Source organism: Salmo salar, chromosome ssa10 (assembly GCF_905237065.1).
Source record: "Salmo salar chromosome ssa10, Ssal_v3.1, whole genome shotgun sequence".
Lineage (NCBI taxonomy): Eukaryota > Metazoa > Chordata > Actinopteri > Salmoniformes > Salmonidae > Salmo > Salmo salar.
Window position 1 is genome coordinate 54,080,710 of NC_059451.1, and position 72,089 is coordinate 54,152,798.

The 72,089-nt window shown below is 44.1% G+C and overlaps 2 protein-coding genes across 5 annotated transcripts; one reads left to right on the forward strand and one right to left on the reverse strand.

Moving 5' to 3' along the window:
* The first annotated feature begins 9,751 nt into the window (after positions 1–9,751).
* On the forward strand, positions 9,752–40,822 carry dzip1l (DAZ interacting zinc finger protein 1-like). Of its 4 annotated transcripts, none has more exons than XM_045687949.1 (18): positions 9,752–9,980; positions 11,639–11,922; positions 12,113–12,405; positions 14,340–14,424; positions 15,248–15,372; positions 20,072–20,233; positions 20,844–20,972; positions 21,446–21,508; positions 21,622–21,762; positions 21,893–21,923; positions 22,262–22,348; positions 22,426–22,559; positions 27,366–27,588; positions 27,815–27,944; positions 37,169–37,419; positions 37,666–37,802; positions 39,371–39,430; positions 40,371–40,815. In XM_045687949.1, exons 2-18 carry the CDS (start codon positions 11,697–11,699, stop codon positions 40,653–40,655), a joined length of 2,562 nt encoding a protein of 853 aa, XP_045543905.1. In that variant the 5' UTR covers positions 9,752–9,980; positions 11,639–11,696; the 3' UTR covers positions 40,656–40,815. The 4 variants fall into 4 exon arrangements, with proteins under 4 accessions (XP_045543905.1, XP_045543907.1, XP_045543906.1 ...); XM_045687951.1 differs by having other exon boundaries at positions 39,371–39,719; positions 40,371–40,410; XM_045687950.1 differs by lacking the exon at positions 20,072–20,233 and having other exon boundaries at positions 40,371–40,816.
* A 1,060-nt stretch (positions 40,823–41,882) lies between these two features.
* Positions 41,883–47,903, reverse strand: LOC106560615 (claudin-18). The gene is made up of 5 exons (XM_014123663.2): positions 47,440–47,903; positions 43,756–43,920; positions 43,459–43,603; positions 42,582–42,701; positions 41,883–42,336 (listed from the first exon to the last, which is right to left on the reverse strand). The coding sequence occupies exons 1-5, from the start codon at positions 47,657–47,659 to the stop codon at positions 42,201–42,203; spliced, it is 786 nt and encodes a 261-aa protein (XP_013979138.1). The 5' UTR covers positions 47,660–47,903; the 3' UTR covers positions 41,883–42,200.
* Positions 47,904–72,089: the final 24,186 nt, after the last annotated feature.

Consider the following 72,089-nt stretch of genomic DNA (forward strand, 5'->3'; position numbering starts at 1 on the left):
GAGTGGCCTAGCCAGTCTCCAGACCTTAATCCCATAGAAAATCTGTGGAGGGAGCTGAAGGTTCGAGTCGCCAAACGTCAGCCTCGAAACCTTAATGACTTGGAGAAGATCTGCAAAGAGGAGTGGGACAAAATCCCTCCTGAGATGTGTGCAAACCTGGTGGCCAACTACAAGAAACGTCTGACCTCTGTGATTGCCAACAAGGGTTTTGCCACCAAGTACTAAATCATGTTTTGCAGAGGGGTCAAATACTTATTTCCCTCATTAAAATGGAAATAATTTTATAACATTTTTGACATGCGTTTTTCTGGATTTTTTTGTTGTTATTCTGTCTCTCACTGTTCATATAAACCTACCATTAAACTTATAGACTGATCATTTCTTTGTAAGTGGGCAAACGTACAAAATCTGCAGGGGATCAAATACTTTTCCCCCCCACTGTAGATGTAGAAATTACCTCTAACCTGTACCCCCACACACTGACTCAGTACCCCCTGTATATAGCCTTGTTATTGTTATGTTATTGTGTTCTTTTTTAACTTTTGGTTATTTGGTAAATATTTTCTTAACACTTCTTGAACTGCACTGTTGGTTAAGGGCTTGTAAGTGAGCATTTCACGGTAAGGTCTACACTTGTTGTATTCGGCGCATGTGACAAATAATGTTTGATTTGATTTGAAAATAGCTGTGCAGCAATGCTCCCCATCCAACCTGACAGTGCTTTAGAGGATCTGCAGAGAAGAATGGGAGAAACTCCCCAAAGACAGGCTTGCCAAGCTTGTAGCGTCATATCCAAGAAGACTCAAAGCTGTACTCACTTATCATTCGCGCTAGCTAGGGGCTCCTTTGAATGATAAATGATAAGATTGTGTGAATCCAAGCAAAGTGGTGGCAACCGTTGTTGTATACATCAATGGTGGCATCAGTGAGAAGTAGGGTCTATCTGTTGACCGCAGACTGGGGGGCGCAGTGTGAAGATCATGCCCACATTGCACCCACCAACTAGTGCCGTGCGCGAGTTGGGTTCAATAGGGTCTGGCTCCAGCAGATATCATGCGTACTAGCTAGCTAGATAGTGTGTGTTCTAACTAGTGTGGACTAACTAGCTCTGTCGATGTGATCTTGAGCAAGATACTTAACCCTAATTTACACCAGGGGTGCTGTATTACCACGGCTGACCCTATAAAACAACACATTTCACTACGACTATCTCGTGTATGTGACGATAAAACTTTTTTTTTGCTAGCTAGTGTGTACTAGATGGTGTGTACTAGCTAGATAATGTACTAGCCAGTGTGTACTAACTAGTGATGGGGGGAGGGACATACTGTATGCATTGACTGCAAGTCGGACAACTTCTGCTGTTTCTAGGAAACGCAACAACGGCATATTCGCCTTTTGTTATTGCTGATGAAGTGGATACTTTCGAAATGTCCCTTCTCCTACACGAAGCTGAACATGATCAACATGGTCCAAGAAATACATATCCTGATGATGAGGACATTACATACCAGCCCAAGCTCTGTCTAATGATTAGCTAGTGAGTGCATAGGCTACTCGAATGAGAACATATACTGTAAGTGTTTTTTTTTGCAGCATATAGGATATGCTCTGTTGTGTGTCATTACTTCATGCCCTTGTACCTTACTCATTATTATTTGTGATTGTGTAACATAGAATTGTATCAGATGTGATTAAAATGGAGTCCACAAAGATTCTTACTGTGTGGTCATTGATCGCATGTCAACATCACTAGAGTCTGCAGTGTTATTTTATTACATTCTCAACCTTTTTATGTTGCTTTTTGGTCAGTAAGCATGTAAAGAAACAGAATATGAATTAATCACATGAAGGACAAAACACTCACTGTACAGAAAATTATTAGATTAGATGTACATCAGTTCACGTACTGGGTAAACAATATGAACAGGATTAGACTACACCAGTTCACGTACATTACTGGGTAAACAATATGAACAGGATTACACTACATCAGTTCACGTACTGGGTAAACAATATGAACAGGATTACACTACATCAGTTCAAATAAATGACTGGGTAAACAATATGAACAGGATTACACTACATAAATTCTAATAAATTACTGGGTAAACAATATGAACAGGATTAGACTACATGTACAATCGCCATCGCACTGCGCACTGCCCTATCCCATCTGGACAAGAGGAATACCTATGTAAGAATGCTGTTCATTGACTATAGCTCAGCCTTCAACACCATAGTACCCTCCAAGCTCATCATTATACTCGGGGCCCTGGGTCTGAACCCCGCCATGTACAATTGGGTCCTGGACTTCCTGACGGGCCGCCCCCAGGTGGTGAAGGTAGGAAACAACACCTTCACTACGCTGATGCTCAACACAGGGGCCCCACAAGGGTGCATGCTCAGCCCCCTCCAGTACTCTCTGTTCACCCATGACTGCGTGGCCATGCATGCCTCCAACTCAATCATCAAGTTTGCAGACAACACAACAGTAGTAGGCCTGATTACCTACAAAGGCGAGACTGCCTACAGGCAGGAGGTGAGTGCCCTGGTGGAGAGGTACCAGGAAAATAACCTCTCCCTCAATGTCAACAAAACAAAGGAGCTGATCATGGACTTTTGGAGACAGCAGAGGGAGCACAGCCCTATCCATATCGACAGGACCGCAGTGGAGAAGGTGAAAAGCTTCAAGTTCCTCTGTGTACACATCCCTGACAATCTGAAATTGTCCACCCACACAGACAGTGTGGTGAAGAAGGCGCAACAGCGGCTGAAGAAATTAGGCTTGGCCCCTAAGACCCTCACAAACTTTTACAAATGCACAATTGAGAGTATCCTGTCGGGCTGTATCACCACCTGGTACGGCAACTGCACCGTCCACAACCGCAGGGCTCTCCAGAGGGTTGTGCGGTTTTCCCAATAGATCACCGGGGGCACACTGCCTTCCCTCCAGGACACCTACAGCACCCAATGTCACAGGAAGGCCAAAAAGATAATCAAGGATATCAACTAACCAAGCCACAGCCTGTTCACCCCGCTATCATCCAGAAGGCGAGGTCAGCACAGGTGCATCAAAGCTGGGACCGAGAGACTGAAAAACAGCTTCTATCCATCAGACTGCTAAATAGCCATCACTAGCCGGCTACCAACCAGTTAGTTACTCAACCCTGCACCTTAGAGGCTGCTGCCCTATATACATAGACATGGAATCACCGGCCACTTTAATAATGGAACACTAGTCACTTTAATAATGGAACACTAGTCACTTTAATAATGGAACACCGGTCACTTTAATAATGGAACACCGGTCACTTTAATAATGGAACACCGGTCACTTTAATAATGGAACACCAGTCACTTTAATAATGGAACACTAGTCACTTTAATAATGGAACACTAGTCACTTTAATAATGGAACACTAGTCACTTTAATAATGGAACACTGGTCACTTTAATAATGGAACACTAGTCACTTTAATGATGGAACACTAGTCACTCTTATAATGGAACACTAGTCACTTTAATCACTTTAATAATGGAACACTGGTCACTTTAATAATGGAACACCGGTCACTTTAATAATGGAACACAGGTCACTTTAATAATGGAACACTAGTCACTTTAATAATGGAACACTAGTCACTTTAATAATGGAACACTAGTCACTTTAATAATGGAACACTGGCCACTTTAATAATGGAACACTAGTCACTTTAACAATGGAACACTAATCACTTTAATAATTGAACACTAGTCACTTTAATAATGGAACACTAGTCACTTTAATAATGGAACACTAATCACTTTAATAATGGAACACTGGTCACTTTAATAATGGAACACTAGTCACTTTAATAATGGAACACTAGTCACTTTAATAATGGAACACTAGTCACTTTAATAATGGAACACTAGTCACTTTAATAATGGAACACTGGTCACTTTAATAATGGAACACTAGTCACTTTAATAATGGAACACTAGTCACTCTTATAATGGAACACTAGTCACTTTAATCACTTTAATAATGGAACACTGGTCACTTTAATAATGGAACACCGGTCACTTTAATAATGGAACACAGGTCACTTTAATAATGGAACACTAGTCACTTTAATAATGGAACACTAGTCACTTTAATAATGGAACACTAGTCACTTTAATAATGGAACACTGGCCACTTTAATAATGGAACACTAGTCACTTTAACAATGGAACACTAATCACTTTAATAATTGAACACTAGTCACTTTAATAATGGAACACTAGTCACTTTAATAATGGAACACTAATCACTTTAATAATGGAACACTGGTCACTTTAATAATGGAACACTAGTCACTTTAATAATGTTACAAACTGCTTTACTCATCTCATATGTATATACTGTATTCTATTCTACTGTATTTTACTCAATGCCACTACGACATTATATCATTATATATATATTATATCATACTTGTCGCCAAACCTATTGGCTACAGGTCATCTACAAGTCTCTGCTAGGTAAAGCCCCGCCTTATCTCAGCTCACTGGTCACCATAGCAGCACCCACCTGTAGCACGCGCTCCAGTAGGTATATCTCACTAGTAAACCCCAAAGCCAATTCCTCCTTTGGTCGTCTTTCCTTCCAGTTCTCTGCTGTCAATGACTGGAACGAACTACAAACATCTCTGAAGCTGGAGACTCATATCTCCCTCACTAGCTTTAAGCACCAGCTGTCAGAGCAGTTCACAGATCACTGCACCTGTACATAGCCCATCTGTAAACAGCCCATCTATCTACCTACCTCATCCCCATACTGTATTTATTTATTTTGCTCCTTTGCACCCCAGTATCTCTACTTGCACATTCATCTTCTGCACGTCTACCATTCCAGTGTTTAATTGCTATATTGTAATTACTTCGCCACCATGGCCTATTTATTGCCTTAACTTACCTCATTTGCACTCACTGTATATAGACTTTTTGTTTTCTTTTGTTCTACTGTATTACTGACTGTATGTTTTGTTTATTCCATGTGTAACTCTGTTGTATGTGTTGAATTGCTTTGCTTTATCTTGGTCAGGTGGCAGTTGTAAATGAGAACTTGTTCTCAACTAGCCTACCTGGTTAAATAAAGGGGAAATATTATTTTTTTTTAAAGCAACTACGACATTACTTGTCCTAATATTTATATATTTCTTAACTCCATTCTTTTACTTTTAGATTTGTGTATATTAATTTGTAAATTCTTAGATACTTCTGCACTGTTGTAGCTAGGAACACACGCATTTCGTTACACCTGCAATAACATCTGCTAAATATGTGTATGTGACCAATACAATTTGATTTGAAACCGCATCGATTCCTTCTGGCCAACCTCACTGGGCACCGGTTTCCAAAAAGCATCTTGTGACTAAATTCATCAATAGAACCTTCTTAGAAGCATCTTCAATCTTTCCCAAAAGCCCAAAGACAGTACAGTATGAACATAGGTTAAAACTGCTTCTCCAATAGAAATCCCCGGTCATGCTTGTAGGTAACGTCATGGCGACGTCGGCTTGCGAAGCCAAAGATTAATAACTAAACCAAGATAGACCACCGCCTGTCGTTTCCAATGGGGATAAATGAGTCATTGTGGGGAGAATCATGAACGCGATAGAGAGATCCTATTGGCGCGTTCTAGCGTCATCTGCATATTTCCGTTAGAGAACGCCTACTCTGGGAAGTGCGCATGTGCAATTACTCAATTCACCTTTGCAGTCCTACACAACGTGATTCTTAATTTTTATTTTTTTGCAAAGGGTAAAGTCTACACAACTTAGTTCACTCTGTTCATAGCAGATGGTAGATTTGGGAACAGAAAACTGTATTGAGAGCAAATGTTTAATCGATGACAAAATGTGTAACAATATCGACCAAAATCCATCTCGCTCCATCTTTTCCCACTGCCCGCCAGTGCGCTTCCTCTCACTACCATATATTTGGTAGTGAGTGGAAAAAGCCAAGCGGATGCTTCACATTTATACGTCCAGTGAAATATCTGTCTCATTGTTGTATATGTTGGTAAACTCATGCATAGAATCACGTCGTTGCGTCTTGCGCCGATCTGCGCATGAGCATGACATCAAATCAAAGGCACTCCTTCGATATGAGAGTTATATTTGACGAAAATTAAAACATGTCAGTTTGTCACTTTTACGAGGTTGGGGTAATAATATGTTTACCTACTTTAAGACATCGGATCGAATCTAGGTTGTGCCTTTAGATTTCGAAAAAAAACAAAACAACTAAAGAATCATTTTTAATTCCTCTCATTGACTTCTCAAACCCCGGCCTTGTCTGTTTGGTCTGCATTACAAGCTTCCCCGACAGTTTCGCGATGTTGTGCCTCTGGGTTTTAAAAACTGGGTCAAAACTAACGTTGCGCTTGAAAACACTCGTAATTGCAGACCGCTCGTAAAAACGAGCGTGTGTCGTTAGATGCTTATTTTCCCTTCCGCATAACTTTATACACAGAAACACATGGTTTATCCGCCTCTCCGTGACCGCAGATAACTTCACAACAAAGTGGACTACAAATACAAAGTTGCCAGTGTCTTTGCAATTGATAAAAACAAGAAAGATATATTTTTAAATGCTTCAAATTAAAACCCGAGATGAATGCATTACATTTAAACAGTATACAGCAGGCTATAGACCTATAATAATATTGAAATACATTTCATGGTTAATCAATTGAGTTCTATTTTGCTACTTGTATGCTACTGTCTGTAATTTGTCTCAATATATTTCATGGAGTAGCCTAATGTGATCAATGATGTGCTAAATCTGTGAGTTTGTGCATTATTAAAGGGTGAACATTATAATAAACTGACTCAGTATTTTCAGCCATATGTGATAATATCATTCTAGGAGCTGATCCGTTGTCAGTATTGTGGAATAATTAACATTTTAAGTAAAGATTTGAATGGGCCTGTGTTGCCGTTCTTTTGACCCTACTCTGTGAAGTGGGCTCCCAAGTGGCACAGCGGTCTAAGGCACTGCATCTCAGTGCAAGATGCGTCACTACAGTATCTGGTTTGCATCCTGGCTGTATCACATCCGGCTGTGATTGGGAGTCCCATAGGGCGGCACACAATTGGCCCAGCGTCGTCCAGGTAGGCCGTCATTGTAAATAAGAATATGTTCTTAACTGACTTGCCTAGGTAGATAAAGCTCAATATAAGGTTCATGGCCGGGTACTGGGCGGAGGCCTGGCTAGTGGTGACTGTTCAACAGCCTGGAGATGTTTCTGTCTCTCGATCCTGGATTTGATGCACCGGTACTGTCTCCACCTTCTAGATGGTAGCGGGGTGAACAGGCCGTGGCTCGGGTGGCTGAGGTCCTTGATGATCTTCTAGATGGTAGGGGGGTGAACAGGCCGTGGCTCGGGTGGCTGAGGTCCTTGATGATCTAGATGGTAGGGGGGTGAACAGGCCATGGCTCGGGTGGCTGAGGTCCTTGATGATCTAGATGGTAGGGGGGTGAACAGGCCGTGGCTCGGGTGGCTGAGGTCCTTGATGATCTAGATGGTAGCGGGGTGAACAGGCCGTGGCTCGGGGTGGCTGAGGTCCTTGATGATCTTCTTGGCCTTCCTATGACGCTGGCTGCTTTAGATGTCCTGGGGGGCAGGCATTGTGCCCCCGATGATGAGCCTGGCTGAACCGCACCACCCTCTGGCGAGCCCTGCGGTTTCAGGTGGTGCAATTGTCGTACCATGCGTTAATACAGCCCGACAGGATGCTCTCAACGGTGCATCTGTGTAAGTTTGTGAGGGTATTAGGGGGCTAAGACTAATTTCTTCAACAAGGCTCTGTTGCGCATTCATCACCACGCTGTCGGTGTGAAGGGGACCATTACAGGTCCTCAGTGATGTCCACCCTTTTGACCCTGTCGATGTGGAGATTGGCGTGTTCTCTCTGCTGTCTGGATGCAGCAGTATCATACCCAGGTGAAACGATAACCTGACATTCTATTTGTTGGAAGGGGGAAACCTTTTGGATCAAATTAAATAAAAAAATAAAAAATCTTATCAGTATTGACACATGTTCTCTCTGCATGTTGTTTTGGGAAACGTACACTATATATACAAAAGTATGTGGACACCCCTTCAAATTAGTGGATTCGGCTACTTCAGCCACACCCGTTGCTGACAGGTGTATAAAATCGAGCACACAGACATGCAATCTCCAATCTCTACTGTTATTGTGAAGAGGAAACATCTAGGAGCCGAGTGCTGAAGCGCATTCCGCCTAAACGTCGTATGTCCTCGGTTGCAACACTCACTACTGCCTCTTGAAGCAACTTCAGCACAATAACTGTTCGTCAGGAGCTTCATGAAATGGGTTTCCATGGCTGAGCAGCCGCACACAAGCCTAAGATCACCATGGGCAATGCCAAGTGTCGGCTAGAGTAGTGTAAAGCTCGCGCCAGTGGAAACGCTACTCTGGAGTGATGAATTATGCTTCACCCTCTGGCAGACCAACGGATTAATCTGTGGTTGGCGGATGCCAGGAGAACTCTAACTGCCCGAATGTATAGTGTCAACTGTAAAGTTCGGTGGAGGGGAATAATGGGCTGGGGCTGTTTTCATGGTTTGGGCCAGGCCCCTTAGTTCCAGTGAAGGGAAATCTTAATGTGACAGCATATAATGACATTCTAGATGATTCTGTGATTCCAACTTTGTGGCAACAGTTCAGGGAAGGCTCTTTCCTGTTTCAGCATGACAATGCCCCCGTGCACAAAGCGAGGTCCATACAGAAATGGTTTGTTGAGATCGGTGTGGAAGAACTTGACTGGCCTGCACAGAGCCCTGACCTCAACCCCATCGAAGACCTTTGGGATGAATTAGAACGCCGACTGTGAGCCAGGCCGAATCACCCACCATCAGTGCCCAACCTCACTAATTCTCTTGTGGCTGAATGGAAGCAAGTCCCCGCAGCAATGATCCAACATCTATATATTTTTAATTGTATTTATTTAACCTCTATTTAACTAGGCAAGTCAGTTAATAACAAAATCGTATTTACAATAACGGCCTGCCAAAAGGCCTTCTGCGAGGTTGGGGGCTGGGATTAAAAATCAAATAAATAAAATATAAATATAGGACAAAACACACATCATGACAAGTGGTGGAAAGCCTTCCCAGTAGAGTGGAGGCTGTTATAGCAGCAAAGGGACCAACTCCATATTAATGCTGCCCATGACTTTGGAGTGAGATGTTTGACGAGCAGGTATCCACATACTTTTGGTCATGTAGTATGTATATTACATCTTCGGCCGTTGTCAGAAAGAGATGTGTGTTAAAAAGCCTAATGCCACATTCATATGCTATTCGGGAACTAGCAAACTCGGAAATGTCAGACTTGCTAAAAGGTTGTAGTTGTACACGTACTGCGTTCAATCAGTTAGCAAGTCAAACATTTCTGAGTTTCAGAGTTCCGACTAGTACTTGAACGCGGCACAATGGTGGTTTTCAAGACAACTGGGAACTCAGAAGGGTCGGAAAATCGGAGCTCTAGTTCCCGAGTTGGAATTCCGTGCTGGATGACTGTTGTAAATATTTTTTCCCAGTTGGAGCTCGTTTAATCCCGAGTTCCCCAGTTGTCATAAACGCACTGAAATTAGACCCATTAGGGACGAGCGTCACGTAGGAGTGACGTCATTTGACGCAAGACAATGGCCCAAAGGGGCGTTTCGTTTCCTAGGTAACAGTCGAAGCGTGCCTTGTTGCTGCACCTTACCCCTTGTAGAAGGCAGCCCTCCACCCATCACAGTTTTTCTGTGCAAACTAGCGAACACCGCATGCATTATTCGTGCAAATTACTTTTTTTTGTTGTAAAGTTGTACCTCTAGAAACCTTTCACTGAAATATTGCAAATTTGAGAAAAGTGCCAATAAATTCACTTCGCAGGAGCAAGCAAGAACACAAAACAGGGCAACGCCAAGGACAGGTAAGCAAGCTAGCTACGTAACTTGGAAACTTTCGATATGCTATGATGCATTTTCCGGTAACTCTTTGCTGTCAGATCCAGGTAGCTAGTTACGTCTCGTTCCATTTAGTACCGTGAGTTTAGCTAGCCACAATCCTAGTTGTGTGTACGTGATCCATGCGGGAAATTGAACTCACGACCCCTAATCTAATCTTGATTATTGTCCAGTCGTGTTGTCCAGTGCTGCAAGGATAGACCTATTGAAGCTGCAACTGGCCCAGAACAGAGTGGGACGTCTTGCTCTTCATTGTAATCAGAGGGCTGATATAAATACTATGAATGCCAGTCTCTCTTGGCTAAGAGTCGAGGAGAGGCTGACAGCATAACTACTTCTTTTTATAAGAAACATTATTGTGTTGAAAATCCCGAATTGTTTGCATAGTCAATTTACACAACACACACTTATCCCACCAGACATGCCACCAGGGTCTTTTCACAGTCCCCAAAACCAGAACAAATTCAAGAAAGCGTACATTATTACATAGAGCCCTTATTGCTTGGAACTTCCATCTCATATTGCTCAAATGAACAGCAAACCTGGTTTCAAAAACCAGATAAAACACCTCACACCTCTCCCCTATTTGACCTAGACAGTTTGTGTATATGCATTGATATGTAGGCTACTTGTGCCTTTTTTTTATGTATGTAGTTCTGTCCTTGAGCTGTTATTGTCTATTGATGTTCTGTATTATGTCTCATGTTTTGGAAGAGTAGCTGCTAATTTTGCAACAGCTAATGGGGATCCTAATAAAATACATCCCCAAAAAATACCCTTGGCGTTGCTAGCTAGCGCCTCCCTCATATCAACTGCCACACACGACCAGTGAAATCCCTCATGAAAGGAAGGCGGTGAGCTGTTGTTCTCTCTCCTGTTGAAAGGATAGCAACAAGGATGCAGCAACGATCCTGTTTGTTTGTGTTTTGTAAGGCCAGGCTACATTGGAACAATGGATTCTTATGAGCTGATCTGTTTACTTCATTAACTCCAAGGAGACAAGTCTATTAAGCTGCACTTAACACCAGTGCTGTGCCACGTGCAGTCATTCTTCTCCAGGTGTTTATTGAAACAAGATGAGTTATTACCACCAGTTAATGTTCGAGTTCAAGGGGAAGAAGCCCGGATGTGGAGGTCCTGGGCTGGTGCGGTTACACATGGTCTGTGTTGGACATAGTGCCAAATTTTCGAAAATGACCTTGGAGGCGGCTTATGGTAGACAAATGAACATTAAATTCTCTGGCAACAGCTCTGGTGGATATTCCTGCAGTCAGCATTCCAATTGCACACTCCCTCAAAACTTGAGACATCTGTGGCATTGTGTTGTGTGACAAAACTGCACATTTTAGAGTGACGACTATTTTCCCCAGCACAAGGTGCACTTGTGTAATGATCATGCTGTTTAATCAGCTTCTTGATATGTAACACCTGTCAGATGGATGGATTATCTTGGCAAATGGGAAATGCTCACTAACAGGGGATGCAAATAAATTTGTGCACAAAATTTGAGAAATCTGCTTTTTATGCGTATGGGAAATTTCTGGGATCTTTTTATTTCAGCTCATGAAACATGGGACCGACACTTTACATGTTCAGTGTAAATAGGGTTATCTTTCTTTCACAGCAACATCTCCTCCAAGGCCCACTACCCCACCTCCTTCCCTGCCACAGCCTACACCACCATGCCTGGCCAGTTCAGAACCTCCAGTGACCCTCCTGTGTCCAGCCTCCTCTCTTTCCCCTCCTCCTGGAGCCCTGGCCACCTGCACCCCCTACGTTTCCGAGTCCGAACTGAATCCATGGACTGGCGGCGCCTCTCTGCCCTGGATGTGGATCACGTGGCCAGGGAGATGGATGTGGTCGTATTGCAGGAGTACATATCTGCTGTCACCTTCTGTGATGTCACAGGTAACAGAGCAGGGTTGGTCCTGGGGTCAATTCCATTTCACTTCAGTCAATTGAAAAGCAATGACTTCAATTGGAACTGACCTGACCTTTGTCCATTTTTGTGTGTAAACCTCCCATTTTTTATTTGCTTATTGGTTTAATGCACCAAACTGTTTTAGATTTAAAATTGACACCAACTCCATCCCTGAAGGTGAGAGGTGTCCCCACTGCCGTAGTCCTGCTGACCCGGCCCTTGTCAAACTCCTACGTATGTCCCAGCTCAGCACAGAGTACCTGCTGCACTGTCAGGACTACCTGAGCTCCCAGGTGTCTGGGCTGGAGGACCGTCTACAGGGGGCCCTCTCTAAGGCAGACAGAGAGGGAGAGGAGAGGGCCAGGCTGGACTCTGAGCTACAGGCCACTAAACAAGAGAGCAAACTCAGGAAGAAAATGCTAGCCACACAGCAGCTTCTACTACAGGCTAGCTTCAACAACTACCACAAGGTAAACGTTATCTTTGGGCCGTTCCTCCTTTTACCATCCGGATGGACCATCAAATGATATTTTTTTTATTTCTACCCATCCCCAGAAGTGTCAACTCACTTCTGCGCTTTAATGCTGTCTTGAATTTATTCTTTCAAATTGGCTTGTGATACTTGGGTTTAGAATCAAGTGAGCATATTTGTAAATGTCAGTTTGATGAGCTCACAATGTCATTAAACCCATTTGTCCTCCTGGCCAAATAATTTAATTACTGTTACAGTTGAAGTCGGAAGTTTACATACACTTAGGTTGGAGTCATTAAAACTCATTTTTCAACCACTCCCCAAATTTCCTGTTAACAAACTATAGTTTTGGCAAGTCGGTTAGGACATCTACTTTGTGGATGACACAAGTCATTTTTCCAACAATTGTTTACAGACGGATTATTTCACTTATAATTCACTGTATCATAATTCCAGTGGGTCAGAAGTTTACATACACTAAGTTGACTGTGCCTTTAAACAGCTTGGAAAATTCCAGAAAATTATGTCATGGCTTTAGAAGCTTCTGATCGGCTAATTGACATCATTTCAGTCAATTGTAGGTGTACATGTGGATGTATTTCAAGGCCCACCTTCAAACTCAGTGCCTCTTTGCTTGACATCATGGGAAAATCAAAAGAAATCAGCCAAGACCTCAGAAAAATAATGGTAGACTTCCACAAGTCTGGTTCATCCTTGGGAGCAATTTCCAAAAGCCTGAAGGTACCACGTTCATCTGTACAAACAATAGTACGCAAGTATAAACACCATGGGACCACGCAGCCGTCATACCGCTCAGGAAGGAGACACGTTCTATCTCCTAGAGATGAACGTACTTTGGTGCGAAAAGTGCAAATCAATCCCAGAACAACAGCAAAGGACCTTGTGAAGATGATGGAGGAAACAGGTACAAAAGCATCTATATCCACAGTAAAATAAGTCCTATATCGACATAACCTGAAAGGCCGCTCAGCAAGGAAGAAGCCACTGCTCCAAAACCGCCATAAAAAAGCCATACTACGCTTTGCAACTGCACATGAGGACAAAGATCTTACTTTTTGGAGAAATGTCCTCTGGTCTGATGAAACAAAAATAGAAATGTTTGGCCATAATGACCATTATGTTGGAGGAAAAAGGTGGAGGCTTGCAAGCTGAAGAACACCATCCCAACCGTGAAGCACAGGGGTGGCAGCATCATGTTGTGGGGGTGCTTTGCTGCAGGAGGGACTGGTGCACTTCACAAAGTAGATGGCATCATGAGGGAGGAAAATTATGTGGATATATTGAAGCAACATCTCAAGACATCAGTCAGGAAGTTAAAGCTTGGTCGCAAATGGATCTTCCAAATGGACAATGACCCCAAGCACACTTCCAAAGTTGTGTCAAAATGGCTTAAGGACAACAAAGTCATGGTATTGGAGTGGCCATCACAAAGCCCTGACCTCAATCCTATAGAAAATTTGTGGGCAGAACTGAAAAAGCATGTGCGAGCAAGGAGGTCTACAAACCTGACTCAGTTACACCAGCTCTGTCAAGAGGAATGGGCCAAAATGTACCCAACTTATTGTGGGAAGCTTGTGGAAGGCTACCCGAAACATTTGACCCAAGATAAACAATTTAAAGGCAGTGCTACCAAATACTAATTGAGTGTATGTAAACTTCTGACCCACTGGGAATGTGATGAAAGTAATAGAAGCTGAAATAAATCATTCTCACTACTATTATTCTGACATTTCACATTCTTAAAATAATGTGGTGATCCTAACTGACCTAAGACAGCGGAATATTTACTAGGATTAAATGTCAGGAATTGTGAAAAACTGAGTTTAAATGTATTTGGCTAAGGTGTATGTAAACGCCCTGACTATCTCTGTACTGTACCCTCCACCCTGACCAAACTATGCTATTTTTCAGTGCCAATGCTGTGAGAAGTCCTTCATCAACTATTCCTACTTACAAGCCCACCTACAGCGCAGGCATCCAGAGCTGACAGACACAGGTTGGTTTTATAACTACACTCCTCAGACTTCTTTAGTACCTGATTTACTCTTTATTGTAAGTAGTCAGTCAACACAATGGCTATCATTAAACACACAATGCATTATAAAACACGATTATCTGGTTAGGTTTGAACAGTACTATGTTATGTGATTTAGAGTACATTTTTCAATAATGATATGTTCATTTAGTAGCCACTTAATAACTCTTTTATCAAAGTTACTTACAGAACTGTGACCATTGAAAGTGGCGCATATGCCCCATGCAGGAATTTAACCTTCGACCTCATGTTGCCTACCTACATCGTGCTCTAATAGTCACTGAGTGGTTGCACTGTCTGTTGTCCTCTCAGAGTGGCAGATCACTACTGTCTGTTGTCCTCTCAGAGAGGCAGATCACTACTGTCTGTTGTCCTCTCAGAGTGGCAGATCACTACTGTCTGTTGTCCTCTCCTCAGAGTGGCAGATCACTACTGTCTGTTGTCCTCTCCTCAGAGAGGCAGATCACTACTGTCTGTTGTCCTCTCCTCAGAGTGGCAGATCACTACTGTCTGTTGTCCTCTCCTCAGAGTGGCAGATCACTACTGTCTGTTGTCCTCTCCTCAGAGTGGCAGATCACTACTGTCTGTTGTCCTCTCAGAGTGGCAGATCACTACTGTCTGTTGTCCTCTCCTCAGAGTGGCAGATCACTGCTGTCTGTTGTCCTCTCCTCAGAGTGGCAGATCACTGCTGTCTGTTGTCCTCTCCTCAGAGAGGCAGATCACTGCTGTCTGTTGTCCTCTCCTCAGAGCGGCAGATCACTACTGTCTGTTGTCCTCTCCTCAGAGCGACAGAAGAAGAGGCAGGTGGAACAGATGGAGGATGGGATAGAGGAGCTGAGAGAGAGGCTGAAACTGGCCCAGACTAGACTGGACATCGAGAGGGAAGCAGAGGCCCTTAGAAAACAGCAGGTAACACCATACACAAGCGTATTGCCTACCTTGTGAGTGGGAGGGGAAAGGGTGAAGTCAAGGAGGGGATTAATGGAAGGCAGATGGAAGGCAGATGTCGGGAGGTTGAAGCCACTCAGTACGATGAGCCATCGTCAGGAAATGAGCTTATCGAGGTGTCAAGCTCATTGAGGAACTCTCCAAGGGCACCTGGTGGAAGATAGATTACAACAATGTTAAGCTTGAATGGACAAGTGATAGTGACAGCATGGAATTGAAATGAGATGGACAGGTGAGAGAGGGAGAAAAGAAAATCTCCACATAGGATACATTAGTAGTCCTGTTCCACCACCGCGACGACCAGATGCTCTCGGACTATGAGAGGAAACGTAGTCAGATGAAGAGAGAGCAGCTGGAGTAGCAGTGTTCTCTGAGGTTGATCCATGTCTCCGTCAGGGACAAAAGATATAGGGACTGAGATGAACTTGGCATTCTTGACCGCAGACAGGTATTTCCAAAATACTGCCGGAGACCAGGAATTCCTCATGGGTTGTGCACATGGGGTGCACTAAAAGGGTTGCAGCTAAGGGGTAGGGAGCGTCTGTAAAGCCTACAGGGAGAGGTGCGAACAGGTATAGAAAACACACACATAGTTGACAAAGCTTCAAAATGAGAATCTGAAAATAACCACGTTAGATACTCAAGTGAGATCGTGGGTTGGCGCCTTCCTCGAACAACTCTGTAGAACCGTCTTAGTTTTGGCGACAAGATTGCTGCTTACAGCTGCCTCTGAGAAAACAGGGGAGACTGAAGTACTAACACTAATTGCTAATTGCCTAGCAGAAGACAAACCACTTCCCCTCTAATGCAGGCACCGATTACCAAAACGACAATTGTCCCAAATTGTCCTGTCCCTTGATCCTGGTTGATGTGTCAACAATCATCTGCAAGTTATGAGCAGTCAGCACTTCCCACACCAAGTAGGCTGCTGGGAAGACAGGAAGCAGTTCACACACCAAGTAGACTATAGGGAAGACAGGAAGCAGTTCACACACCAAGTAGGCTGCTGGGAAGACAGGAAGCAGTTTAGTTCACACACCAAGTAGACTACTGGGAAGACAGGAAGCACTTCACACACCAAGTAGACTACAGGGAAGACAGGAAGCACTTCACACACCAAGTAGGCTACTGGGAAGACAGGAAGCAGTTCACATACCAAGTAGACTGCAGGGAAGACAGGAAGCAGTTCAGTTCACACACCAAGTAGACTACTGGGAAGACAGGAAGCACTTCACACACCAAGTAGGCTACAGGGAAGACAGGAAGCAGTTCAGTTCACACACCAAGTAGACTACTGGGAAGACAGGAAGCACTTCACACACCAAGTAGGCTACTGGGAAGACAGGAAGCACTCCACACACCAAGTAGACTGCTGGGAAGACAGGAAGCACTTCACACACCAAGTAGACTACAGGGAAGACAGGAAGCAGTTCACACACCAAGTAGGCTACTGGGAAGACAGGAGGCACTTAATATAGATGGCCCTAGCTAGCAAAAAGACAGTAGTAGACAGCAGATAAAGACAACAATTATACTTAGCACTCCTGGAGATATCAGGAATCCTCTAACTATAGGATGAAGCACACTGAGATGGAGCCTGAGAAGCTGGTTATATTCTCAGAAAAGAGGTGAAAACCACTCCCCCTCCAATACAGGCAGATTCAGGACAGTACTCCCCCTCCAATACAGGCAGATTTAGGACAGTACTCCCCCTCCAATACAGGCAGATTCAGGACAGTACTCTCCCTCCAATAAAGGCAGATTCAGGACAGTACTCTCTTTAGTACAGGTAGATTCAGGACAGTACTCCCCCTCCAATACAGGCAGATTCAGGACAGTACTCCCCCTCCAATACAGGCAGATTCAGGACAGTACTCTCCCTCCAATACAGGCAGATTCAGGACAGTACTCTCCCTCCAATACAGGCAGATTCAAGACAGTACTCTCTTTAGTACAGGTAGATTCAGGACAGTACTCCCCCTCCAATACAGGTAGATTCAGGACAGTACTCCTGCTCCAGTACAGGAAGATTCAGGACCGTACTCCCCCTCCAATACAGGCAGATTCAGGACAGTACTCCCCCTCCAATACAGGCAGATTCAGGACAGTACTCCTGCTCCAGTACAGGCAGATTCAGGACAGTACTCCCCCTCCAATACAGGTAGATTCAGGACAGTACTCCTGCTCCAGTACAGGAAGGTTCAAGACAGTACTCCCCCTCCAATACAGGCAGATTCAGGACAGTACTCTCTCCAATACAGGCAGATTCAGGACAGTACTCCCCCTCCAATACAGGCAGATTCAGGACAGTACTCTCCCTCCAATACAGGCAGATTCAGGACAGTACTCTCCCTCCAATACAGGCAGATTCAAGACAGTACTCCCCCTCCAATACAGGTAGATTCAGGACAGTACTCCCCCTCCAATACAGGCAGATTCAGGACAGTACTCTCTTTAGTACAGGTAGATTCAGGACAGTACTCCCCCTCCAATACAGGTAGATTCAGGACAGTACTCCTGCTCCAGTACAGGAAGATTCAGGACAGTACTCCCCCTCCAATACAGGCAGATTCAGGACAGTACTCCCCCTCCAATACAGGCAGATTCAGGACCGTACTCTCTCCAATACAGGCATATTCAGGACAGTACTCCCTTTAGTACAGGTAGATTCAGGACAGTACTCTCTTTAGTACAGGCAGGTTCAGGACAGTACTCCCGCGCCAATACAGGCAGATTCAGGACAGTACTCCCCCTCCAATACAGGCAGATTCAGGACAGTACTCTCGCTTCAAAACAGTTAGATTCAGGACAGTACTCTCTCCAATACAGGTAGATTCAGGACAGTACTCCCCCTCCAATACAGGTCGATTCAGGACAGTACTCCCCCTCCAATACAGGTAGATTCAGGACAGTACTCCCCCTCCAATACAGGCTGATTAAAGGACAGTACTCCCCCTCCAATACAGGCAGATTCAGGACAGTACTCCCCCTCCAATACAGGCAGATTCAGGACAATACTCCCCCTCCAATACAGGAAGATCCAGGACAGTACTCCCCCTACAATACAGGAAGATTCAGGACAGTACTCCCCCTCCAATACAGGCAGATTCAGGACAGTACTCCCCCTCCAATGCAGGCAGATTCAGGACAGTACTCCCCCTCCAATACAGGAAGATTCAGGACAGTACTCTCTCCAATACAGGTAGATTCAGGACAGTACTCCCCCTCCAATACAGGCAGATTCAGGACAGTACTCCCCCTCCAATACAGGCAGATTCAGGACAGTACTCCCCCTCCAATACAGGCAGATTCAGGACAGTACTCTCCCTCCAATACAGGCAGATTCAGGACATTACTCTCCCTCTAATACAGGCAGATTCAAGACAGTACTCTCTTTAGTACAGGTAGATTCAGGACAGTACTCCCCCTCCAATACAGGTAGATTCAGGACAGTACTCCTGCTCCAGTACAGGCAGATTCAGGACAGTTCTCCCCCTCCAATACAGGCAGATTCAGGACAGTACGCCTGCTCCAGTACAGGCAGGTTCAGGACAGTACTCCCCCTCCAATACAGGTAGAATCAGGACAGTACTCCCGCTCCAGTACAGGAAGATTCAGGACAGTACTCTCTCCAATACAGGTAGATTCAGGACAGTACTCTCTCCAATACAGGCAGATTCAGGACAGTACTCTCTTTAGTACAGGTAGAATCAGGACAGTACTCTCTTTAGTACAGGCAGGTTCAGGACAGTACTCCCGCGCCAATACAGGCAGATTCAGGACAGTACTCCCCCTCCAATACAGGCAGATTCAGAACAGTACTCCCCCTCCAATACAGGCAGATTCAGGACAGTACTCCCCCTCCAATACAGGCAGATTCAGGACAGTACTCCCCCTCTAATACAGGCAGATTCAGGACAGTACTCTCTCCAATACAGGCAGATTCAGGACAGTGCTCTCTCCAATACAGGCAGATTCAGGACAGTACTCCCCCTCCAATACAGGCGGATTCAGGACAGTGCTCCCCCTCCAATACAGGCAGATTCAGGACAGTACTCCCCCTCCAATACAGGCAGATTCAGGACAGTGCTCCCCCTCCAATACAGGCAGATTCAGGACAGTGCTCCCCCTCCAATACAGCCACTGATTACCATTGACAGTCACTCAATTAGTCCATGTCAGCTAAAATGTTTTAGACTAGACTAACTTACCTATCTAAACTTGTAGTAATCATGGTTGAATTATCGACCGGTTGCCCCTATTTGATTTTGTTAGTCACTCTCACATAGACATCATTTTAAAAACTGTGAACATGTCTCTCTGCTCCATAGCAAAATGTGTAGAATGGCAGGAAATTAACTGTAAAACATTTTTCCCCCTCTGCTGTCAAGAGGGGGGCCAGCTAAAATATTTTTCTCATGAGGTGGGGGGGTTCCTCAAATAAATGTAAGTTAAGACACCCAAAAGGCTAGGGCCGGCACTGACTGCATATGTGGGTATAGATGTGGGTACGTGCAGACCCACGAGCCATTGTGGCCACTCATGATGAGTTCAGATGTGTTGTTGTCGTGTTCCCCCACCCCCATCAAAGTTGCCCATCCCAGATCTATATCTGTACTGCTGTGTCTCTCATGAGTGCTTCAATGGGTTTAACCACCAGGAGCTGGAAGATCAGCGAAGGAAAGACACCTCGGAGCGAGAGAAGGTGGAGAGCTGGAAGGAGGAGGAGAGGAAGAAGTTTAAAGAGGAAATGAGGGACCTGAAGCAGCTGTTTCTGCAGGAGTTCAGAGATATGGCCAGCAGGAGCTCCTCCATCGAGGCTGTGAGTCCTATTCCCATTTTAAAGGACATGCATGAACCAGGGGCTTAGTGGCGATGGTGGTAAAAGTGATGTTGAGCCAGTAGATAGTGTAGTGTTTTGCAGCCACTAGATGGCGCCAAAGTGTAAAGAACGAACAGGTTACAAAAGCTCAAGCACACCCTGCTGCTAGCCTACAACACAATCCAGTATCAGTCATTTTCTGAGGCCTTTTGAAGCTATAATCCTTAATGGTGAAACAGTCACATCCGTTTGGGATATTACAACAACAAGTGAGTTACTGCACACAACCAACGTTGTTTATTTCCGCTCTGACATCATCGCACGCACAGTAGAACATCACAATGAGTACTGCTATTTAATACAGGGTTTTTTTTCACAACGCTGCTGGACGCTCCTCTCATCCGTTTCATCATCAAAACAATAACAGAGCTGCTGAAGCGAACGGTGCCGCTGTTTCCCCCAAATGCAGATGCCATTTTTTGTTTGTTTTTAATACCTTGATGTATTTTTCTAAAACAAATACTTAATGCCAACATGAAAATAAATTCAGTTTTTCTTTACTTACTGTGTTGTCTCATGACTTAACAAGATGGGAAACTTGACTTGACAGAAACTGCAGGAGCTCCAGACCAGAGAAGAAGTGACTGTTTCTAACCTGGGCTCCTATCAAGAGGAGGATGAGCTGCAACAGAGAGAGGAGGCAGAGAAGAGGATGATGAAGAAGAAGATGTCTGAGCAGGTAAGACAGAAGAACACACTATGGGCTGGGCTGGGCTATGTTTTTCCCGGTACTCTTCTGGCCAGTATCTAATCTAATCTAATCTAATCTAATCTAATCTAATCTATCTATCTATCTATCTATCTATCTATCTATCTATCTATCTATCTATCTATCTATCTATCTATCTATCTATCTATCTATCTATCTATCTATCTATCTATCTATCTATCTATCTATCTATCTATCTATCTATCTATCTATCTATCTATCTATCTATCTATCTATCTATCTATCTATCTATCTATCTATCTATCTATCTATCTATCTATCTATCTATCTATCTATCTATCTATCATCACCAGCTGAGATGTCAGTATGTGGTCTATTAAGACATGTTGCTATGAAATCAGGAGAATCAACACAAAGCTTAAACTAAAATCCATGTTGGTGTTAGCACTGGCCTTTTTTCAATCTCTGTCCGTCTCCTTCAGAAGCGTGAGTGGAACAGACGGTTTAAGGAGGTCCAGAACAGGCACATGTTGGAAAGAGATGAGGTAAGATCCACGTCTGTGCTTTGGTGCCCCCTTCTTTAGATTTGTGTGTGTCGGGGGTTGGGTTGAATAGCAGACACTAAAGTATTCTCCTCCTAACGTGTTGTCCTCCTCAGCTGCAGAGTGAGAATGATAGGCTGCAGCTGGCCCTGTCTGTAGAACACAGGTCAGACCGACAAAGACTAGAACAACAGGTCACCTCCCTGTCTGCCAGGGTTCAACAGAAAGACCGGCTCATCAGGTCTCAGGAGGATAAGGTATGATCATCAGCTACTAACGCTATGCTGCTGTTGTTGATGCTGTCCGTCTATAATTACAGCAGTATGTTAAGTTGTTGTTTTGTTCGAGAGCGTTTTTATCAGGGTTGTATTACCATCTGTATTACAGATCAACAAGATGTCTAGAAGACCAGTGGCAGGTAATACAAAACACAGGCCTATTTATTCTAGACTTTTATTGTATTCAAGATACTATGTTCTAGAGAGGCAACTCTTGGGGAACTGGGGGGGGGGGGTCTTGGAGGGTTCGGGTCCCCGTTTTTTGGCCTTGTTGGAAATCTGTCGACGTGCCCTTGAGCAGGGCATTGACCCTGGATGCTTCTGTGTGTCGCTCTGAATGGGAGTCTGTTGGATGACTGGTGTGGTGTAGTTGTTGAGCGGCTTCACTGCAAGTATATTGTATGTTTTGGATATTCAATAAAATAAAATAAAAGATATATATACTATGTTCTATGTTAATGTGATGGTTTTCTGTCAGATACTCCCATCAAACAAGCAGTCCAACACTCCACGGAGGAGGAAGAAGAGGAGGAGGAGGAGGAAGAAGAGGAAGAAGAGGAAGAAAGTATGTATGAATCATGTATCTTTTGTTAGTATTCTTTTTATAGAACAATACAGTCAACATCCTTCGATATCTCCTAGATCTGGAGGACTCTGGTGAGACCAGGAGGAGACTGTTGGAGTCCCTCCGGGGGAACCCCGCCTTGGTGAAGGAGTTCAGACCCATACTAGAAGAAACCCTGGAGGAGAGGCTAGAGAAGATGGGCCTCAGAAAGGTACATGTATTGAATCCATCACTCAGTCAATTAAATCAGCATTTGTCACAAAGTTAAAGTAAATACAGCGCATTGGGAAATTATTCAGACCCTTTGACTTTTTCCACATTTTGTTACCTTACAGCCTTATTCTAAAATTGATTAAATATTTTTTCCCCCCCCTCATCAATCTACAGTCGTGGCCAAAAGTTTTGAGAATGACACAAATATTAATTTTTAAAGTCTGCTGCATCAGTTTGTATGATGGCAATTTGCATATACTCCAGAATGTTATGAAGAGTGATCAGATGAATTGCAATTAATTGCAAAGTCTCTCTTTGCCGTGCAAATGAACTGAATCCCCCCAAAAACATTTCCACTGCATTTCAGCCCTGCCACAAAAGGACCAGCTGACATCATGTCAGTGATTCTCTCGTTAACACAGGTGTGAGTGTTTTCGAGGACAAGGCTGGAGTTCACTCTGTCATGCTGATTGAGTTCGAATAACAGACTGGAAGCTTCAAAAGGAGGGTGGTGGTGCTTGGAATCATTGTTCTTCCTCTGTCAATCATGGTTACCTGCAAGGAAACACGTGCCGTCATCATTGCTTTGCACAAAAAGGGCTTCGCAGGCAAGGATATTGCTGCCAGTAAGATTGCACCTAAATCAACCATTTATCGGATCATCAAGAACTTCAAGGAGAGCGGTTCAGTTGTTGTGAAGAAGGCTTCAGGGCGCCCAAGAAAGTCCAGCAAGCGCCAGGACCGTCTCCTAAAGTTGATTCAGCTGTGGGATCGGGGCACCACCAGTACAGAGCTTGCTCAGGAATGGCAGCAAGCAGGTATGAGTGCATCTGCACGCACAGTGAGGTGAAGACTTTTGGAGGATGGCCTGGTGTCAAGAAGGGCAGCAAAGAAGCCACTTCTCTCCAGGAAAAACATCAGGAACAGACTGATATTCTGCAAAAGGTACAGGGATTGGACTGCTGAGGACTGGGGTAAAGTCATTTTCTCTGATGAATCCCCTTTCCGATTGTTTGGGGCATCCGGAAAAGAGCTTGTCCGGAGAAGACAAGGTGAGCGCTACCATCAGTCCTGTGTCATGCCAACAGTAAAGCATCCTGAGACCATTCATGTGTGGGGTTGCTTCTCAGCCAAGGGAGTGGGCTCACTCACAGTTTTTGCCTAAGAACACAGCCATGAATAAAGAATGGTACCAACACATCCTCCGAGAGCAACTTCTCCCAACCATCCAGGAACAGTTTGGTGACGAACAATGCCTTTTCCAGCATGATGGAGTATCTTGCCATAAGGCAAAAGTGATAACTAAGTGGCTCGGGGAACAAAACATTGATATTTTGGGTCCATGGCCAGGAAACTCCTCAGACCTTAATCCCATTGAGAACTTGTGGTCAATCCAGAGATGTTCGATTGGGTTCAAGTCCAGGTTTTGTCTGGGCCACTCAAGGACATTCAGGGACTTGTCCCGAAGCCACTCCTGAGTTTATCTTGGCTGTGTGCTTAGGGTTGTTGTCCTGTTGGAAGGTGAACCTTCACCCCAGTCTGAGGTCTTGAGCTTTCTGGAGCAGATTTTCATCAAGGATCTCTCTGTACTTTACTCTGTTCATCTTTCCCTCGATCCTGACTAGTCTCCCAGTCCCTGCCGTTGAAAAACATCCCCACAGCATGATGCTGCCACCACCATGCTTCACCATAAATTGTGCCAGGTTTCCTCCAGACGTGATGCTTGGCATTCAGGCCAAAGAGTTAAATATTGGTTTCATCAGACCAGAGAATATTGTTTCTCATGGTCTGAGTCCTTTGGGTGCCTTTTGACAAACTCCAAGCGGGCTGTCATGTGCCTTTTACTGAGGAGTGGCTTCCATCTGGCCACTCTACCATAAAGGCCTGATTGGAGTGCTGCAGAGATGGTTGTCGTTCTGGAAGGTTCTCCCATCTCCACAGAGGAACTTTGGAGCTCTGTCAGAGTGACCATCAGGTTCTTGGTCACCTCCCTGACCAAGGCCCTTCTCCCCAGATTGCTCAGTTTGGCCTGGCGGCCAGCTCTAGGAAGAGTGTTGGTGGTTCCAAACTTCTTCCATTTAAGAATGATGGAGGCCACTGTGTTCTTGGGGACCTTCAATGCTGCAGATATTTTTTGGTACCCTTCCCCAGATCTGTGCCTCGACACAATCCTGTCTCGGAGCTCTACGGACAATTCCTTCGACCTCATGGTTTGGTTTTTGCTCTGACATGCACTGTCAACTGTGGGACCTTATATTGACAGGTGTGTGCCTTTCCAAATCATGTCCAATCAATTGAATTTACCACAGGTGGACTCCAAGTAGAAACATCTCAAGGATGATCAATGTAAACAGGATGCACCTGAGATCAATTTCGAGTTTCATCACAAAGGGTCTGAATACTTATGTAAATAAGGTATTTCTGTTTTTTATTTTGACAAAAAAAAAATATCTAAAAACCTGTTTTCACTTCGTCATTATGGGATATTGTGTGTAGATTGTTGATTTTCGTATTGTAAACAAAATGTGGAATAAAGTCAAGGGGTCTGAATACTTTCAGAATGCTCTGTATATAGGGTGTTCTCTCAGTGCTCTAGAATGTAGTGAAATATAAATGTCTAAATGGCATTTTATTTAGCCGATTGTCATCATGAATTACATACACTGCTCCAAAAAATAAAGGGAACACTTAAACAACACAATGTAACTCCAAGTCAATCACACTTCTGTGAAATCAAACTGTCCACTTAGGAAGCAACACTGATTGACAATAAATTTCACATGCTGTTGTGCAAATGGAATAGACAACAGGTGGAAATTATAGGCAATTAGCAAGACACCCCCAATAAAGGAGTGGTTCTGCAGGTGGGGACCACAGACCACTTCTCAGTTCCTATGCTTACTGGCTGATGTTTTGGTCACTTTTGAATGCTGGCGGTGCTTTCACTCTAGTGGTAGCATGAGACGAAGTCTACAACCCACACAAGTGGCTCAGGTAGTGCAGCTCATCCAGGATGACACATCAATGCGAGCTGTGGCAAGAAGGTTTGCTGTGTCTGTCAGCGTAGTGTCCAGAGCATGGAGGCGCTACCAGGAGACAGGCCAGTACATCAGGAGACGTGGAGGAGGCCGTAGGAGGGCAACAACCCAGCAGCAGGACCGCTACTTCTGCCTTTGTGCAAGGAGGAGCAGGAGGAGCACTGCCAGAGCCCTGCAAAATGACCTCCAGCAGGCCACAAATGTGCATGTGTCTGCTCAAACGGTCAGAAACAGACTCCATGAGGGTGGTATGAGGGCCCGACGTCCACAGGTGGGGGTTGTGCTTACAGCCCAACACCGTGCAGGACGTTTGGCATTTGCCAGAGAACACCAAGATTGGCAAATTCGCCACTGGCGCCCTGTGCTCTTCACAGATGAAAGCAGGTTCACACTGAGCACATGTGACAGACGTGACAGAGTCTGGAGAAGCCGTGGAGAACGTTCTGCTGCCTGCAACATCCTCCAGCATGACCGGTTTGGCGGTGGGTCAGTCATGGTGTGGGGTGGCATTTCTTTGTGGGGCCGCACAGCCCTCCATGTGCTCGCCAGAGGTAGCCTGACTGCCATTAGGTACCGAGATGAGATCCTCAGACCCCTTGTGAGACCATATGCTGGTGCAGTTGGCCCTGGGTTCATCCTAATGCAAGACAATGCTAGACCTCATGTGGCTGGAGTGTGTCAGCAGTTCCTGCAAGAAGAAGGCATTGATGCTATGGACTGGCCCGCCCGTTCCCCAGACCTGAATCCAATTGAGCACATCTGGGACATCATGTCTCACTCCATCCACCAACGCCACATTGCACCACAAACTGTCCAGGAGTTGGCGGATGCTTTAGTCCAGGTCTGGGAGGAGATCCCTCTGGAGACCATCCGCCACCTCATCAGGAGCATGCCCAGGCGTTGTAGGGAGGTCATACAGGCACGTGGAGGCCACACACACTACTGAGCCTCATTTTGACTTGTTTTAAGGACATTACATCAAAGTTGGATCATCCTGTACTGTGGTTTTCCACTTTAATTTTGAGTGTGACTCCAAATCCTGACCTCCATGGGTTGATAAATTGGATTTCCATTGATTATTTTTGTGTGATTTTGTTGTCAGCACATTCAACTATGTAAAGAAAAAACTATTTAATAAGATTATTTCTTTCATTCAGATCTAGGATGTGTTGTTTAAGTGTTCCCTTTATTTTTTTGAGCAGTATATATATATATATATATATATTATGTTATATTATATTTTTTATATATATATATATATATATATATATATATATATATATATATATATATTATATAGGCTCAATTTTGTTTTGTGTTCCGCCGATTTGGTTTAGTAAAAAGCCCATGTTATCACACACCAACCTGCAGCTACTAGCTAGCTTGTGAGTTGACGTTTAAAGTTAACGCCATTCTGCCCACAGAGCAGTGACAGCGTTCTGTTGAGCAGCGACCACTGTTGACCGTGGCCCATCAGGACGTTTTATTCGCTCTAATCATGCTAAATTCTCAAGAGGTAGATTGTCTAACATTTTGAACCATATATGGAAGAGACATACGGGTTGAACTAATGTTTTTCTGATTTAATTCTCTCATTAACATTAAATGAAATAATCATTTTATGGGTGAACACCCTACATGCAAGGAGATCCATATATTCAAGACAGTACAGTACTCTCTCACTGAAGTCCAAATCTGTCATTTTATAATAACAAATACCTAATGGGAGAAGTGAAGTATCTAAAATACCTTATGTTACATTCCAGGGAACCAAGGGTATATCCAAAAAGTCCTTTAAGAGCCTGAGAGCGTTGTTATCTGGTCAGCGACATCAGATGTCCAGACAGAAAGCAGACCTTCTGGAGCTCAGAGAGAGCCTGGCCAGAGAGCTGACGCGCAGGGTGCACGCCCTGCAGAGGAGCCAGGGGACCACCGTACCTACTTTACCCAGACAGGTTACCATACCCAGTACCACCCCTCAGTCCCACAGTAAGGACCAACACCCACCTCCGTATTGTACCTAACCCTCAGGTCCAAGAGCCATGTAACACAGCCTCATCTCCACGGAGATGTGCTTCTCAGTACCTACGTTTTCACACACACTCTCCTGCTCTTAGTACAAGCGTTGGGCTCAATTATATTTCAATTTACTCAATTCAGGAAGTAAACTGAAATCCCCCAGATCTGCTTAGCACACTAACATGTTTGTCTTTAGAGAAGAGGAGTCCTAGCCGGGAGAAGAGTCCAGAAAGCAGACAGACACCAGTGAAGGTGAAGGCCTCTCAGAGGAGAGAGAAGGCGCCACAATCTCAACAGACACCAAGCACTCGTAGAAAAAAGAACAGGTATGCCCACAGTATATACTGAACGTACCCCACTGCCATGCCCACAGTATATACTGAACGTACCCCACTGCCATGCCCACAGTATATACTGAACGTACCCCACTGCCATGCCCACAGTATCTACTGAACGTACCCCACTGCCATGCCCACAGTATATACTGAACGTACCCCACTGCCATGCCCACAGTATATACTGAACGTACCCCACTGCCATGCCCACAGTATATACTGAACGTACCCCACTGCCATGCCCACAGTATATACTGAACGTACCCCACTGCCATGCCCACAGTATATACTGAACGTACCCCACTGCCATGCCCACAGTATATACTGAACGTACCCCACTGCCATGCCCACAGTATATACTGAACGTACCCCACTGCCATGCCCACAGTATATACTGAACGTACCCCACTGCCATGCCCACAGTATCTACTGAACGCATCCCCACTGCCATGCCCACAGTATATACTGAACGTACCCCACTGCCATGCCCACAGTATATACTGAACGTACCCCACTGCCATGCCCACAGTATATACTGAACGTACCCCACTGCCATGCCCACAGTATATACTGAACGTACCCCACTGCCATGCCCACAGTATATACTGAACGTACCCCACTGCCATGCCCACAGTATATACTGAACGTACCCCACTGCCATGCCCACAGTATATACTGAACGTACCCCACTGCCATGCCCACAGTATATACTGAACGTACCCCACTGCCATGCCCACAGTATATACTGAACGCATCCCACTGCCATGCCCACAGTATCTACTGAACGTACCCCACTGCCATGCCCACAGTATATACTGAACGTACCCCACTGCCATGCCCACAGTATATACTGAACGTACCCCACTGCCATGCCCACAGTATATACTGAACGTACCCCACTGCCATGCCCACAGTATATACTGAACGTACCCCACTGCCATGCCCACAGTATATACTGAACGTACCCCACTGCCATGCCCACAGTATATACTGAACGTACCCCACTGCCATGCCCACAGTATATACTGAACGTACCCCACTGCCATGCCCACAGTATATACTGAACGCATCCCACTGCCATGCCCACAGTATATACTGAACGTACCCCACTGCCATGCCCACAGTATATACTGAACGTACCCCACTGCCATGCCCACAGTATATACTGAACGCATCCCACTGCCATGCCCACAGTATATACTGAACGTACCCCACTGCCATGCCCACAGTATATACTGAACGTACCCCACTGCCATGCCCACAGTATATACTGAACGCATGCCCCACTGCCATGCCCACAGTATATACTGAACGCACCCCACTGCCATGCCCACAGTATATACTGAACGTACCCCACTGCCATGCCCACAGTATATACTGAACGCATGCCCCACTGCCATGCCCACAGTATATACTGAACGCATTCCCACTGCCATGCCCACAGTATATACTGAACGTACCCCACTGCCATGCCCACAGTATATACTGAACGTACCCCACTGCCATGCCCACAGTATATACTGAACGTACCCCACTGCCATGCCCACAGTATATACTGAACGTACCCCACTGCCATGCCCACAGTATATACTGAACGTACCCCACTGCCATGCCCACAGTATATACTGAACGTACCCCACTGCCATGCCCACAGTATATACTGAACGTACCCCACTGCCATGCCCACAGTATATACTGAACGTACCCCACTGCCATGCCCACAGTATATACTGAACGTACCCCACTGCCATGCCCACAGTATATACTGAACGCATTCCCACTGCCATGCCCACAGTATATACTGAACGTACCCCACTGCCATGCCCACAGTATATACTGAACGTACCCCACTGCCATGCCCACAGTATATACTGAACGTACCCCACTGCCATGCCCACAGTATATACTGAACGTACCCCACTGCCATGCCCACAGTATATACTGAACGTACCCCACTGCCATGCCCACAGTATATACTGAACGTACCCCACTGCCATGCCCACAGTATATACTGAACGTACCCCACTGCCATGCCCACAGTATATACTGAACGTACCCCACTGCCATGCCCACAGTATATACTGAACGTGCATTCCCACTGCCATGCCCACAGTATATACTGAACGTACCCCACTGCCATGCCCACAGTATATACTGAACGTACCCCACTGCCATGCCCACAGTATATACTGAACGTACCCCACTGCCATGCCCACAGTATATACTGAACGCATCCCCACTGCCATGCCCACAGTATATACTGAACGTACCCCACTGCCATGCCCACAGTATATACTGAACGTACCCCACTGCCATGCCCACAGTATATACTGAACGTACCCCACTGCCATGCCCACAGTATATACTGAACGCATTCCCACTGCCATGCCCACAGTATATACTGAACGTACCCCACTGCCATGCCCACAGTATATACTGAACGCACCCCACTGCCATGCCCACAGTATATACTGAACGTACCCCACTGCCATGCCCACAGTATATACTGAACGCATCCCCACTGCCATGCCCACAGTATATACTGAACGTACCCCACTGCCATGCCCACAGTATATACTGAACGCATCCCACTGCCATGCCCACAGTATCTACTGAACGTACCCCACTGCCATGCCCACAGTATATACTGAACGCATCCCCACTGCCATGCCCACAGTATATACTGAACGCATCCCCACTGCCATGCCCACAGTATATACTGAACGTACCCCACTGCCATGCCCACAGTATATACTGAACGCACCCCACTGCCATGCCCACAGTATATACTGAACGCATCCCCACTGCCATGCCCACAGTATATACTGAACGTACCCCACTGCCATGCCCACAGTATATACTGAACGTACCCCACTGCCATGCCCACAGTATATACTGAACGTACCCCACTGCCATGCCCACAGTATATACTGAACGTACCCCACTGCCATGCCCACAGTATATACTGAACGCATTGCCCCACTGCCATGCCCACAGTATATACTGAACGTACCCCACTGCCATGCCCACAGTATATACTGAACGTACCCCACTGCCATGCCCACAGTATATACTGAACGCATTCCCACTGCCATGCCCACAGTATATACTGAACGTACCCCACTGCCATGCCCACAGTATATACTGAACGTACCCCACTGCCATGCCCACAGTATATACTGAACGTACCCCACTGCCATGCCCACAGTATATACTGAACGCATTCCCCACTGCCATGCCCACAGTATATACTGAACGTACCCCACTGCCATGCCCACAGTATATACTGAACGTACCCCACTGCCATGCCCACAGTATATACTGAACGTGCCCCACTGCCATGCCCACAGTATATACTGAACGTACCCCACTGCCATGCCCACAGTATATACTGAACGTACCCCACTGCCATGCCCACAGTATATACTGAACGCATTCCCACTGCCATGCCCACAGTATATACTGAACGTACCCCACTGCCATGCCCACAGTATATACTGAACGCATTCCCACTGCCATGCCCACAGTATATACTGAACGTACCCCACTGCCATGCCCACAGTATATACTGAACGTACCCCACTGCCATGCCCACAGTATATACTGAACGTACCCCACTGCCATGCCCACAGTATATACTGAACGTACCCCACTGCCATGCCCACAGTATATACTGAACGTACCCCACTGCCATGCCCACAGTATATACTGAACGCATTCCCCACTGCCATGCCCACAGTATATACTGAACGTACCCCACTGCCATGCCCACAGTATATACTGAACGCATCCCACTGCCATGCCCACAGTATATACTGAACGTACCCCACTGCCATGCCCACAGTATATACTGAACGTACCCCACTGCCATGCCCACAGTATATACTGAACGTACCCCACTGCCATGCCCACAGTATATACTGAACGCATTACCCCACTGCCATGCCCACAGTATATACTGAACGTACCCCACTGCCATGCCCACAGTATATACTGAACGTACCCCACTGCCATGCCCACAGTATATACTGAACGCATTCCCACTGCCATGCCCACAGTATATACTGAACGTACCCCACTGCCATGCCCACAGTATATACTGAACGCATTCCCACTGCCATGCCCACAGTATATACTGAACGTACCCCACTGCCATGCCCACAGTATATACTGAACGTACCCCACTGCCATGCCCACAGTATATACTGAACGCATGCCCCACTGCCATGCCCACAGTATATACTGAACGTCCCCACTGCCATGCCCACAGTATATACTGAACGTACCCCACTGCCATGCCCACAGTATATACTGAACGTACCCCACTGCCATGCCCACAGTATATACTGAACGTACCCCACTGCCATGCCCACAGTATATACTGAACGTACCCCACTGCCATGCCCACAGTATATACTGAACGTACCCCACTGCCATGCCCACAGTATATACTGAACGCATCCCCACTGCCATGCCCACAGTATATACTGAACGTACCCCACTGCCATGCCCACAGTATATACTGAACGCATCCCACTGCCATGCCCACAGTATATACTGAACGCATTGCCCCACTGCCATGCCCACAGTATATACTGAACGTACCCCACTGCCATGCCCACAGTATATACTGAACGTACCCCACTGCCATGCCCACAGTATATACTGAACGTACCCCACTGCCATGCCCACAGTATATACTGAACGTACCCCACTGCCATGCCCACAGTATCTACTGAACGCATGCCCCACTGCCATGCCCACAGTATATACTGAACGCATACCCCACTGCCATGCCCACAGTATATACTGAACGTACCCCACTGCCATGCCCACAGTATCTACTGAACGTACCCCACTGCCATGCCCACAGTATATACTGAACGTACCCCACTGCCATGCCCACAGTATCTACTGAACGTACCCCACTGCCATGCCCACAGTATCTACTGAACGTACCCCACTGCCATGCCCACAGTATCTACTGAACGTACCCCACTGCCATGTTTACAGTATCTACTGAACGTACCCCACTGCCATGCCCACAGTATATACTGAACGTACCCCACTGCCATGCCCACAGTATCTACTGAACGCATACCCCACTGCCATGTCCACAGTATCTACTGAACGTACCCCACTGCCATGCCCACAGTATATACTGAACGTACCCCACTGCCATGCCCACAGTATCTACTGAACGTACCCCACTGCCATGCCCACAGTATATACTGAACGTACCCCACTGCCATGCCCACAGTATCTACTGAACGTACCCCACTGCCATGCCCACAGTATCTACTGAACGTACCCCACTGCCATGCCCACAGTATCTACTGAACGTACCCCACTGCCATGCCCACAGTATATACTGAACGGCATCCCCACTGCCATGCCCACAGTATCTACTGAACGTACCCCACTGCCATGCCCACAGTATCTACTGAACGTACCCCACTGCCATGCCCACAGTATATACTGAACGTACCCCACTGCCATGCCCACAGTATCTACTGAACGTACCCCACTGCCATGCCCACAGTATCTACTGAACGTACCCCACTGCCATGCCCACAGTATCTACTGAATGTACCCCACTGCCATGCCCACAGTATCTACTGAACGTACCCCAATGTCATGTACACTACCGTTCAAAAGTTTGGGGTCACTTAGAAATGTCCTTGTTTTTGAAAGAAAAGCTAATTTTGTGTCCATTAAAATAACATCAATTTGATCATAAATACAGTGAAGACATTGTTAATGTTGTAAATTACTATTGTAGCTGGAAACTGACGTTTTTTTTTTAATGGAATATCTACATAGGCGTATAGAGGCCCATTATCAGCAACCATCACTCCTGTGTTCCAATGGCACGTTGTGTTAGCTAATCCAAGTTTATCATTTTAAAAGGCTAATTGATCATTAGAAAGCCCTTTTGCAATTATGTTAGCGCAGCTGAAAACTGTTGTACTGATTTTAAAGAAGCAATAAAACTGTCCTTCTTTAGACTAGTTGAGTATCTGGAGCGTCAGCATTTGTGGGTTCGATTACAGGCTCAAAATGGCCAGAAACAAAGATCTTTCTTCTGAAACTCATCAGTCTATTCTTGTTCTGAGAAATGGCTATTCCATGAGAGAAATTGCCAAGAAACTGAAGATCTCGTACAACGCTGTGTACTACTCCCTTCACAGAACAGCGCAAACTGGCTCTAACCAGAATAGAAAGAAGAGTGGGAGGCCAAGGTGCACAACTGGGCAAGAGGACAAGTACATTAGAGTGTCTAGTTTGACAAACAGATGCCTCACAAGTCCTCAACTGGAAGCTTCATTAAATAGTCCCCGCAAAACACCAGTCTCAACGTCAACAGTGAAGAGGCGACTCTGAGATTCTGGCCTTCTAGGCAGAGTTGCAAAGAAAAAGCCATATCTCAGACTGGCCAATAAAAATAAAGGATGGGCAAAAGAACACAGACACTGGACAGAGGAACTCTGCCTAGAAGGCCAGAATCCCGGAGTCGCCTCTTCACTGTTGACGTTGAGACTGGTGTTTTGCAGGGACTATGTAATGAAGCTGCCAGTTGAGGACTTGTGCGGCGAAAATCAGCCGTTTCCAGCTACAATAGTAATTTACAACATTAACAATGTCTACACTGTATTTCTGAGCAATTTGATGTTATTTTAATGGGCAAAAATGTTTGCTTTTCTTTCAAAAACAAGGACATTTTGAAGAGACCCCAAACTTTTGAACAGTAGAGTATATACTGAACGTACCCTACTGTCATGTATACAGTATCTACTGAACATACCCCATTGCCATGTTTACAATATATACTGAACATACCCCACTGTTATGTATCTACTGAACATACCCCACTGTCATGTATCTACTGAACATACCCCACTGTCATGTCTTCCCTGTGGCTCAGTTGGTAGAGCATGGTGTTTGCAACACCAGCATAGTGTGTGCAACGCCAGGGTTGTGGGTTCGATTCCCACGGGGGGCCAGTACAACAAAAAAGTATACACTGCTCAAAAAAATAAAGGGAACACTTAAACAACACAATGTAACTCCAAGTCAATCACACTTCTGTGAAATCAAACTGTCCACTTAGGAAGCAACATTGATTGACAATAAATTTCACATGCTGTTGTGCAAATGGAATAGACAACAGGTGGAAATTATAGGCAATTAGCAAGACACCCCCAATAAAGGAGTGGTTCTGCAGGTGGGGACCACAGACCACTTCTCAGTTCCTATGCTTCCTGGCTGATGTTTTGGTCACTTTTGAATGCTGGCGGTGCTTTCACTCTAGTGGTAGCATGAGACGGAGTCTACAACCCACACAAGTGGCTCAGGTAGTGCAGCTCATCCAGGATGGCACATCAATGCGAGCTGTGGCAAGAAGGTTTGCTGTGTCTGTCAGCGTAGTGTCCAGAGCATGGAGGCGCTACCAGGAGACAGGCCAGTACATCAGGAGACGTGGAGGAGGCCGTAGGAGGGCAACAACCCAGCAGCAGGACCGCTACCTCCACCTTTGTGCAAGGAGGAGCAGGAGAAGCACTGCCAGAGCCCTGCAAAATGATCTCCAGCAGGCCACAAATGTGCATGTGTCTGCTCAAACGGTCAGAAACAGACTCCATGAGGGTGGTATGAGGGCCCGACGTCCACAGGTGGGGGTTGTGCTTACAGCCCAACACCGTGCAGGACGTTTGGCATTTGCCAGAGAACACCAAGATTGGCAAATTCGCCACTGGCGCCCTGTGCTCTTCAAAGATGAAAGCAGGTTTACACTGAGCACGTGACAGACGTGACAGAGTCTGGAGACGCCGTGGAGAACGTTCTGCTGCCTGCAACATCCTCCAGCATGACCGGTTTGGCGGTGGCTCAGTCATGGTGTGGGGTGGCATTTCTTTGGGGGGCCGCACAGCCCTCTGTGCTCGCCAGAGGTAGCCTGACTGCCATTAGGTACCGAGATGAGATCCTCAGACCCCTTGTGAGACCATATGCTGGTGCAGTTGGCCCTGGGTTCATCCTAATGCAAGACAATGCTAGACCTCATGTGGCTGGAGTGTGTCAGCAGTTCCTGCAAGAGGAAGGCATTGATGCTATGGACTGGCCCGCCCGTTCCCCAGACCTGAATCCAATTGAGCACATCTGAGATATCATGTCTCGCTCCATCCACCAACGCCACGTTGCACCACAGACTGTCCAGGAGTTGGCGGATGCTTTAGTCCAGGTCTGGGAGGAGATCCCTCAGGAGACCATCCGCCACCTCATCAGGAGCATGCCCAGGTGTTGTAGGGAGGTCATACAGGCACGTGAAGGCCACACACACTACTGAGCCTCATTTTGACTTGTTTTAAGGACATTACATCAAAGTTGGATCAGCCTGTAGTGTGGTTTTCCACTTTAATTTTGAGTGTGACTCGAAATCCAGACCTCCATGGGTTGATAAATTGGATTTCCATTGATTATCTTTGTGTGATTTTGTTGTCAGCACATTCAACTATGTAAAGAAAAAAGTATTTAATAAGATTATTTATTTCATTCAGATCTAGGATGTGTTGTTTAAGTGTTCCCTTTATTTTTTTGAGCAGTATATATAAAAAAAATGCATGAAATGAAATGTATGCATTCACTACTGTAAGTCGCTCTGGATAAGAGCGTCTGCTAAATGACTAAAATGTAAATTTAACGAATACCTGGGATAGGATAAAGTAATGTACTATTGTAAAGTGGTTGTTCCACTGGATATCATAAGGTGAATGCACCAATTTGTAAGTCGCTCTGGATAAGAGCGTCTGCTAAATGACGTTAATGTAATGTAATGTAATGTAAAAAATGTAAAATGTACTGAACATACCCCACTGTCATGTATCTACTGAACATACCCCATTGTCATGTATCTTCTGAACATACCCCACTCTTCTCCTGTCCTCTCCTGTACTGTTTTGTCTTGTCACGTATTGTACTTACTTTAACCTCCATGAGGAGTGTAACCCCTCCTCTATAAGTGTGTGGTATTAATGACAAATATGTATTTCTCTTTCAGCACCTCTCCCTAGCTTGGGATTTGTTTTGTAAGAATGTGTTTTGAATAGGTTTCGTTTCTATAATTGTGTCTGTTTTAATGTTTTATGTAAAAAAGAATATATACATTTCCCACCCCTCTTTTAAAAGCGCGTTAATGTCAGAAACATGTCTTTCTCTTTCAGCACCCCTCCCTTCAGTTCTGAGGATGAGGCATCAGGAGAAGACATTCCCTCTGTCACCAGCCCTGGCAGTAGGTCTGGCCCCTCTGTCACCAGCCCTGGCAGTAGGTCTGGCCCCTCTGTGAGGGTGGTGCAGTCTGGATCCAGCCCAAGGCAGAAGTACTCAATGTCTGATTCTACCCAGGGAGAGGACTGGTCTGGGACAGACACAGAGCTCTCAGAAGGGCCTACAAGTCTAACAACCCACCGTGGAGGTCAGACTGGTTTGTTTATTTGGATCGATTTTAGCCCACAATAAGGGCCAATCTATCATGAATCCAAAACGTATCATCTCACTATGTAAACCTTACAATTCTACAAATTGTGTTGTCATTGCATTGCTATACAGTAAGTTTTCATCTTGCCCAGGGTTGTATTTTATGTTTTTGAATAATGAGTAGTGAAGAAGTATCAGGATTATTTCAGCTGGGTCCCTTGTTTTGTGTTGACTGGGTCTGTAGTTAAAACCCTGACCAGAAGCTTGGAGAGACAATTGAGCTCTCCAATGAACAAGCCAGTAGGAGGAACCAGATTGGTGGTGCCACCAGCAGCAACCAAGGTCTTACCCAAACCCAGGACAGCGTTAAAAACCCTACAGGTAAGAAATACAGCACCTTCAGAAAGTATTCGCACTCTCTGACTTTTTCCACATTTTGATGTGTTACAGTCTGAATTTTAAATGGACACATTTTTTGTCACTGGCCTAGACACAAAACCCCATAATGTCAAAGTAGAACTATAAAAAAAAAATTAAAAAAAGTTTACAAATTAAAAATGAAAAGCTGAAATGTCTTGATTATTCAATCCCTTTGTTATGGCAAGCCTACATACTGTAGTTCAGGAGTAAAAATTTGCTTAACAAGTCACATATGTTGCATGGACTCACTGTGTGCAATAACAGTGTTTAACATGATTTTTGAATAACTACCTCTTCTCTGTACCCCACACATACAATTATCTGTACAGTCCCTCAGTCAAGCAGTGAATTTCAAACAGCAGGGAGGTTTTCTAATGCCTTGCAAAAGACACATATTGGTAGATGGGTAAACAAAAGAAAACAGACATTGAATATCCCTTTGAGCATGGTGAAGTTATTAATTTCACTTTGGATGGTGTACCAATACACCCAGTCACTACAAAGATACAGGCGACCTTCCTAACTCAGTTGCCGGAGAGGAAGGAAACCGCTCAAGGATTTCACCACGAGGCCAATGGTGACTTTAAAACAATTACAGAGAAAAGAAGAAAGCCTGTACAGAATAAAAATATTCCAAAACCTGCATCGTGTTTGCAACAAGGCACTAAAGTAATACTGAACCAATTGCGGAGCCTCCGGAGGAATGTAGAGGCCAAATTTAGCTCTGTACCGCATCGCCGTGCACCTCCCAAATTTTGTAACAATGTGGATTGCTCTGTATAGCTCCGCAATGACATGATTGGTTGATGGTAGGTGGGGGCGGTACATCCTGTATAAACACAAACTCACTTCCTTGAGAACTTCCTTCACAACAGCTCTGCTCAACAGCTCTGCGCTGCTCCGCAAAGTACAAGAAGTATGAATGCCCTGACTTCTGCAGAGGCCGTATCACCGTAAATGCTGCACGGCAAATGCAAACGTCGGATTGGCCATGCAGCGCCTTTTACCTAGAAAGCCTGACAGCTCTAGATTGCTGCCAAAGGTGCTTCTACAAAGTATTGACTCGTGTGTGTGTGTGTGTGTGTGTGTGTGCGTGTGTGTGTGTGTGTGTGTGTGAATACTTATGTGAATTTGATATTTCTGTATTTTATTTTCAATACATTTGCTAAGATTTCTAAAAACATGTTTTCACTTTGTCATTATTGGGTATTGTGTGTAGATGGGTGAAAATATATATATCAATTTAATCCATTTTGAATTTAGGCTGTAACACAACAACATGTAGAATAAGTCAAGGGGTAGGAATACTTTCTGAAGGCACTGTATACTCTAACACTTTACTTAAGGTTGTAGATATAATTATTTATAATTTGTTATAAGCATGTATGAGCCTTTATAATGTCTCTCTATGTATCAATATACTTTTATTGTATATTTTCTCTCTCAATACTTATATAGCATAGACCTGTTTCTTTGTGTGATACCTATACGAGTGATTCAATATTCATACATGTTCCATTTTGTCCTAGTTATCGGATGAGGAGAGCGACCTAGAATTGTCTTCCATCGAGGAGCTCCTGTCCCTGCCGGTAGGGGGCCAGTCTCAGTCCCTAAGGGGGCAAGGGAGCACCGAGGTGGGCCTGGGAGGAACCTCAGGAACCAGCGTGTGGAGCTCCTCAAACAGCAGAGCAGGAGGGCTTTAATGCACTTTTCATGTTTTTGATTTTATTTAGTGCTATGTATCCTTTATTTATCCAGATGAGTGCCTTTTTGAGATAGAAATCTATTTTTCAATGGGCGTATGTGATATATGAATTACTCTTTTTTCCAGTTTTAAAACAATTAACAGAAGATGCATTCCAACGTGATGAGGAGCTGGTGTGTAATACCAGTTATAAAACAATAACAGAATAAATAGCCTTTCAGTTGTATTCAATTTTCCAGAATCAAACTATACTCAGAAAAAATTGAAACGCAACATGTAAAGTGTTGGTCCAATGTGTCATGAGCTGAAATAAAATATTCCAGAAATGTTCCATATGCGCAAAAAGCATATTTCTCTAAAAAGTGTATTTCTATCAAATTTTTGGCACTAATTTGTTTATCCCTGTTAGCGAGCATTTCTCCTTTGCCAAGATAATCTATCCACTTGACAGGTGTGGCATATCAAGAAGCTGATTAAACAGCATGATCATTACAGGTATACAGGTAATTATATAGGTAACAAGCTGCGGTTAGGAGCACTCCCTTTAAGAGTGTGCTCCTAATCTCATCTTGTTACCTGTATAAAAGACACCTGGGAGCCAGAAATCTTTCTGATTGAGAGGGGGTCAAATACTTATTTCCCTCATTAAAATGCTGGGGACAATAAAAGGCCACTCCTAAAATGTGCAGTTTTGTCACACAACACAATGCCACGGATGTCTCAAATTTTCAGGGAGCATGCAATTGGCATGCTGACTGCAAGAATGTCCACCAAAGATGTTACCAGAGAATTGAATGTTCATTTCTCTACCAATGTCGTTTTAGATAATTTGGCAGTACGTCCAACTGGCCTCACAACCGCAGACCACGTGTAACCACGCCAGCCCAGGTCCTCCACATCAGGCTTCTTCACCTACAGGATTGTCTGAGACCAGCCACCCTGATAGATATCTGTCAGTAATAAAGACCTTTTGTGGGGGAAAAACTCATTCTGATTGGGTGGGCCTATGCCCTACCAGGCCCAACCATGGCTGCTCCCTTGCCCAGTCATTTGAAATCCATAGATTAGGGCCTAATGATTTTTTTCAATTTACTGATTTCCTTATATGAACTGTAACTCAGTAACAGTTGAAAATGGTGCATGTTGCGTTTTATATTTTTATTCCGTGTGTATATATAGGGACTTTCTTGGTAGGACTCGAACTATGTTGGTACTTTGAATGTGGTAATGACTTGTTTTTTTTTATAATCAGGAGATATAGTGCCTTCAGAAAGTTATGGTAAGCCTAAATAAGTTCAGGAGTAAAAATGTGCTTAACAAGTCACATAATACGTTGCATGGACAATGTGTGCAATAATAGTGGAAACACGATGCAGGTTTTGGAATATTTTTTTATTTGGTACAGGCTTCCTTCTTTCCTCTGTAATTGTTTTAAAGTCACCATTGGCCTCGTGGTGAAATCCTTGAGCGGTTTCTTTCCTCTCCGGCAACTGAGTTAGGAAGGTCGCCTGTATCTTTGTAGTGACTGGGTGTATTGATACACCATCCAAAGTATAATTAATAACTTCACCATGCTCAAAGGGATATTCAATGTCTGCTTTACATTTTTTTACTACTAATAGGTTCCCTTCTTTGCGAGGCATTAGAAAACCTCCCTGGTCTTTGTGGTTGAATCTGTGTTTGAAATTCACTGCTCGACTGAGGGACTTTACAATTATCTGCATGTGTGGGGTACAGAGATAAGGTAGTCATTCACAAATCATGTTAAACACTATTATTGCACACAGAGTGAGTCGATGCAACTTATTATGTGACTTAAGCACATTTTTACTCCTGAACCTAATTAGGCTTACCATAACAAAAGGGTTCAATACTTATTGACAGTTTGAGCTTTTAATTTTTAATGAATCTGTAAAAACGTCTAAAAACATAATTCCCCTTTGACAATATGGGGTATTGTTTGTGTGTGTGTGTGTGTGTGTGTGTGTGTGTGTGTGTGTGTGTGTAGGCCAGTGACACATATATCAATTTAATCCATTTTAAATGCAGGCTGTAAAACAACAAAATGTGGAAAAAGCAAAAGTGGTGAATACTTTCTGCCACTGTAGGGAATTAGTATTTTTTAATTTTTTTATGATTTTGATATAGCTACTGTTTTTTATTTTCAAATTTTAAAGGAAATTAACAATTCATATTTATAACATATTTCCAACTATTTGCACTATGAATAAATAATTAAATATTTCTCAAATCAATGTGTGAAGAAATTGATTGTTCATTAACCTTTTTTTCTATATTTTATACTGCGTTTGAAAATAAAAAAAACAAACATGAAGTTCTGGAAATTTGATTGACTTTTAATACAGATGCATTAGAAAATTACAATATTGTCCCCTGAAATGCAGAATAACAAAAACATAGAATATAAGAGAGCTCCAAGTACAAAAATAACTAATCAAACCTGAAGAAGGTTTTCCTATGAAACCTCTATGAAGGACACCCTCTATAGCAACCCTCTGAAACCTCTATAGCAACCCACTATGAAATCTTCTAAGCCCCTCAGAGCTACATGTGATTGGCATCGATACATTAAAACAGTTTTTGCTTATTTTCAGAGAACCTCTAAAACCTAACAGTACATAATATTATATTCTTCACACATATTGCTGGTTGGATTGTCTTCCATCCATACTCTGGGCTCTGAAAGACTCGTCATAGGCCGTTCTGGGTCTGGCATTAGCTTTGTAAACTGTTGTGTGTTGGGAAGCAGGCTTGTAGGCCATCCCATAACTGAGGTAGAAAGAAAACAAAATGATTATGGATTCTATTTGTGATTAAGAATAACACAAGAATATTCAGGAATTACTTGAAAGTTTGGTAACACTATAACTTTAATTTATAAGCTGTGTATGAGGCATGTGTTTCATGATTTGAAAGTTCTTGTATGTTTTGTTTTCTTGAGAATGATGCCATTTTATTGAGGGAATGAGCATGTTTCTCTCACTCATGATATGATGGAGAAAAATGAACCTTACTTTTGTCTCTTCTCCTCTGGTGGAACCATCCCCCGACAGGCCATACACATCATAACCCCTCCCACGACCAGCACGGCTCCGCCTATCCACCCCACAAAGAGGGCGGAGCCAAAGGTGTACCTGAGAAACCAAGGAGATACATTGACACGTTAAAAAAATGACAAATTGGCATCATCACCTTATAATTGATACCAGCTTATGTACCAAGGCTTGCCACCCAAATGCCACACTCTTCCTTACATAGTGTACTACTTTTAACCAGGGCCCACATATTCATTTTATACCACTTGTTCATGTCCACTAATAGAAACAAATGCCGTATCTTATCCCATAAGACTCTGGTCAATAGTAGTGCACTATATATGGAATAGGGTGCCATTTGGGACACAACAAAAGTGAATCCTTCTCATGTTGCAGTTTAAGGTGCCAGTGCAGTTAAAAAAAAAATATATATTTTCCTATTTGTTTTGATGATATTTCCACACTATGAGGTCGAAAATAACCCCAAAAAATCCTGTAAGAGCTGTTTGAAAAATAATGCCTGGAATTTTTGGCCCAGATCATGACATCACAATCTGATCTGATTATTTTGACCAATGACCAGTCATCTTTTATTTGCATATGTATCCTCCTACTTTAAAGGGGTAAGCTGGGTCTAGACGATCCTATCCACGAATCAGGGCTGTGTACGTAAATATATTTACATTTGCATTGACACGCCCACACGATTAGACTGAGCGTTTTCAATTACACAAATGATACAAAAATATACTTGGAGTTACTCTATTTCAATAAAATTAAACACACACACTGATTTATTAGATTACAGTGACGATTAAAAAAATGAATAAAAGACTGTATGAGGGCTTTAATGTACCTGGGCGTGAGAGATCCTCCCATTCCCCCTAATCCTCCCCCCAGTACTCCTCCTCCTCCATATCCACCATCTGCATAGGTGGTGAACCGGAAGCTGCTAACGATTAGGTTGGCAAAGACCGACACTCCAGCAATGCCACAAACACCTAGGAGGATGGAAATTACATTGTGTCATTTTCAGATCACAGAAATGTGTCTTTTTGGCTTTAAACCCAAATTGAATGAGAATGATTTTGCTTGCCAGTTATGAACATCAATACCAAAACATCACAAAAACATTACCACAACATCACCTCACCTCCGAGCAGAAACATGACCCCAGAGGTCAACGTCATGGTAGCCTTGACGCTGTCCTCCATGTTCCCCATCTTCAGACACTTGAGGGCAAAGATGGCGACCAGACAACCGATGGCTCCCAGGACCATCCCCACTATCATCAGGGCCCGCACAGCTTGGAGCATAGCTGCAGGTCAAACCAAAACACACAGTCAGCTAAACTAGTCTACAGGTCAAACCAAAACACACAGTCAGATAGACTAGTCTACAGGTCAAACCAAAACACACAGTCAGATAGACTAGTCTACAGGTCAAACCAAAACACACAGTCAGATAAACTAGTCTATAGGTCAAACCAAAACACACAGTCAGATAAACTAGTCTACAGATCAAACCAAAACACACAGTCAGATAAACTAGTCTACAGATCAAACCAAAACACACAGTCAGATAAACTAATCTATAGGTCAAACCAAAACACACAGTCAGATAGACTAGTCTATAGGTCAAACTAAAACATACAGTCAGATCTACTTGTCTTTATTTGGTACTTAGGTAACCCGTTATTGTGTGTATCCTATAAGTACTGCTTTCCTATTAGTATTCTATCCATCTACCAAAGTACTGTGGTATTCAATGTGGATTGCAGACATTCCAACATTTAAAAAGCTAAAACTACATTTATTCTAAAATCTACATTCAAAAGACAAAACAGTTGTATTGACTAGGCCCCTATAGTACTCCTGTTTTGTTGTATTGACTAGGCCCCTATAGTACTCCTGTTTTGTTGTATTGATTAGGCCCCTATAGTACTCCTGTTTTGTTGTATTGATTAGGCCCCTATAGTACTCCTGTTTTGTTGTATTGACTAGGCCCCTATAGTACTCCTGTTTTGTTGTATTGATTAGGCCCCTATAGTACTCCTGTTTTGTTGTATTGATTAGGCCTCTATAGTACTCCTGTTTTGTTGTATTGATTAGGCCCCTATAGTACTCCTGTTTTGTTGTATTGATTAGGCCCCTATAGTACTCCTGTTTTGTTGTATTGATTAGGCCCCTATAGTATTCCTGTTTTGTTGTATTGATTAGGCCCCTATAGTACTCCTGTTTTGTTGTATTGATTAGGCCCCTATAGTACTCCTGTTTTGTTGTATTGACTAGGCCCCTATAGTACTCCTGTTTTGTTGTATTGATTAGGCCTCTATAGTACTCCTGTTTTGTTGTATTGATTAGGCCCCTATAGTACTCCTGTTTTGTTGTATTGATTAGGCCCCTATAGTACTCCTGTTTTGTTGTATTGATTAGGCCCCTATAGTACTCCTGTTTTGTTGTATTGACTAGGCCCCTATAGTACTCCTGTTTTGTTGTATTGATTAGGCCTCTATAGTACTCCTGTTTTGTTGTATTGATTAGGCCTCTATAGTACTCCTGTTTTGTTGTATTGATTAGGCCCTATAGTACTCCTGTTTTGTTGTATTGATTAGGCCCCTATAGTATTCCTGTTTTGTTATATTGATTAGACCCCTATAGTACTCCTGTTTTGTTGTATTGATTAGGCCCCTATAGTACTCCTGTTTTGAGGGGCCACTTAACTATATTTTTGTGCCTGGAAGATAATCTTACTCCCTGCTCTTGAATGTAGTTGTATACAATTATTTAACCCATAAAGGTCTAAGCCTTTGTGTGTGTGTGTGTGTGGGGGGGTACTAAGCTAACATTTTGAATTATTTTAAGAAGGTCATACCATGGATCATTTAGCTATTTGGTTTTGAATTTTAGGACCCCTTTAGGTCTCAATTTAAAAATATATATCATTTTCTGATAAAATATAGAATTTGGCTTTTACTGCAATAGCCCATAGAAACTTATTAAATAACACATTCATAAATTTCAAAACAATACATTCAAAAAATAAATCATAAGTAATAAGGTTTGAAGTGTCTGTCCTATATCTAGGAGATATAAAAAAGCTCAGGAAAAATGTTAGTTTTTTTGGGACACATTTTTAATCCAAACATTGTTTTTGCGGACTGACACAAAACTACTTCCATACTTCCAGAATCTTTTTTAACCGGTAACGGGTTACCTTCAGACAAGTCCCATGACACTTGTGGGAGCTGTAGAACACCAGCGTGTTCGTGAGAGTCTCCTCTTTCCATAGTGGGGTCATATTAGTTGTTAGGCCAAACCGTTCGGACGCTACAGACATTTTCATGAGAAGACCGATTTTCCGGGATATCTCGTGACGAACAGGGTTGTAGCTCTGCCACATTCCACTGCAGATGCGGAAGAATTACATCGACGGATGTGGTGGATTAAAACGCAGCCCGTGCTAAAACAAATGTCTCTGGTGCGTCTATCAACTCTAGGTTTTTAAAAAAGAAGATTGAACCGATCTAGTAAAGTTGTTTAAATCAACACAACTAGATTTTGTGAGACAAAAACAAACTTGACCTTTTATTGATCATGGCCTTGAACTCTATTCTTTAAAATGACCCACTTTACTAAACTAGATTTTGTTTCCCAGGAAGATAATCTCACTTCCCGCTTTTAACACGCACTCTTAAAGAACAAACACTGCTGAAGAAACTAGATTAGAAATGCTCAAAATGGTTTGTTTCAAAGTCAAGTGAAATAAACAAATGTTTGTTTTATTCCACTAATTAATGTGTACTTATATAAACAAATGTAATATATTTTTTTAGACAGAGTCACACCTTTGAGATGTACTCGACATACAAAGCTCAATCGAGATGTTACAACTGAGAAATGATAGTTCTGTAAACCCCACATGACTGTGGCAGCAGATATCAAAAACGCACCCAATGCACCCAGCATAAAGCCGCTAAAATAATCTTTGTGGCGGCCATTTTAGGTTCCCTTTTTGTTCGATGTCAAACCCCTCCTTGGCTTTGTGATGTAAATGAAGTCATGAAATGGCTGTCTATCCTCTGGTTTTTATCACTATGTACTCTTGAACAGGGAACGAACCTTATCAGGTGTTTGAAAAACATTTGCATGAGTTGCTGTCACAGTTTCGGGCAACGGTTGTATTTTCAGTAAGAGTTTCCGCGCTTTCGTTACTAACGAAGGGTGTGTCTCGACTGACCTTTTTATATGTGGTTCTCAGGTAACAAAATCCAAACTATTTAGACATTTCCCAATCACCACACTACAATATTGACCTACTTCTCAATTAGTCTATCCCCACGGTGGTGTGACTTTTACTGATCCATCAATATTACCATCTATTCATACATAATGTAAATTAACCTAGCATAAACTAATGTCCTACTTTTCCTGACTTTCTTGGCTTTATGTGTAATAAAATGGGAATTTGTCCCAACTTACTTTAGTCAGTTGCATTCAATGAACTATTGAACTGGATCCATAGTAACTGAGTAAACTAAACTATCACAGTAAATCAACAAGTTACTATTACGTGTTGAGTCATAGAGCTTGTGTCATGTCAACTTGTTGCTCTGGTCACTACTGTGTAGAGTAGAGGCTGCTGCAACTGTATGAGGACAATGGCGTTCGTTGTACCTGGTAGACCCAGGAAGTAAGGTTGGCAATGGTGAACGTTTAAAAATAAGGAAAACTCCAGCACGTCAGTGATCTTGATACACAACCATTTAATGGATCTAATTCATCAATGTTTTGGTCTCAGTCAACCTTTATCAGGATATTTGGTATAGTGTACGTACCTGGTAACCCCAGGATGGTGAAGTAGGGTCGGCACTCTGTGAATCCGGAGCTCTGCCGGACGCAGGATCTCCAGAGTCCTGAGTAGGAGAAGATGGCGGTCACAGGGTTGTCGTACAGGTCCTCCGTCGCCCACTGGTCCATCCCAGTGGCGGCTATAATCCCACCCACCCCCAGCAGGCTCAGCACAAAGCCCATCACCTGGCACAGGGTCGCCGCCATGATGCAGATGCCTCTCTCTCTTCTCTCTCGGTGGGAAACCAACTCCTGCCTCTCTCTCTGTGGCAAAGCTAACGTTCAACACTATCACAACCTTCTTCTTTCTCTCTCGGTAGGCAAAAATAACGAACCAAAAAAATCTGAACCTTAGCTACTGCAGAGTCTCTCAGCTTCTGATTGTTTCTAATGCCCCAATGCCAACACTGAGACTGGGCTTTTGACTCGCTGTGTTTGAAGTGAATCTGATACTGGCAGGCTTGACCTCATGAAAGACTGTTACATCTGTCCTTCTGTGTTTGCCCACTGTTGCCAAGTCATCCCCTGTGTCCCAAATGCCACCCTATTCCCTATATGGTGCACTACATTTGACCATGATCTCTAGTCAAAAGTAGTTCACTACATAGCAAATAAGGTGCCATTTGGGACGTACCCCTTACTGTTGGGTGGGGCGTAGGAGGTTACGGTTGGTGTAACGGTCACACAGAAAGTTAAGAGGTTGACCAATACTTTGATAACAAGACTATGTATTCAATTTCTGAATTGATACTCCACATTTAACCCAGGGGGGTTTTCCTCTCATTACATCAAGAGTTTCTCAAACTGATCTGAGAACCTAGAAGTCAAATGAACACTCATCCTACACTATTTAACATATTGTATCTTTGATGTCTATACTTTGCAGCCAGCAGCATGAAGTCCGATATTTCTCTATACAAGCAGTTTTTTTTTTTTGAATCATGCCTTAAACTTAAGGGTACTCAGTAAGTATCTAACGCATCCTTGATGTGGATAGAAAAGCATTTGCTACTTTGGTTCTGTGTTTTGTGCCTGTTTCTGTCCCTTTTTAATAATGATACCCGATGACTCTATTGACACACTGTAGTTCTGTATCACCACCAGCCAGCCAGCCAGCCAGTCAGTCAGCCAGTCAAGCTAAGGTAAATAGAAAATACTGATATGATTGTATCATTGTGGAGAACTGAAACCAATTTAACAAAGGCTGATATCTTGAAAAGAAATGTCAGGCACCTGCGTTCGAGAGAGAGACACAAAATATCTGTAATTTCAGGTCATTGAAACCTAACATCCAAAAGATGAAATGGATTTATCCAACAGAATATGTAGGTTCCTGACAGAAAAATATCTGTTATAGTAGCACAAATTTAATTTGGAAATGTATTTTTTTTTACTTTGCTAGAAGTACGTTATATATTTAATATTATAGAAAGTGACAGAAAGAATGATGGCTATACCTGAAAGCAATACTGGCTCATTCTAACAAACAGAAAGGCCAATGTCTCTATGTAGTTTATGAAAAATGTGAGAGTCAACAGAGATATCCTTTGAGACTGTATTGTAGTGGAATGGCCTTCTCAGGTCGTTAGAACTCTAATCAGTTAGATAAAGAGATTAGATGGGGGTCCGCCCAGAGAAATGGAACAGATATGGTGACTGTAGTAGACCACCTTAACTGTCTGATAAGACAGGACCAGAACACAAGTATTTTTCTCATTCCTGGGAACATTATAGCTCAATAAATACTCAGCTATAATATTTCATAAAAATTGTTTCTAGTTTTAGAAAAATGGAACTTAGGTGTCACGGATCCCTCCGGAACTTTCATTACGTACACCTGGCTCCTATTTCCCACTGATTCTATTTGTATATATGTGCCCTTTGGACGGTCGACTATTGTTACAATGTCCGTTGGAGCGTGTGAGTACCTGTGCTATGTGTTTTGGGCTTTCGTGCCATTGTGGATTGCTCAGATGATTATGGGTCTCGTCCCGTTTGTTAAACATTGTGTGCGTGTGTTAATTATTCGAGGTACTCCTCGCTCTTTTGTTTGGGGTTCATCCCTGTGTTTTGTTACGTGTTTGTTTGGTCTTCGTCCCCGTGCCTTTACACTGCACGCCGTAATATGGGCTTAATAAAAAATCCTATTACGCATTCCTGCTTCAGTCTCCGGATCCTTCACACCAATGTGACATTAGGCCGTATTCAAGTATTATACTAGTAGTAGTATTTTGTACATATTCACACAGCGACCTGACTACTTAGTGTTATCACTGTCAGTAGAGTGGTACTGTAGTTCTTGCAGCAGAGTAGACTATGGCCTAATCCAAAATGCACTCTATTCCCTACAGATGTAGGATCTTCTCTTAAAACGTGTAGTGTATTTGAGGTTTAAAAAGGCCTATGATTATAATCCATATGATAATTCACTTTTCCCAGTTGCTGCAGGATTGTTTTCTTGTTGTAGCACATACACATTATGACCCTACATCTGTAGATAGTGTACTACTTTTTACCCAGGCCAACAAAATCTCACGTTTTTACCAATTTCACTTCAGATTCTGACGTTTATTCATGTTTCTCCAAACATCATATTTCCAAGTGTGACACCCTGGGTTGCTCCTGCTGCTCCTCATCATTTAGTTTTTACAAACGTAAAATTTCGAAGTTAATGTTTTGGATCGGGTTACAACCTTAAATTGAGTGAAGGGTTAAGGTTTGGGATAAGATTAAGTAAAAAAAAAAAAATTGTCTACCGCTGATATTGAAGACACGACCTTTGTTTCTGGAGTCATGTGATTATAACCATCCACCACCTCTGTCTACAATACCCTAGCAAACCCATGCCTAGTTGATGGTAATTGTGCTCACTACTGCCCCTAGTGGCCGGTTATGAAAGCATTTCCAGACATCCTGAGGACATGGACAGACGTCCAATTTCGAAGTCAATCTTGAGCGATCTGGCTGCTTTATCAGCTCACTGTCATTTTACAAGTGCTGAACATGTTGTAGAAAAGTTTTCAGGGCTGTAACTTTTAGGGGGCATCTTTCTTTACACCGAGTTCCATTTCATTAGTGAATTTGGACTTCCATTAGTGAGGCCACAGAGAAAAGGAAGGAACACAAAACACACCTATCTCTGTTGAAAATGATGAAAGGCTGCCCTGGGAAATGGTGGTAAAATAGGTGCATTTATTTACTACCAACTACCTTCCTTTCACCGTCAGATGCCTGCCTTGACCTCCTCGACTGAGTCCTAAATGGCACCCTATTCCCTTTTTAACATGGGCCCCGGTATAACATGGGCCCTGGTCAAAAGTAGTGCACTTTATATGGAATAGGGTCCCATTGGGGAAAGCAGAACTCCTCCTCAAATGGGCTCTTGTTCTGCCAGCAATCACTTTACTACCAGCCTTTCACCACTAGAGGGCAGAGCTGGAGCAGGCTGTCTCCAACCAGGCTGTCTCCACCAGGCTGTCTCCACCATCACAGCAGGGGAGACGTTTGCAGAGAGCGTGATAAGAACGCCTTCATTCACGCAAAGAGGCCTTGAGCGGAAATGTGCCATTTGTATTTCTCAACGGGCCTCAGGAACTTTTAGAGAATGTGAACAGGTCAGAAGGAGGACAATTAGGATTTCAGCACACATTTGACTATTCTGTCAAATAGAGGCCATAAAGAGAGAGAGAGAGAGAGAGAGAGAGAGAGAGAGAGAGAGAGAGAGAGAGAGAGAGAGAGAGAGAAGGAGAGAGAGTGGAGAGGAACGGAGAGGAGAGGAAGGGAGTCTCACACCTCACCGTTCTGTTCCATTTTGAAGAATGACTGAAAACTTCTAAAATCCCTGAGCAATTAACCAATCGGAGTCTAGCAGGACGGTGTGACAGAGTGCACACATCATTGGCCGACAGGCGTGCATCCGTTATGCATTCAGTGGGGCGAGATCTAAATTAGAGAGTCAATTAACCAGGCTAATAGCCCTCTCCAATTTAATCTGAGAGACAATGAGGATTGAAGAAGATGCTTTATTAAAGACAATGCAATATCATCTATTCTGCCACGATTCCGAGGGCCGCCGCTCGCCTCCTTGTTGCCACTTCAATTAGCCCACTGCTTTCTATGATTAAGTGCCTATAATTATTTTTCAATTACGGCTTTGATCTGGTATGTACTGTATACAGCTACTTGGCGCAGCTGAAAGAATGAGGATGAGACAGTAAATTAGTTCCCGTCTGTTTGGCGTTGAGGGGGGTGCATGAGAGATTAAGTTTGCTGGACCTCCGGGACAGACAGACGGTAGCTACTCTACCTCGGCTGAAACTTGATAAAACAAAACTGTTCTGGAAAAAGAACTGGGCTTCTGTTAGTTCTTTCCCTGCTTGGTAGGGGAGTTAGAATCTGTCAGATTTTTGTGCACCGTCTTGTATCAGCACGATACACATTGCCTTGCTCCGAGTAGGCCTAGATCTTGGTTTAGTGTGCAGACAGTCTACCTAGCAACAAAGACTTACAATAGCCTACATGTCGGCATTTTTGGGGACCTGGCTATTGTTGACAGATAATCCTCTACAAAGAGTGTAACTGATTATCACGCTGTAAGATGTAGACTACCGTTCAAAAGTTTGGGGTCACTTAGAAATGTCCATGTTTCTTTAAAGAAAAGCGCATTTTGTGTCCATTAAAATAACATCAAATTGATCACAAATACAGTGTAGACATTGTTAATGTTGTAAATGACTATTGTAGCTGGAAACGACAGATTTTTTTATGGAATATCTACATAAGCGTACAGAGGTCCATTATCAGCAACCATCACTCCTGTGTTCCAATGGAACGTTGTGTTAGCTAATCCAAGTTACTCATTTTAAAAGGCTAATTGACCATTGAAAACCCTTTTGCAATTATGTTAGCACAGCTGAAAATAGTTGTGCTGATTAAAGAAGCAATAAAACTGGCCTTCTTTAGACTAGTTGAGTATCTGTAGCATCAGCATTTGTGGGTTCGATTACAGGCTCAAAATGGCCAGAAACAAAGATCTTTCTTCTGAAACTCGCCAGTCTATTCTTATTCTGAGAAATGAAGGCTATTCCATGCGAGAAATTGCCAAGAAACTGAAGATATTGTACAGCGCTGTGTACTACTCCCTTCACAGAACAGCGCAAACTGGCTCTAACCAGAATAGAAAGAAGAGTGGGAGGCCAAGGTGCACAACTGAGCAAGAGGACAAGTACATTAGAGTGTCTAGTTTGAGAAACAGAGGCCTCACAAGTCCTCAGCTGGCAGCTTCATCAAATAGTTCCTCAACGTCAAAAGTGAAGAGGCAAATCCAGGATGCTGGCCTTCTAGGCAGAGTTGCAAACAAAAAGCCATATCTCAGACTGGCCAATAAAAAGAAAAGATGGGCAAAAGAAAACAGACACTGGACAGAGGAACTCTGCCTAGAAGGCCAGAATCCCGGAGTCGCCTCTTCACTGTTGACGTTGAGACTGGTGTTTTGCGCGTACTATTTAATAAAGCTGCCAGTTGAGGACTTGTGAGGCGTCTGTTTCTCAAACTAGACACTCTAACGGTTGCTGATAATGGGTCTCTGTACGCCTATGTAGATATTCCATAAAAAAATCTGCCGTTTCCAACTACAATAGTCATTTACAACATTAACAATGTCTACACTGTATTTCTAATCAATTTGATGTTATTTTAATGGACACATTTTTTTAGCTTTTCTTTAAGAAACAAGGAAATTTCTAAGTGACCCAAACTTTTGAACGGTAGAGTAGTTCTGGTACCTAAAAAAAAACAGAGGAGGAGCTCAACAACAACAACAACAACAACATGTCAGCAGCAACGGAGCAGAGTTCCTGATCTGTTTGTGCACGACAAGATACTTAGCAGTACTTAATTCCACTATTTACCTGAGCTGAGGTTGATCAGAAGAGTAAGGGGGATGTGGAGGTGTCAGGCTAAACCACAGTCAACCAGCCTGGGTTAATTATGTCTATACAGCTGCAGGATTAGAGACAGGTGGGGAGGAGGAGGAGAGGAGTGGAGGAAGAGGATGTGGTGGTGGAAGTGGAGAGGTAGAGATGAGGAAAGGTGGAGATGAGATGGGAGGAGGAGAGGAGGTAGAGAGGAGGAGAGGAGAAGGTGGAAAGGAGAAGTCGAGAGGAGAGGAGGAGGTGGAGAGGAGAGGAGGTGGAGAGGAGAAGAGGAGGTGGAGAGGAGGTAGAGAGGAGGAGAGGAGGATAGGAGGAGATGGAGAGGAGGAGGTGGAGAGGAGAGGAGAGAAGGTGGAGAGGAGAAGAGGAGGTGGAGAGGAGGTAGAGAGGAGGAGAGGAGGATAGGAGGAGATGGAGAGGAGGAGGTGGAAAGGAGAGGAGGAGGTGGAGAGGAGAGGAGGAGGTGGAGAGGAGGTAGAGAGCAGGAGAGGAGAGGAGTTGGAGAGGAGAGGAGGTGGTTTGGAGAGGAGGTGGAGGTGGAGAGGAGGTGGGGGTGGAGAGGAGGAGGTGGAGAGGAGGTAGAGAGGAGGAAGGATGAGGAGAGGAGGTGGGGGGTGGAGGTTGAGAAGAGGAGGTGGAGAGGAGGAGAGGAGGAGGTGGAGAGGATGTAGAGAGGAGGAGAGGATGAGGAGAGGAGGTGGGGGTGGAGGTTGAGAAGAGGAGGTGGAGAGGAGGAGAGGAGGTCGGGGTGGAGGTTGAGAAGAGGAGGTGGAGAGGAGGAGAGGAGGAGGTGGAGAGGAGGTAGAGAGGAGGAGAGGAGGTGGGGGTGGAAGAGGAGGTGGAGAGGAGGAGGTGGAGAGGAGGTAGAGACGAGGAGAGAAGGTGGGGGTGGAGATTGAGAAGAGGAAAGGAGGAGGAGAGGAGTTAGAGAGGGGGAGAGGAGGTGAAAAGGGGAGGTGAAGAGGCAGAGAGGACATGTGACAGCCCTGCTTTGTGTTGGAAGCTTTAAGTACTAGGCTGCACCATGCCCTTTTGGCCCTATCTGACACACACAGGACTCACAAACTCTACCTTTCCTGCACTCCTGTCCTCACAACCAGGACACACAGTCTACCTGTCCTGCACTGCTGTCCTCACGAACCAGGATGCAGTATGCCACTTCAGGGCTTATCTGACAGACTTCATCTACCTGCAGTCTTGTGCTCACAAACCATGGAAGGAGGAAGTGTAGAGTACTTTCCTGTTTTACTTTTCTGTGCAAGGGACTGTGAGTGAGTGACAGCCTAGGGCAGATTATTGCCCTGAGTGGAGTCCTGCTGTGCTAGATAGCAGAGAACAAATGTAACCTCCGTGGTTGACAGGAGAATATGGTAGGTCAGCATTCTACATCCAAGCACTCCTTTACAAAACCCTGCTTTGGGAGAACCTTGTTGTAAAGCTTTTCGTATTCTTGCTAAGGATATGAGCGTTTTACATAAGCTTTCACAAATGTCAAAATGTCAAAAAATATGTATTTTAAAAACTTGCTAGCTCACTTTTTATATATATATTTTTATTTTTGTATTTTTTATTGTTTATTAACCCCTACACCACTGCTCTTCGGAGGACAATTATCTTTTAGTTTTTTTTTTTACAGCTTTTCTGTTACATATACATACATTTTCCATATACATTTTATATATACATTTTACACATACATTTTACACATACATTTTCCATATACATTTTCCATATACATTATATATACATTATATATACATTTTGCATATACATTTTATATATACATTTTACACATTTGTTTCACATGTATATTTTATATATACATTTTACATATACATTTTACGTATACATTTTATAGATACATTTTACACATACATTTCACATATATATTTTATATATCCATTTTATATATACATTTTACATATACATTTTACATATACATTTTACGAGCTCACTTTTTGCTTTAGGAGCAGGAGAACGAGATGTTTTTATATACTGGGTACAAGTCAAAGGGCCAATCTGCAGTTCCTACATACATTTTTGGATTTCTAAATTAATTATGTATACCCATTGATTCTTGAAGAATATAACTTATAAATGCCTCGTGAGCTTAGTTCAACTGTTGTACCCCATCAGAACCCAAAATATAAACTTGTTTTACTCCAATGTCTGTAAACAAATGACAAACATGGTTAAATATCATGGATGGTCAGTTCTTGGTCTGTATAGGTTAGAGTTATAATGGATGATCAGTCCCTGGTCTGTATAGGTTATAGTTATAATGGATGATCAGTCCCTGGTCTGTATAGGTTAGAGTTATAATGGACGATCAGTCCCTGGTCTGTATAGGTTAGAGTTATAATGGACGATCAGTCCCTGGTCTGTATAGGTTAGAGTTATAATGGACGATCAGTCCCTGGTCTGTATAGGTTAGAGTTATAATGGATGATCAGTCCCTGGTCTGTATAGGTTATAGTTATAATGGATGATCAGTCCCTGGTCTGTATAGGTTAGAGTTATAATGGATGATCAGTCCCTGGTCTGTATAGGTTAGAGTTATAATGGATGATCAGTCCCTGGTCTGTATAGGTTATAGTTATAATGGATGATCAGTCCCTGGTCTGTTTAGGTTATAGTTATAATGGACGATCAGTCCCTGGTCTGTATAGGTTAGAGTTATAATGGATGATCAGTCCCTGGTCTGTATAGGTTATAGTTATAATGGATGATCAGTCCCTGGTCTGTATAGGTTAGAGTTATAATGGATGATCAGTCCCTGGTCTGTATAGGTTAGAGTTATAATGGATGATCAGTCCCTGGTCTGTATAGGTTATAGTTATAATGGATGATCAGTCCCTGGTCTGTTTAGGTTATAGTTATAATGGACGATCAGTCCCTGGTCTGTATAGGTTAGAGTTATAATGGATGATCAGTCCCTGGTCTGTGTAGGTTATAGTTATAATGGATTATCAGTCCCTGGTCTGTATAGGTTATAGTTATAATGGATGATCAGTCCCTGGTCTGTATAGGTTAGAGTTATAATGGACGATCAGTCCCTGGTCTGTATAGGTTATAGTTATAATGGATGATCAGTCCCTGGTCTGTATAGGTTAGAGTTATAATGAAAGTAAAATCCTAATAGTCATCATTATAATAGTACATGACAGTATATATATACTTCTTTATGTGTTTATACTTTACAAACATTCATTTTCATTATGTAGTTCTCGAAATGTGTAGCAGACAAACCAGTCTAAAATCTCTAGGTTGACCAAACGGTTTAGTTAGATTATTTAACTAGGCAAGTCAGTTAAGATCAAATTGTTATTTACGATGACGGCCTAAGAACAGTGGGTTAACTGCCTTGTTCAGGGGGCAGAACGACAGATTTTTGTCTTATCAGCTCGGGGATTCAATCTAGCAACCTTTCGGTTACTCGCCCAACGCTCTAACCACTGGGCTACCTGCCCAACGCTCTAACCACCGGGCTACCTGCCCAACGCTCTAACCACCGGGCTACCTGCCCAACGCTCTAACCACCGGGCTACCTGCCCATCCCCCATAACCACTGGGCTACCTGCCCATCGCTCTAACCACTGGGCTACCTGCCCAACGCTCTAACCACTGGGCTACCTGCCAACGCTCTAACCACTGGGCTACCTGCCCATCGCTCTAACCACTGGGCTACCTGCCCATCCCCCATAACCACTGGGCTACCTGCCCATCGCTCTAACCACTGGGCTACCTGCCCAACGCTCTAACCACTGGGCTACCTGCCAACGCTCTAACCACTGGGCTACCTGCCCATCGCTCTAACCACTGGGCTACCTGCCCATCGGGCTAACCACTGGGCTACCTGCCCAACGCTCTAACCACTAGGCTACCTGCCGCCCCGAGTAATTAAGTAATAGTCAAATGTATTTTAACAAAAGAGAAGAGAATCATATTAAAAGTAATGTGAGCATTGTATTGTGAAAGGCAATTACTTTATATGAACATGTCGTGCAATGTTAAATGTATTTGTAGATAAAACACTGGTTACGTTTTGGTGAAAAAGTGACTGCATGATTTTGTGTGTTGTACTTAGTCAATTGAAAATGTGTTTTGAGTTTTGTACTAAGAGTCGTGACAATTTACCATAAAAACAGTAATATAAACCTCATGCCAATCACTGGATCTTATAAAGCCACAAAATATATTTATCACTATTGATGACAGAGTGAAATATCAATAACTATGCTATTTGTCAGAAATGTGATTCCGTTTCTTCAATTCAGTACCATTTCCCTATGATAACTACATAGCAAACTGTCCTGGGGATGTTACTGTAATTACATTTGAATTGCTCTAAAACCATGAAATACTGTTTATTACCATCCATGTTATTTCAATTTCCATTTTAATGTATTCAATTAAAGAATCGGAACACTTTTATTTCACTTAATTTTTTTGCCATATTGTCCATAATTTCTGGTGGTCTAAATGTCTTGATGGAGGTATATTGTGGGAGAGAGAGAGAGAGAGAAAGAGAGAGAGAGGACGGAGAGAGAGAGCGAGAGCGATAGAGAGAGAGAGAAAGCAAGAGAGAGAGGACAGGGAGAGAGTGAGAGCGAGAGAGAGAGAGAAAGCAAGAGAGGACAGGGAGAGAGCGAGAGAGAGAGAGAAAGAGAGAAACAGAGAGAGCGAGCGAAAGAGAGAGAGAAAGAGAGAGAGAGAGAGAGAGAGAGAGAGAGAGAGAGAACAGAGAGAGAGAGCGAGAGAGAGAGAAAGAGAGAGAGAGAAAGCAAGAGAGAGAGGACAGGGAGAGAGCGAGAGCGAGAGCGAGAGAGAGAGAGAGAGATAAAGAGAGAGGACAGGGAGAGAGCGAGAGAGAGAGAGAAAGAGAGAAACAGAGAGAGAGAAAGAGAGAGCGAGCGAGAGAGAGAGAGAGAGAGAGATATAGAGAGAGGACAGAGAGAGAGAGAGAGAAAGCAAGAGAGAGAGGACAGGGAGAGAGCGAGAGAGAGAAAGAGCGAGAGAGATAGAGAGAGAGGACGGAGAGAGAGAGCGAGAGAGAGCGAAAGAGAGAGAGAGAAAGCAAGAGAGAGAGGACAGGGAGAGTGAGAGCGAGAGAGAGAGAGAGAGAGAGAGAGAAAGCAAGAGAGGACAGGGAGAGAGCGAGAGAGAGAGAGAAACAGAGAAACAGAGAGAAAGAGAGAGCGAGCGAAAGAGAGAGAGAAAGAGAGAGAGAGAGAGAGGGAGAGAGAGAGAGGACGGAGAGAGAGAGAGAGCGAGAGAGAGAGAAAGAGAGAGAGAAAGCAAGAGAGAGAGGACAGGGAGAGAGCGAGAGAGAGAGAGAGAGAGATAAAGAGAGAGGACAGAGAGAGAGAGAGAGAGAGAGAGAGAGAGAGAGAGAGAGAGAGAGAGAGTCATTAGCTCCTATAGTGTAATTAAAACACTCCCAGTTCTAAAGGGTCCTGGGCTGTTAAGAGCTGTGACATTACCATGCTACTGTGTTCTCTATTTACTGTACCCCAATCTACCCACAACCCCCTGTCTGTCTCCACTACCCCCTGTCTGCCTCCACTACCCCAACCTACCCACTACCCCCTGTCTGTCTCCACTACCCCCTGTCTGCCTCCACTACCCCAACCTACCCACTACCCACTGTCTGTCTCCACTACCCCAACCTACCCACTACCCCCTGTCTGTCTCCACTACCCCCTGTCTGCCTCCACTACCCCAACCTACCCACTACCCCCTGTCTGTCTCCACTACCCCAGCCTACCCACTACCCCCTGTCTGTCTCCACAATCCTCTGTCTGTCTCCACTACCCCCTGTCTGTCTCTACTATCCTCTGTTTGTCTCAACCACCCCTCTATACTGTATTGTACTGAGGTAAAATGAGAGATGGAGAGTTAGATAAGGGAGGAGAAAGAAAGAAAAAGAGAAAGAAGGAGAGAAAGAAAGGGAGAAAGAGGGGAGAACTGGGGCTCTCAGTCAGCACCCTGGAAGGTTCTCAGTCAGCACCCTAGAAGGCTCTCAGTCAGCACCCTAGAAGGCTCTCAGTCAGCACCCTGTAAGGCTCTCAGTCAGTACCCTGGAAGGCTCTCAGTCAGCACCCTGGAAGGCTCTCAGTCAGCACCCTAGAAGGCTCTCAGTCAGCACCCTAGAAGGCTCTCAGTCAGCACCCTAGAAGGCTCTCAGTCAGCACCCTGGAAGGTTCTCAGTCAGCACCCTAGAAGGCTCTCAGTCAGCACCCTAGAAGGCTCTCAGTCAGCACCCTAGAAGGCTCTCAGTCAGCACCCTAGAAGGCTCTCAGTCAGCACCCTGGAAGGTTCTCAGTCAGCACCCTAGAAGGCTCTCAGTCAGCACCCTAGAAGGCTCTCAGTCAGCACCCTGTAAGGCTCTCAGTCAGTACCCTGGAAGGCTCTCAGTCAGCACCCTAGAAGGTTCTCAGTCAGCACCCTAGAAGGCTCTCAGTCAGTACCCTGGAAGGCTCTCAGTCAGCACCCTAGAAGGCTCTCAGTCAGCACCCTGTAAGGCTCTCAGTCAGTACCCTGGAAGGCTCTCAGTCAGTATCCTGGAAGGCTTTCAGTCAGTATCCTGGAAGGTTCTCAGTCAGCACCCTGGAAGGCTCTCAGTCAGCACCCTAGAAGGCTCTCAGTCAGTACCCTGGAAGGCTCTCAGTCAGCACCCTAGAAGGCTCTCAGTCAGTACCCTAGAAGGCTCTCAGTCAGTACCCTGGAAGGCTCTCAGTCAGTACCCTAGAAGGCTCTCAGTCAGCACCCTGGAAGGCTCTCAGTCAGCACCCTGGAAGGCTCTCAGTCAGCACCCTGGAAGGCTCTCAGTCAGCACCCTAGAAGGCTCTCAGTCAGCACCCTGGAAGGTTCTCAGTCAGTACCCTGGAAGGCTCTCAGTCAGCACCCTGGAAGGTTCTCAGTCAGTACCCTGGAAGGCTCTCAGTCAGTACCCTAGAAGGCTCTCAGTCAGCACCCTGGAAGGCTCTCAGTCAGTACCCTAGAAGGCTCTCAGTCAGCACCCTAGAAGGCTCTCAGTCAGTACCCTAGAAGGCTCTCAGTCAGCACCCTAGAAGGCTCTCAGTCAGCACCCTGGAAGGCTCTCAGTCAGCACCCTAGAAGGCTCTCAGTCAGTACCCTAGAAGGCTCTCAGTCAGCACCCTAGAAGGCTCTCAGTCAGCACCCTAGAAGGCTCTCAGTCAGCACCCTAGAAGGGCTGAGAGGATTGGGAGGGCTAGGAGGACTGGAAAGGCTGGGAGGGCTGGGGCTCCATGGGAGCAGAGAGGAGAGGGGGGTGGGGGTTAGGAATTGTGTCTGAAGCATTTTGTATGACCTCCTCTCTGGCCCATCCATCAGGTTGGCTGCCTCATTATTCTAACCAGCCCGCTCTTTTCTTCTGTTGCGGGACGCCATCAGCTGCAATCTGCATGCCAATTATCGTCCAGACCCCCTGATACCCCTGCATGGAGAATGATCTGTCAAGGAAAAGGAAAAAAAAAAAAAACGAGAAGGCTTGTGCTACCTTAGCCCCCTTCTCTCTTACCCCCACCCCTTTCACACTGTACCACTGTACCCTCTCTCTCTACCCCCCCTCTCTAAACCCCCCACCCCTTTCACACTGTACCACTGTACCCTCTCTCCCTCCCTCCCTCTCTCTCTCCCTCCCTCTCCCTCTCTCTCTCTCTCTCTCTCTCTCTCTCTCTCTCTCTCTCTCTCTAGCCCCCTTCTCTCTCTATGCCTCTCTCTCTCTATTCCTCTCTCCACCCCCCCTCTCTAAACCCCCCCACCCCTCTCTATCCCCCCCTTCCACTCTCTCTATCCCTCCCTCTTTCTCCCGCTTCCCTGTACAGCAGTGACAGGGCTTCCTGGAAAATTAATCTATGGAAAGGAAAACGAGAAAAAAATTATAAATGTAGCTATTCTCCCATTCTGGCCGGTGCTGAGTTCCATTCTGTGGGCTCTGGAGGGCAAGAGAAGTGGAGCTGGTGATAATTGCCAGGGAGAGGGGGGCCCATAACAAAGAGATACTCTTCCCCTGAATGTTACACTAAGGGCAAAGAGGGGAGCCATGAAGCAGCCATCTTACACGCCTCTCCAGTTATGCTTCCAGCTTTCATTCCTTTTCTATTTCATCGTCAAAATTACAGATGAGATGAGCGGCTATTTCTGATCAACGTCCCGATCCTGAACTGTGGAGAAAGGCCACCTAAAGAGACAGGAGCACAGTTCATACACAAAGCCACAGAAATGTTAATAAGAAGCTATTCGTTTTAATTCATTAACATTCTGTTTGTGATGGCTGATCCATCATATATTTGTTATATCTTGTTGGAAGTGTTGTCCATTTGATTGATAAACTATATAATATAGATATAATCTATTCTATTTATATGGGTATAAGTTATGGGATCAGCACATATGGCTGACCTGGTGTTGTAATACAAGCATTCCCATTGACTTGAATGGGGAGGGCCGTTTTGTATATTCTGTTTCTATGGGTATCCTATGTGGTTGAGATATAGCCAATGCAGGACATGACTTCTTAAATGAATCAATAAACAAAGAAGTCGGCTAATTAAAGACGATGAGGCGATGATTATAATGTCAGAGAAACATGAAAGAAAATGTCACTTTGTGTAGTGAGTCTTAAAGAGCGATCCCCTAACCCCTCTCTTTCTGGCTGAGACAACCCGTCTGTGGGAACGGAAGTTTATAGAAGCAACAGAACGGTCTAAAATCCTGTGTGTCGGCTGATTTTCAGCAAAGGGAAGAGACGAAGCAGCCGTTGAGAGGAACGGTCGCTCCGGAGAGGCGGCAGAGAATTAGGTTTACTCTGTCTGCCTTTGTGGTGCATGTGTGTGTGTGCCTCGATTAAATAAAGAAGATTCTCTAAGCACTTTAGGGCCATTTTGTCCGATTGTTTCACTCCCCCGTCTGTATCCTCCCTCAGAAAAAGCTTGATATAGACGGCAGCACAAAGCACAGCTCTCTCCCTCGCTACTCTACTCTTCCCTCTCCTCTCTGTCGCTCCCCTCTCTCTCCCCTATCATACAGAGCAGGCCCAGTCTAGTAGGCAAGAGGAGCCTCTGGAACTAGAACAGAAGAATTATTGTATGAGAAGCATATTACTTGTGGTGACAGTAAAAGAATGAATAGAATTAGTATTGTATTATAGTTGCGTCATAATAACATTAAAAATTGTGGCAATTTTAGTAGAACAGTAGAGTGCAAAAAAAATCCTGTACAATATCCAATTATGCGTTTCATTCTACTTTCTGCGTAGCCTCTGTCCCGAGTTTAAACACTGCAGAGTCTTCGCTCTGGAACTGTGCTGAACAAACTGCATTTGAATAACCAGCCATCCACAGAAAGAGAAGGGGGGGGGAATGACTGTTTTAGCAGAGCTGAACCAGGGCCAGACTGCCACCGTAGCCTCCAGTCATAGTTAAACATCCAGTCGCAGAGTTGTCACTAGTCAATTACACCTCCCGCACTACGAGCCTTCTCCGCCTCGCTCTCACTGCAAGCCACGGGAAGACACTGAGACACTGCGGTCCTCATCCGAGAGAGATGAGACGACAGAGAGAAAATGAAGAGGAAATTAAGATTATTGTGAAGTGGGGGATTTTGTGCCCAAGTTGAACAGCCCATGTCAGAAGGTGAGCGCTGAATGCGAACGACCAAATGTCCCAAAAACAGAAAACCATTACTGACGATTACACAGAACGGAGAGACTTTGGTGCTGCCTTAATTGGAGCTTTGCCTGGGAATCAGTTTCCAATTACTTTTATGCTAGCCTACGGTTAATACTGTCACAATGGGCAGAAGGGAGAGTGGAAGACATTCATTCCTTCAGATGGTGGACTGAGAGGGAGACGGGAAGGGAGAAGGGACATTTCACTGCACCAGATACTACAGCGCACCTGGAACAAATTTGAGTTAAGTGCCTTGCTCAAGGGCACATCAATAGATAAACCTTGTTGGCTTGGATATTCGAACCAGCAACCTTCAGTTACTGGCGCAATGCTCTAACAGCTAGGCTACCTGCTCTAACCTCTAGGCTACCTGCTCTAACCTCTAGGCTACCTGCTCTAACCTCTTGGCTACCTGCTCTAACCTCTAGTCTGCCTGCTCTAACCTCTAAGCTACATGCTCTAACCTCTAGGCTACCTGCTCTAACCTCTTGGCTACCTGCTCTAACCTCTAGTCTGCCTGCTCTAACCTCTAAGCTACATGCTCTAACCTATAAGCTACATGCTCTAACCACTAGGCAACCTGCTCTGACCTCTAGGCTACCTGCTCTAACCGCTAGGCTACCTGCTCTAACCTCTAGGCTACCTACTCTAACCTCTAAGCTACCTGCTCTAACCGCTAGGCTACCTGCTCTAACCTCTAGGCTACCTGCTCTGACCTCTAGGCTACCTGTTCTAACCGCTAGGCTACCTGCTGTAACCGCTAGCCTACCTGTTCTAACCACTAGGCTACCTGCTCTGACCTCTAGGCTACCTGCTCTGACCTCCAAGCTACCTGCTCTAACCGCTAGGCTACCTGCTCTGACCTCCAGGCTACCTGCTCTAACCGCTAGGCTACCTGCTCTATCCTCTAGTCTGCCTGCTCTAACCTCTAAGCTACCTGCTCTAACCGCAAGGCTACCTGCTCTGACCTCCAGGCTACCTGCTCTAACCGCTAGGCTACCTGCTCTAACCTCTAGGCTACCTGCTCTAACCTCAAGGCTACCTGCTGTAACAGCTAGGCTACCTGCTCTGACCTCTAGGCTACCTGCTCTAACCGCTAGGCTACCTGCTCTAACCTCTAGGCTACCTGCTCTATCCTCTAGGCTACCTGCTCTAACCGCTAGGCTACCTGCTCTGACCTCTAGGCTACCTGCTCTAACCTCTAGGCTACCTGCTCTGACCTCTAGGCTACCTGCTCTAACTGCTAGGCTACCTGCTCTAGCCTCTAGGCTACCCGCTCTGACCTCTAGGCTACCCGCTCTAACCGCTAGGCTACCCGCTCTAACCTCTAGGCTACCCGCTCTAACCTCTAGGCTACCCGCTCTGATCTCTAGGCTACCCGCTCTGACCGCTAGGCTACTCGCTCTAACCTCTAGGCTACCTGCTCTAACCTCTAGGCTACCTGCTCTGACCTCTAGGCTACCTGCTCTAACCTCTAGGCTACCTGCTCTAACCTCTAGGCTACCTGCTCTAACCTCTAGGCTACCTGCTCTAACCTCTAGGCTACCTGCCACCTGACAAGGGAAGAAGGAAGAAAAAGAAGGGAGAAGGGAGAAGGGAAGGGAGGAGGTGTTTGTTGTTATAGATAGTCGAAGACTTTACTTTTATGCTAGCCTACGATTAATACTGTCACAATGGGCAGCAGGCAGGGAGAGACGTTCACAGAGATGGTGTACTGAATGAAAACGAGATGAGGGAGGTGCTTATTGTCACGGATGAAAAATGGTGGATGGAGAGCGTGTAGACTAAGGAAGGAAGGCTCAGACTTAGTTCTATGGTTCCAAACTACAGAAATTCTGTCGAACGTTGTCTATGGTGGTGGTGGAAATTGTTCCTAACCGTTGTTCTTATCATTGTCTCTTGAAAATAAAAATTACTACCCCTTATTTCTTCATATTTATTCAAGAAGTATCCATTTCTGGGCCTCCTCATCTACTGGTCATCTATCAAAATGGCTGATATGCTACCTCTCTTGCTTACCTTTCATCTTTGAGTTTACCATATAAGCTCATAGAGTGGATACCAAAACTGGAAGCACTGCTAGGGTATACAGTACAACTCTAGTTGAGATAATAATGCCAGTCAAAGGGTCCACAGCTTGGCACAGTCGTCATCAGGTCCTTTATCTTCCACTTGTGGATTGTTTCTCGATCTCTCATCTCCATCAACACAGTGGAGTGGTTTACCATGTCCAATTACTACTACAGTAATTAGAGTGAGAGCGGGGGAGACCAAGGGAGAGCGGGGGAGTGGACCCAAAAGCCTGGGCCTGTATAAATAAAGCCTCTCAGAGTTGGAGTGCTAAACTAGGATTAGTTCTGCGTTTTAGGTCATAATAAAGACAATGATATTGACGGGGGGGACGGGGGGGACGCGGGGGCCTGATCGTAGATCTGCAGTCCTACTCTGAGATGTTTTATGAATCAGGGCCCTGGGGTTGAAGTCTTAATGAATGTAGTCTCTCTCCAATAGCCAACCTGTTCATAAGCATCCAGTAGAAGGGATGTCCTATCACTCACTACACTCTGTCAAACACTCTTAGAATAAAGGGTTCCAAAAGGGTTCTAAATGGAACCCAAAAGGGTTCTATCTGGAAGGAAAAGGGGTTCTACATGGAACCCAAAAGGGTTCTACCTGGAAGCAAAAGTGTTCAATCTGGAACAAAAAGGGTTCTTCAAAGGGTTATCCTATGTGGACAGCCGAAGAACCCCTTTTTCTAAGAGTGTACTCCATTGGCTATTGACTTTGTAATAAGGAGCCATGGCCGTGGACTTTGTAATAAGGAGCCATGACTGTGGACTTTGTAATAAGGAGCCATGACTGTGGACTTTGTAATAAGGAGCCATGGCCGTGGACTTTGTAATAAGGAGCCATGGCTGTGGACTTTGCAATAAGGAGACATGGCTGTGGACTTTGTAATAAGGAGCCATGGCTGTGGACTTTGTAATAAGGAGCCATGGCCGTGGACTTTGTAATAAGGAGCTATGGCCGTGGACTTTGTAATAAGGAGCCATGACCGTGGACTTTGTAATAAGGAGCCATGGCTGTGGACTTGGTAATAAGGAGCCATGGCTGTGGACTTTGTAATAAGGGGCCATGACTGTGGACTTTGTAATAAGGAGCCATGGCTGTGGACTTTGTAATAAGGAGCCATGGCCGTGGACTTTGTAATAAGGAGCCATGGCCGTGGACTTTGTAATAAGGAGCCATGGCCGTGGACTTTGTAATAAGGAGCCATGGCCGTGGACTTTGTAATAAGGAGCCATGGCTGTGGACTTTGTAATAAGGAGCCATGACTGTGGACTTTGTAATAAGGAGCCATGACTGTGGACTTTGTAATAAGGAGCCATGGCTGTGGACTTGGTAATAAGGAGCCATGGCTGTGGACTTTGTAATAAGGAGCCATGGCTGTGGACTTTGTAATAAGGAGCCATGACTGTGGACTTTGTAATAAGGAGCCATGACTGTGGACTTTGTAATAAGGAGCCATGGCTGTGGACTTGGTAATAAGGAGCCATGGCTGTGGACTTTGTAATAAGGAGCCATGACTGTGGACTTTGTAATAAGGAGCCATGACTGTGGACTTTGTAATAAGGAGCCATGACTGTGGACTTTGTAATAAGGAGCCATGGCTGGAGCTTTCAGCAGCCATTAATACTGAATTAAGAGCTTTACTGATGCACTCAAGAATATGGTACAATCTCAGCAATTCATCTGCTAGCTATAAATTAGAGCATTATACCAGGAAGACAAATAGCAGGGTGGCAAAGCCGTCCGTCCGGAGTGTGAGTGTGTTTGTGTAAGATAATGATAATTAGCCATGTCTCCAGAAGACCAATACATAATATTTGATGGGCGTACAGTATATATACAGTATGTATGTTTAGAACCCAGAGTTTTCCTTGATCATGTGACGTAAGGATAAATGTTAGCAATAAGATCATTGTAAATCCATGGGTAGGCAATGAATGAACAATGACGTTTATACTGAAGATGAGCTTTTTTGTTTTTGGGGGGAATCTCACCACAGGAAATATAGGGGTTTGGAGTTTTTCCTGATTACGTCACATGTGCAGGGAAAACTCTTGGGGGAACGTTCAGCGGCACACAAGGTTTTTGAACGTTTGGATAGAAATGTGTTACGTAGAACATACATGCCTTTCCAACATGTAGAACAAGGAATCGTGTTGGCTCTATTCATGAGATTTCTATCTGCTACGTTCAACAACGTTTTTTGGTAACTGAACGTGGTACTGGTCGTTCTCTCATGTGTGTCTTAGTTTAATTCTCAAGATATATATTGTTCACTGAAGACTCATCTGTCTTAAGATACAATTATTTGAGTATCCTATCAGAACATCACACATTTTACGTCCTCCCTTTGAAATATAACATTTCAGTCTTTCTCTAGCACCGGTGTCATATTGACCTCATTTCTCCATTCAGTGAGTTCCTACTGAGAACTACAAAGAATAGAATTATTACCTCCGTGGAGTATTTCATTTCATCCTCTATAATCTTTTTCTCATTCATGTATTATTAGTTGGATTTACTACAAACAGATTAAATGGGAGTCATAAAGGGCTGAGGTAATTTGTTAATTGCTTTGGGCACCTTTATTTTGTTCCCTCACCCCTCTCAAAGTTAGTGGTGTGGAGAGAAATTCCTCTGCCGAGTTTGTAGATTAGTGCCTGGCATTATTACAGGGAGAAAACAAAAGAGAGGAGCTCAGTGTCTCTACTCTGTCTGCACTGTCCCTATGGGTCCCAATCAAAAGTAGTACACTACATAGGGAATAGGATGTAATTTGGGACACTGTCTTCTGCTGCACATTGCCACAGCAGCTCTGCTCAGCAAGTCTTCGTTTCAGAGACATCCTAGATTTTTATCGAAAGATGAATTAAACCTTGACTTTCAGTCGACTCAGCAAGAAGAGAGTTCTCCGCGATTGATATTATATCATTTCACATTCTGCACTCTCTGGGTATGTAAATGTAGAGCGTAGATCTGTTTTTCCAATAAAAGTGCTTGACACTGATTTGCATGTATTTATTTATTTAATTCTCTCCGTTTTCTTTTGCAGACCTTTTCAGTTCGGACCCCAGTCTCGGAGGTGCTGTGGGGGAAAAAAAAAAGAAAATTAAAATCCATCAGCTAATGTGTCGGCTGGTAATGAAATAAGAATCTTGACACTCACTCCTATTGAAATGCAAAAGAGGTGTCCTGGCGTTACCCAAGCAATTTATCATAAAAGCCAGTGAATTTCTATTTAATATACATGAGGTACAGTGAATTATTATAGGACTTGCCATTATAACAAACTTCTCAAAGTGCACAGACAAAAGGGGTCAAGTATATTATTTTGGCTTCCGTCCCTCAGATGGATAATCTAAGTGGCTCTCGCTGGAGTTAGGAATCTCTCTTTGAACATCTTTTATACTTCAGCCCATTTACGCTATTCAGTTATTTCTCTACCCTATATTTCTCTTCTCTGTGGATAGAAAAGGGAGAGCAAGAGAAGGGGAGAGACAGAGAAGAGAGATAGAGAGAGAAGAGAGAAAAAGAAAGGGATTAAGACTGTGAGAGGACAAGAGAAAGAGAGAAAGAGAGAAAGAAAGAAAGAGAGAGAGGACGAGAGAGAGAGAGAGAGAGAGAAAGGATGAGAGAGAGGACGAGAGAGAGAGAGGACGAGAGAGAGAGGACGAGAGAGAGAGGACGAGAGAGAGAGTGAGAGAGACAGAGAGACAGAGAGAGAGAGAGAGAGAGAGTGGATGAGAGAGAAAGAGGACGAGAGAGATTGAGAGGACGAGAGAGAGAGAGAGAGAGAGAGGACAAGAGAGAGAGGACAAGAGAGAGAGTGAGAGAGACAGAGAGAGAGAGAGAGAGAGAGAGGACGAGAGAGAGAGGACGAGAGAGAGAGAGAGAGAGAGAGAGAGAGAGAGAGAGAGGACGAGAGAGAGAGAGAGAGAGAGAGAGAGAGAGTGAGAGAGACAGAGAGAGAGAAAGAGAGAGAGAGAGAGAGAGGACGAGAGAGAGAGAGGACGAGAGCGAGAGAGAGAGAGAGAGAGGACGAGAGAGAGAGAGAGGACGAGAGAGAGAGAGAGAGAGAGAGAGAGAGAGAGAGAGACGAGAGAGAGAGGACAAGAGAGAGTGAGAGAGACAGAGAGAGAGAGAGAGAGAGAGAGAGAGAGAGAGAGAGAGAGGACGAGAGAGAGAGAGGACGAGAGCGAGAGAGAGAGAGAGAGAGAGAGAGAGGACGAGAGAGAGAGGACAAGAGAGAGAGTGAGAGAGACAGAGGGAGAGAGAGAGAGAGAGCGAGAGAGAACTGGTTATATCTGAGGAAGGGCTATTCCAGACCTCTAATTCATCTCTGCCAGAGTCTCGAGGCTTTAATGTTGTTTTTTTCTACCTCTCCACCTCTCTAAAATGTGGCTTAGTGCTTGTTGTACCCCTTTCACCTTGATTTGACACCCAGGGGTACTGGGTTAGTTTTTCTACTCTTGTTGCTCATGGCAACACTTTTAGAGTTAGCATCAAAAAAAAAAAAAATGCAAAGAACCAAACCATTAATACTGAGGAGAAACATAGCCTAAATCTGTCACAAGGATTACCAGTATCTAAACACCGCAACACCCAATACAACTGTGATCCAATAAGACATTAGACAGTTCATAGAAGATGTATGTAGTCAACATGTGATCCAATAAGGCATTAGACAGTTCACAGAAGAGGTATGTAGTCAACATGTGATCCAATAAGGCCTTAGACAGTTCACAGAAGAGTTATGTAGTCAACATGTGATCCAATAAGGCCTTAGACAGTTCACAGAAGAGTTATGTAGTCAACATGTGATCCAATAAGGCATTAGACAGTTCACAGAAGAGGTACGTAGTTAACATGTGTCGTGCAGGCATATTGGCCTAAAAATGTAGGTGTTGTGTGCAAGGCATGCTGTGAGGTCAAGTTTCTTGACAGCGGTACAAAAAACGTTTCAGAGTTCGATCAATCTATTTTCCATGATAAATATGACTAGTAGGTTGCCATCAACTCTAGGGCATTAAAGAGATGTAGTCATTGAGGAGTATTACCCAATACAAGATAATGTCATATAAAGTCTAATGTACCTTCTGATTGATGTGTATATCATTGCTATAGATACCCATGATTCATGCATCCTTCAGCAGAATGACAGATGAACAGGAGCAGCTACAGAATTACCTTCATCAGCTGAGGCAATGTGGTTTGATATACATATGAACACCACAGGTCCGCACGCGTATACATACATAGGAACAACACGGGTCCACACGTGTATAGATGCATAGGAACAACACGGGTCTTCATTATCATTCCACATCTTCATCATCATGCCACATCTTCATCATCATGCCACATCCTCATCAGATGAGGTCCAACTCATTATTGGCAAAAATACATGAGAGACAAAATAAAAACCCATCATAATGATGCATAATGAATCATAATGAATCATAATGACGCATAATGAATCATAATGATGCAAAATTAATCATAATGACGCATAATGAATCATAATGACGCATAATGAATCCTAATGAATCATAATGACGCAAAATGAATCATAATGACGCATAATGAATCCCAATGAATCATAATGACGCATAATGAATCCTAATGAATCATAATGGTGCATAATGAATCATAATGACGCATAGTGAATCATAATGAATCATAATGGCGCATAATGAATCTTAATGACGCATAATGAATCATAATGAATCATAATGACGCATAGTGAATCATAATGAATCATAATGACGCATAATGAATCATAATTTCAAGTCTATGTACAGACTTTAAATCACTGGCCACTAATAAATGAAACACTAGTCACTTTAATTAATAATGTTTACATATTTTGCATTACTCATCTCATATGTATATGCCTTATTCTATCCTAGTCTACCGTATCTTAGTCTATGCCGCTCTGACAATGCTATTCCAAATATTTATATATTCTTATTTCCATTCCTTTACTTTAGATTTGTGTGTATTGTTTGGAAATTGTTAGATATTACTTGTTAGATATTACTGAACTGTCGGAGCTAGAAACACAAGCATTTCGCCACACCTGCAACAACATCTGCAAAACACGTGTACGTGACAAATTAAATTAAATTAGATTTGATAATCTACTGTTAATTCCTTTTTTAATTTTTTATTGACACTGTAGGAAGGCATTAGTCTTCGGTGTGTGTCATGTCATTGTCGATGTCCATGAACACTAGTCAAGATCCCACTTAAAGCATTGATCAAAAGGTCTTTTAAAAGGTCCTTAAATGAAAACAGCCCGAGGTGTCGAAGAGGAAGGGCTTTTTTTAATGCAGCCCTGTATCAGCCCTGTATGCATTAGGCTGTAGACTGAAGGCTGGTTGTCATATCAATCTACCTCGCTTGTACTCAGTCATAACGTATAATTTATATGACACAATTTGACTGAGGCATGATAATGCCATTATAATAATGGAGAATGTCTTCAGATTGTCTTCCCCAAGAGAGCTCTCAACAAATCACCACGTCTCACACCAACCAGGGCCAAAGATTAATGACGAAACATGGCAAGGACAAATTAGAGTGTTTTCACACACTGATGGGCGGAGACATCAGGCAGCAAGTAAGCATACTGGCATCTACTTAAATATCCCGCAGCTGAAAACATAACGGCACCATGCACTCAGATCTACTCTCTGGTGATGACCCTCTTTGCATACAGACATCTCTATTGGCCCTCTGATACAGAAGAACATTGTCATACTACCAGTGTTAGTTGTTTTGTTTTGATTCATATAGTAGATCAGGTTCCCATTTGGAATGTCAGACACAGACACCAATACTCTGTATCTCTATCAATCCCATAGATGTAGAATCACTAGAATAGTTACACACAATATGGCCGCCGGTCCACCCATCACAGAACGTTGACTGACCTGA

Coding starts and splice junctions, on each gene's coding strand:
- dzip1l (XM_045687949.1), top strand. CDS start 11,697: ATGCCTGGCCAGTTCAGAACCTCCAGTGACCCTCCTGTGTCCAGCCTC. Junction 20,973..21,445: donor AGAAGAAGATGTCTGAGCAG/GTAAGACAGAAG, acceptor CGTCTCCTTCAG/AAGCGTGAGTGGAACAGACG. Junction 22,560..27,365: donor AGAAGATGGGCCTCAGAAAG/GTACATGTATTG, acceptor GTTACATTCCAG/GGAACCAAGGGTATATCCAA.
- LOC106560615 (XM_014123663.2), bottom strand. CDS start 47,659: ATGGCGGCGACCCTGTGCCAGGTGATGGGCTTTGTGCTGAGCCTGCTG. Junction 43,921..47,439: donor CACCATCCTGGGGTTACCAG/GTACGTACACTA, acceptor TTTGACCTGCAG/CTATGCTCCAAGCTGTGCGG. Junction 43,604..43,755: donor GGTCATGTTTCTGCTCGGAG/GTGAGGTGATGT, acceptor CCATCCTCCTAG/GTGTTTGTGGCATTGCTGGA.